The sequence below is a fragment of the Lathyrus oleraceus genome, chromosome 2 (assembly GCF_024323335.1).
Source record: "Lathyrus oleraceus cultivar Zhongwan6 chromosome 2, CAAS_Psat_ZW6_1.0, whole genome shotgun sequence".
In the NCBI taxonomy this organism is placed as follows: domain Eukaryota; kingdom Viridiplantae; phylum Streptophyta; class Magnoliopsida; order Fabales; family Fabaceae; genus Lathyrus; species Lathyrus oleraceus.
Genome location: NC_066580.1, coordinates 479,053,909 through 479,125,997, shown reverse-complemented (window position 1 = coordinate 479,125,997; position 72,089 = coordinate 479,053,909). Strand labels below are relative to the sequence as shown.

General features: G+C 35.2%; 4 protein-coding genes across 6 annotated transcripts; 1 reads left to right on the top strand and 3 right to left on the bottom strand.

The window, feature by feature from the left end:
• Positions 1 to 9,245: 9,245 nt before the first annotated feature.
• LOC127120612 (zinc finger protein ZAT9) lies at positions 9,246 to 10,446 on the bottom strand. Its single transcript, XM_051051118.1, has one exon. It carries the CDS (start codon positions 10,320 to 10,322, stop codon positions 9,519 to 9,521), a length of 804 nt encoding a protein of 267 aa, XP_050907075.1. The 5' UTR covers positions 10,323 to 10,446; the 3' UTR covers positions 9,246 to 9,518.
• Positions 10,447 to 30,489: 20,043 nt separating this feature from the next.
• On the bottom strand, positions 30,490 to 33,072 carry LOC127120611 (WAT1-related protein At5g47470). Of its 2 annotated transcripts, XM_051051117.1 has the most exons (8): positions 32,563 to 33,072; positions 32,413 to 32,478; positions 32,065 to 32,178; positions 31,620 to 31,869; positions 31,373 to 31,534; positions 31,133 to 31,284; positions 30,955 to 31,052; positions 30,490 to 30,675 (listed from the first exon to the last, which is right to left on the bottom strand). In XM_051051117.1, the coding sequence occupies exons 1-8, from the start codon at positions 32,742 to 32,744 to the stop codon at positions 30,668 to 30,670; spliced, it is 1,032 nt and encodes a 343-aa protein (XP_050907074.1). In that variant the 5' UTR covers positions 32,745 to 33,072; the 3' UTR covers positions 30,490 to 30,667. The 2 variants fall into 2 exon arrangements, with proteins under 2 accessions (XP_050907074.1, XP_050907073.1); XM_051051116.1 differs by lacking the exon at positions 30,490 to 30,675 and having other exon boundaries at positions 30,730 to 31,052.
• LOC127120609 (putative pentatricopeptide repeat-containing protein At5g47460) lies at positions 32,434 to 34,736 on the top strand. Of its 2 annotated transcripts, XM_051051114.1 has the most exons (3): positions 32,434 to 32,628; positions 32,846 to 32,888; positions 33,019 to 34,736. In XM_051051114.1, exon 3 carries the CDS (start codon positions 33,117 to 33,119, stop codon positions 34,695 to 34,697), a length of 1,581 nt encoding a protein of 526 aa, XP_050907071.1. In that variant the 5' UTR covers positions 32,434 to 32,628; positions 32,846 to 32,888; positions 33,019 to 33,116; the 3' UTR covers positions 34,698 to 34,736. The 2 variants fall into 2 exon arrangements, with proteins under 2 accessions (XP_050907071.1, XP_050907070.1); XM_051051113.1 differs by lacking the exon at positions 32,846 to 32,888.
• A 494-nt stretch (positions 34,737 to 35,230) lies between these two features.
• Positions 35,231 to 36,878, bottom strand: LOC127120610 (metalloendoproteinase 1-MMP). Its single transcript, XM_051051115.1, has one exon. It carries the CDS (start codon positions 36,494 to 36,496, stop codon positions 35,420 to 35,422), a length of 1,077 nt encoding a protein of 358 aa, XP_050907072.1. The 5' UTR covers positions 36,497 to 36,878; the 3' UTR covers positions 35,231 to 35,419.
• Positions 36,879 to 72,089: the final 35,211 nt, after the last annotated feature.

Genomic DNA, 72,089 nt, shown 5'->3' with positions numbered 1-72,089 from the left:
TTCAAAAAATAATAATTTTAAATACGATTTTTATGAAAAGATTTAAATTTTATATCAAAAGTAAATTAAAATAAAATAATAAAATACTTAAAATAACATTTTAAAAATAATATTAAAACCAATTTTTCATTTTTCATTTATCATTTGAAGTTTCTTTAATTCTTTGTATTTTTTAAAACAAAAATACGTAACACTTGGAAAATCATTTTTAAAAATAGATGAAAAAACGGGCATATAATTTATGTGGTTTTATTGACATGTGATATGTTTTGAATTTTGTTTTAATTAAAAATAACATACTTAATTACATTTTCTATCTCCCCATTTTATCACATTTATAAATGTTAAGAAATGTGGTTGGGCATAACTTAACCCTACAAAATCGACTTGTAGGGTGATGATTGTCTCCATTTATAGGCACATGTTCAGATCATATATCATCTAATGTGAGACTCTTAACACACTCATTCACACATAGAACTGGACATATAGAGCATATATATAAATGGTTGGTGGCCCGATAACAGAAACTTGATAGTAGGTTGCTCATAAGATCTTAAATGAGACTCTTGATACCATGTTAAGAAATGTGGTTGAATCTAACTCATCCCTACAAAAGAGAATTGTAAGGTGAGGATTGTCGATGTTTGGGTTTTATAGGTTTCTTGATTTGTGGGTTTTCTTGTAGGACTTCAACTACATTGTCAATGAAAGCGTGAACTTGATTGATGTTTGGTTTTTTGAGATAGGGAGGCAACCCATGTCTCTTGAAACACTTTAATTGTATGAACCAATTTATGACAATAACTACAAACTTTAGCTCCTCTTCGGTGACCATAAGAAACCCCCTTGTTTTTATAATCTAGAGGGTGCGATTTATGAGAGGAATTTTGAAAGTTAGAAAACATTTTCTATTTTTTAACTAGAGTTGTAAATTGTCGTTCTTGTTGATTGAGGAGTGAAAAAACTTTGTTGGAGTGGGGTGACGGTTGCATGAGAATTATTTGAGATTTGACTGGGGCATATTGTTCATTGAGCACTTTGAGAAAAAAAATGACATAATCAAAATCACAATAAGATTTGATCGTGGAAATAAGATCACACGAGCATATGGTGGTACAAATTCATGTAAGGAGAGGTTTGATGTTGTCAAGTTCTTGCCATAGTTTCTTCAATATGGTGAAAAATTAGGTGGTGGTTTGATCCTCTTATTTGAGACTAAAGATTTCTTCTAGCAAATCAGCAATCTGAAAAAACATCTCCTTGATGATACCAATCTTTGAGCTCGACCCAAATCTCATGAGTTGTATCCATCCAAATAATGCTCCAAGCAATGTCATTATCGATCGAATTGGTTACCCATGCAATAACCATGGTACTACATTTATCCCAAGCTATAGTCGGACGACCAGTGTCAACATGACAAGTTAGGGTTTGATCAAGGAACCCTAATTTGTTTTTTGAGCGTAGAGCCACAAGGACTAATCGACACATACTTTTGATTGTTGAAAGGTGGAGAAACCATTGCATGTTTAATATTATCACTAGGATGCATGAAGTATGAGCCAATCATGTCCGTTTGGTAATTTCTGGTTGAGACTTGTGGTTGTATGGTATTTTAAGTTATGGTGGCGATGTTATAGTGAGATAAATGAGAAGAGGAATTGTCAGTTAGGGGGTCAATGATCTCCATGATGAGATTATGATGAATATAATGAAGTTGATGAAGTATTATAGGTTTATTGGTTAGATGAAGGTGAATATGTGGTTTCTAGATTTTTTGGGAAAGTTGTTGTTATGATGAAAATTGACAATAAAATTTCACTATCTTATCCAATACCCCATGAATAGGGACTGTTACAACAAACATAATTGAATGGAAATAAATCATAATTTAATACCCCTCAAGCCGAAGTGCATACTTTACATGCCAAGATTGCTATAAAGAGTATTAAAAGGCCCAAGATGAAGAGCCTTAGTGAAAATGTTAACCACCTAGTTAGATGATTTAATCGACATCAGGTGGGTGAGTTTAGCCTGAACTTTATCGTAGACAACATGATAATCTATTTCAATATATTTGGTATGCTCATGGAAAATTGGGTTGTCGACAATGTGAATAGCTGAGTTATTGTCACAAAATATAGTAATGCGATGTGTATGTGTAATACCTAGATCTTAGAGAAGATAAAAATCCATTATGCCTCACAAGTTGTGTTGGCTAGGGTGCGGTATTCTACTTCTAAGGATGAGAGAGATACTTGTTTGTTTCTTTCTTTTCCAGCTTGTGATGGAACTACCTAGGTAAAAATAAGAACCCAGATAGAACATATTTTATCGTGACAAGAACCCCAATCTGAGTCATTGGAACTTATAAGAGTTATGTTAGAGGTTGTCTTAAAAAATATTCCACGTGTTAGATATTTCTTGATGTCTGGGTTTTCTGGGTTTCTTGATTTGGTTGGATGAATATGTTCTACCATAGGTAAAAACAGAAACCTGTTGTAGAACATCTTTTGTCGTGACAAGAACCCCAATCCGAGTCACTAGAGCCGGTAAGAGTTGTGTTTGAGGTTGTCTTAAATAATAGTCCATGGGTTGGATATTTCTTGATGTCTGGGTTGTTTGGGTTTCTTAATTTGGTTGGATAAATATGGAATTTTATAGGTTTCTTGGGTTCTCGGGAAATGAGGATTGCGATGGGTTGATGTTGAAGGATATGGTAGCTGGGTTGGATGAATGAGAATGAAGATTAAAAATAGAGAGAATGAAATGGAAAAATGAGTGAATGTCTTTTGTTGGAAGACCGATAACATTAAGAGGATAAGGGAAATCCGAGAATGCCAATGAAAAATCCACATGTGATATGATGATTGCAGGACACAATCCAATAAGGAACAAGCTTAGTCAAATATGTTATATAAAAAAGGTAGAAAATCAAAGTCTTTTGGCTCTGATGCCATGTTAAGCAATGTGATAGAGCCTAACTCAACCCTATCAAATCTACTTGTATGGTGGGGATTACTCCCACTTAAAAGAATATGGTCGTGCCATATATTGTCGAGTGTAGGACTCTTAAAGCAAAAATATTATATATTTTAAAATCCTCAAATATCACATTCATTACCAATTTAATTCTAACTCGTATTTTATCTTTAAAAATGGTGATTTTTGGCGGTATAAATGACATTTTCTCTTTCATTTTACAATTAGCGCAACAAATAAACATTTTAGAGGTAAAAAAAATTAAGTTAGTTCCTAAACTATAATAAATGTGACAATTAATAGATAACAAATTTAAAATTTGATTTTAAAATGAAAAGTTATTTTCATATATAAGATAAAATATAAAGACTAAAAATATAATTAAGAAAGCACATCTTGATGCCTTGAGTGTTGGCGAGTTTGTAAAGCAACTACAATTTATCCATGTCATCTGCAATAAGCAATCACACATGTAAAAAGAACACATGACTTCATCCTCACCAAAGATTTCCCTCCATTCCACAAAACCTTCTGCACTCACGATAGAGTAAGTAACAATTCGCTTCTTCCTATGCTTAAAAGAAGGAACTTCATTAGGGCCAAACCCCTTTTCATAGCCAACCCCTTGAAACAAGGAACATAAATTGTCCTTCATCGTAACATTTTCAGCAGAGAGGAGACCTAGTCAAAGGTGGTAAAAATTAATAGTAAAATGGAAGTGACGCCAGAACCAATACTTTTCAGGAATATACTTTTGTAGAAGCAAGAAGACTCATCTGGAGCATAACAAAAGGCAAGATGGGCCTCCGGAGTGAGAGGTTTCACCAACACGAAACACCTCAGAAAATTGCCCTAGTTGTTACTGAAATGGTTGAACCAAGGATCACCCGAGTGAAAGATAATAAGCCCATGGTCATGGGTGTCGTCTTTGGAGGTGCACACAATGTATAATATATTAAAGAACAATCAGAGAGAAGGATTTCGAGAATTGTGCTCAGTCCAAAATTGGAACACCTTCATGTAAGCCTAGTCCCTTGCATGAAGTTGGGAGGGGACAACCTTCAAGTGTTTCAGGACGGCCACCTAAAAGTCAGAAAAGGGTAGTCGTAGTCCCATCATGGTGAACAATCACTCATAAAATGGGACCAAGCACTCATTAAAAGCGATACATATCCTTTTTTTGGGACCACATGAAAGACCAACCAATCTAGGGAAGCTTTGAGTTAAGAATTTCAACTACTCTAATAAATGCCCTCAGGGAGGAAGAGAATTTGTCAATAAAAATGCTTATGAATAAAACTGAATGTCAAGGATTGTGAAAGGTTTCTTCGGTGCTCAATAGCTCTTATATATAGGCAAAGATAATTGAACAAACCAAATTAGGTGTGAGAGAAGTTACAAAATCAACAGTTAGATCTTTCCATGGGAAACGTAAACAACTTGAGTGCAGTATAAGTAACGCATTACCCTAACTAGTCACTTCAATCCAGGTGTCAGAAGGAAGCAATACAATATTTCAATGATGGAAATACATTTAATGTGCTTATTTCCTACTGCTTTCTTAACTACTTCAAAGAATTTCACTCCTAGGTCGACACAGATGACATCCTTGAAGGTCAACCACAAATTGAGGAAGTAAAGGAAAAAAGAAAGGCAGAAGATTTGAGTTAAGAACTGGAACTACTTTAATAAGTGTACTCTAGGAGGAAGAGAATAAGGCATTTGCCAATAAAAAACATTTATGAAGGAATATGAATCTCAAGGAATGAGAAAGGTTTTTTCGGTGCTCAAACACTCATATATATATATATATATATATATATATATATATATATATATATATATATATATATATATATATATATATATATATATATATATAGGGGGGGAAATAACTGAATGAATCAAATTAGCCATGAGAGAAATTACAAAATCAACGGTTGGATTTTCCCATGGGAAACTGATATGTTATCACACACGAGTAAAAAAAACGAGTTTAATAAATGTAGTAAACATAAGCAACACTCAAGTCGTATTGCAAGGACTCTTGAGTATATTTAACCAATTGACTTAAACGGGGGGGGCTTTGGTTCTCGATTAAGAGATGATAAACGATTAAACGAAATTGATTGCAATTACTTTTAATAAACTATTATACTAATTCGGTTCCTACTTATCATCGATTATTACAATTCCAAATCCCTAAGCGAGTCATATTTCCTTTTTGACTATAATATCGATCAAACAAGCGCAATGTGTATTATCTTACTTATGTTCCTATTTGCTTAATTAAGCATCCAGTTAAAGACATCACAGAAAAGATGCAATAGCTATGCTAACCACGGTTACGGTAAGAAACCTAAATCAATCGAAACCTAAATAAATCGAAATAAATCAATTATACTCTATAAGAAATCAAATTAAGCAAACGAGGTTCAACATAGACAGAACTGAAAGGAAAAAGAAATTTAATTGTAAAATTATAATAATCTCAAAGTTTTGGAACATGAATACAACATATCAGCTAAGATGATTAGTTCTCCATGTAAATCATACAGAGCTTCTTACTTTTTGGGAAAACTCAGAATGAATGAAAATAAAGCTGCAAATTTACTTAATAATAAAAGGAAAATCGGTCCCTAATAGCATCCGACCCGAAAAACATAAAAACCAGCCTAAAACTAATTATTTTATTAAGTCTGGAGATAAAACAAATTATTTGACCCTTCTGCACTCTAAATCAACTTTTGACTTTAACGCAAAACTTGTAGCTTATCCTCTCATATTTTCAACGCATATTAGAATGTGTCAAACCACATCATGTAGCTTAAGTTATGTCCTGCACCACGAGAAGATATCAAATTACTGTTTATTCAAAAGATAATAAATCAAATTAAAATAAAAGCATAAATAAGTTAAAATTATGAAACATACTAACAACAATAAAATAAAAGCAACAAGTCATAAAAATTCCTTAACACAAAGTAAAATATGGTGTATTAAAATACACTGATCCAACATAAGCAACTTGAGTGCACTATAAGCAACACCTTACCCTAACTAGTCACTTAAACCCACGTGTCGGAAGGAAATAGTGAAATGTTTCAGTGATGAAAACACATATAATGCACTTTTTTCCACTACTTTCTCAACTGCTTCAAAGCATTTCACTTCTAGGTCGAAACATACCACAACCATTAAAGACTTCCCCGATTCCCTAAACATCCGACAAGTCGTGGGGGAAACTATTCTGAGCAAAAAGCCCAAATGGTTGGGGGACCAAATCAATGAAAATCCACTCCACTTGACCCAAAATATAAAAATCATCTCACACAAAATATGCAAGGTATATTTTTCTGATCTCAACTTTTTACTACAATTATCGTGAATCTTGAACTGACATGAACGTTGAAGTTCTAATCTTGCAGGTCTACCCATGTGCCATCGTAATAGAGATAAGAACCATTGTCTCATGATTCTTCACTACCTACTTCAACTATTTATAGTTTCAGTACAAAACAAATTATATATTTATTTATTTTTATCGTATTGATGTTTTTGGTTCACTCAAATTCAATAACACATCTTTAATGTTATATAAACTTAACATTACTTACTCTCAAGGTACTCATTATTTTATCCGTAAAGCTCCACAGATACGGTGATCACTAACTTAAATATCAAAATATGTATCATCCCCTTATTTTATTTTGCTGCCGGGTTGAAACAAGAATTCTCTATAAGAATTCATCATCAAATCATAATAAACCAAAATATCTATTTTCATATCATATTATAAATATTTTAAAGTATATTAAAATCAAATGATTCTAATAAATAAGATAAAAAGTAAACTTCGTTTTAGTGGATGATGTTGTTGTTATTGTAATGAAATTTAACTTTTTTTTAATTGTAAAATTACATCAGAAGTCCTTTAAATTATATTTTTGTAACAAGTTGATTCTTTAAGTTTTTTTTAATAACTTGGTTATTTATGATGATTTATACATCATTTTCTCACATTTTGAATATTTAGAAATTTGTGACAGTTGTATTTTTGGTTGCACTTTATCATTTTCATATCACTCAAAATAATTGCATCCATAATTAACACATTTACTATGTTAAAAATGTTGAATATGCCTCATATTGTTGAGATAATTATGGATTGTTGAGATAACTTTGGATTGTTGAGAGTATAACTCATATTGTTGAGATAATTATGGGTTGTTGAGATAACTATATGTTGTTGAGAGAATAACTCATATTGTTGAGATAATTAAGGGTAAAGATAATTGTTTGATGAGGGAAACTAGGGATTAGGGTTTTAGATAAACTAAAATCTCGTATTATATATATGGCTTGTAACACTGTAATCTATATTCAATTCACAAGACATAAATAAAAGAAATTATAGTTACTCTGTAGTCGCATACGTAGGCAATTTGGTTGAACCGCGTGAATAAAGCTTTTGTTTGTTTTTATTTACTCTGATATGTATTCATGTTTTTGTTCTGACAATTGGTATCAGATGACGCTTAATCCGGGAGGTGTGAAATTTGAAGTGACTCGGTTCGACGGAACGAGCAATTTTGATTTATGACAAAGAAGGGTTAAGGATTTGTTGGCTCAACAAGGTTTACAGAAGACGTTTTGTGAGAAATCGATAGACGTCACAACCATTGATTGAAACGAGATGAAGGAGAATACCACATGTTTGATAAGACTTTGTGGTTCTGATGACGTGATGAATCATATCTTGGACCTCATAACTTCGAAGGATGTCAGAGAAAAATTGGAATTCCTCAATCACAGAAAAAAATTCCATGTTTTTTTTAGAACCATACAAACTTCTAATTTGTCACTCGATTATAGTTTTTCTTTCAACCACACTCCATCATCATCACGCCATCTCTTTTAAACATAGTCATGATATTCAGCTCAATATTAATTGTCGTTCAAGTCAATATTTTTTGTTGTCGTCAAGTAGAACTTGTTTGTAGTAGTTCAACTCAAATTCTTTTTTTTGTTTAATAAAGTATTTTGTATTATTTATTTGTAGTATTCTATCTTAATTATTTGAACTTTATTTTAGTTATTATATTCTATTATTTTAATTTTCGTTTGAATTAGTTTAATTTATTTTATTGTAATTCTTTAATTCGGTCAAATTATTCTTAAATAAAGGTTGAAATGAAGTGTAGAACTATGTTATGTTATTATCTGTATTATCGATATTGTTGTATTAATTTTTAAGTAAAATTTTGAAATATTTATTTTATTAAGTTGTGAATGTGTGATATATTTATAAAATTTAATTTTATATTATTAGTTTATTTAATAAACGATTCAACCGTAAATTTAAACTGCATGTTTCACAGGTTCGATTTTCGATCCGATTTTTAAAAATAACATAGTCAATAGCATTTTTATCTCCCCATTTTATCACATTCGCAAAATTATAGTTTATATATTTTAATCATAAGATATCACATTTGATGCCGGTTTAATTTTAATTCATATTTCATCTTAAAATTTTGATTATTAACCTTTAAAATGGTGATTTTTGGCTGTAGAAATGATATTTTCTCTTTCATTTTACAATTAACCGCAACAAATCAACATTTTAGAAGTAAAAAAAAGTTAAGTTTGACCCAAACTATAATAAACGTGACAATTAAAAATATAATAAATTAAAATTTTGATTTTAAAATGAAAAGTTAATTTCATATATAAGAAAATATAAAGACTAAAAATATCTCCAACCTCCAACCTCCAACAGCTGTTGCTATGCTCCAACAAAAACACCCAAATGCAACTAGACACTTATTTTAACTTTGCAACTTGAGACTTATATTACCAATAACTTACTAAAGCATATATTTTAATCATATCACAAATACGAATTCATTTAAATTTTAAATTAATTTTATCTAGTAACATGTTGTAATTTTTATCGCAAATTCTAGTTTAACTCAAACTAATATTGTTAGGTTGGATGTAAAAATTCATCAAGATTGAAATATAACTTTCAAGATTATGTGTTTTTTTTAGGACCACTTCATTTTTGGGTTAAAAAAAACATGTAGTAAATTTTAATTCGGTATAAAATAAGACACAATCTATAACAGAATCATCACATAAATGGAATTGGAGCATATTTTAGTACATACACAAACGTGAAAAAGCTGTTTGTTCGTCAGTCAGTTAGGTCCACAACCAAATCCAAAAAAAAACAAGACACATTTTTGCATTGCAAGTTTGAAAGCATCTAGTTAGTTACTATGAGAAGAGAAGCCAAATTGAGTACAATGAAGGAAACTATCAAATCAATAACTATCCACCCTATTTCAAACAGTTGGTGAAAACATAAATCATAACCTATATCTTGATAATGATTGTTCCAACAAAAACACTTAATCTAAACAATAAAAGACACTTAAAATAAAATGCTCTTTCTTACCTAACTATTTTAAAGATCACAAAATGTAACCATGCGCTTGGTGAATGTAAATATTTGAAACTTACAATTTTTACTCATAAAAAACACATTGGTCGCTATCATCGATTTCTTGTAGCGATGGTGGCAAGTTGAGATCGATGAAACAGAGTTTTTTCTTTGAAGATGGATGAAGGTGAGATTTTTTGTGACCACCTAAGGCTTGACCAGAACCAAAAACCTTAGAACAAACCAAACATTTGAACATTTTATGATCACCAGTTGTTGTTGCAACTTCATTTTGAAGACAAATGTTTCTGTGACTTTTCATTGCTGTTGAACTTCGAAAGCTCTGTCCACATTCGTCACATTTATGCTTCCTACTATTCTTTATGAACTCGATCTCTTCCTTTGATCTTTCAACTTCTTGTGACTGTGATTGTGATTGTGATTGTGATTCTTCTTTGACAAAAACATCCATCTTCCATTTATCTCTTGATAGCATGATGAGAGTTTTAGCAAGTTCTTCTTCCGGAGAAGTTTCGGAAATCGAACTAACCGGTGAATGTGAATGTGAATCCATTAAGCTCTGTTTAAGCTTCTTTTGTTCTGAGTTTCTGATTCGGTTACGGTTGGATCGTTTCTGAGTGGTGTTCTTTGACTCGGTTTCACTCTCTCTGTCATGAACAATGTACTCTGAAAACTTGGGATCTGAAAGATTGATTACACTTTTTTCATCTGAATTTTCACGAGAAGATGAAAATGAGAGTAAGGTAGAAGAAGAGGGAGGAGTGCGGTGGTGGTGAGAGAGGGTGGCTAAATGAGCTTTCATGTGGCCACCCAGTGCTCTGCCACTGGTGAATGATCTTGTGCAAAGTTTGCATTTGTAACTCTCCATTTGGGAGTACAGAAAAGTAGAGGTGTGTTTAAGTGATTTTTGAGAAATTGTAGGGTTTTTTCTTTTTATAATTGAATAGTTTTTAAATGAGGGTAAAGTGGGAAGATAAAATTTGGTATAAAACATGAAATATTTACTAACATGTGAATTGATTTTGGAGTGGCAAAAAATTAAGAAAGTGTGATAGTGCTGCTAACTGCACGGTCAAGACTGCTGCAAATACTAGTTTTGTTTTGAATAAAGTACTGAGAATAAAAAGTTTTCAAAAAAATGAAAATAGTACTGAGAATAAAAAGATTAGTTGAAAAAAGCGTGATCGCCAACATGCAAAATTTGCATGGTACAACTTTTTAGTATAGTTATTGATTTCTGTTACTGAGTGTATGTGTTTCTTAGTTTTTCAATTTTAAATGGACACAAGTGTAATTTTTCAATTTAAGATAATTACTTTTTTTCACTGTTTAATTGAAGTTAATGTGTTTGCTAAGGTGAACACTCCTGTCACCTTCGATTTAGTTGGATATAAATACCCTTAAACAACTAAAAACTATAATTCAATGCCAAGTTATTTTATTATTTTATTTTATTGTAAAATAAATTAAAATTTTATTACAATTTACTCATGTCAATACCAAATTTAGTTTCATGGTATCAAAGAATTTACCAAATATCAATTGCAGTTTCATTCGTATGTATTATAGTTGGTGCAATTTTGATTTGTCAATTTGTGGTTGTATAATTTATTTTATTTTTTAAATAAACATACGGAAACAAATTTTGAATACAAGTACTGAGAATATAAAGTTCTCAAAAAAGAAAAATAGTACTGAGAATAATAAGAGAAGTTAAAAAAAATAAGTTAAAAAAAATGTGATCGTGAACAGGGAAAAACGACGTTTAAAATACAAATTTTGTCTTGAATGATATAAATTTTTATAATTATTGATTTTGTTAATATTGTATAGGAATGTCAATTTGCATTTGTTATGAGAATTTATGTGGGATTATTTATGCGAAACCCTCACGTCAAAGATTTTTTTCCTGCATAGATGGATGAAAATGTTCCCTTCCCTCTATGACACTTCCGTGCAGGGATGTGGAAGTACCCTCCATCCCAATCATATTATTCAACTTTTATATATAATATATTATAAATATATAATTATATAATTTTGCATATTTCTTTTATAAAAATAATAATTAATATATTAAAAAATGAAGAGTTATCGGCTGATCTTTTTTTTGTTTCATTGTATAATGTATTGTTTCATTATCCAAGTATCAAACCCTAAAAAACTGCATTCATTACATGCAGTGTACCCACCGATTATTTTTCTTCTTTTTTCAATTCTTTTGTCTTTTCCGCTCCTCATCTCCTTTGCCCTCATCATCGCAACAATCACTCTCATTTCTAACTTCGATATACTTCGATTAGTAACCTATTTTTTATTCAATTAATAAATTAGTGGTTATGTTTTCGTAATTGTAAATGTTTTTGCATTTTTTTTGTTATTGATACAAGATGTGTTTTTATTTTTTAAAAAAGAAAGATGCAAAATATATATTTTTAAAAAAAGGAAAAAATAACAAAATACTAGTGTCATAGTTTTGATAGAAAAATATAGAGTTTTTTTTATGACTCGATCTCCATGGATCTTCGATTCTTCTTGTCCCGTTGACATCCTTAAATACGTATTTTTCTTGTTTTTTCAATTTCAAATGGCACATGGTGTAATTTTTTAATTTAACATGATTACTATTTTTCACTATTTAATTGAAGTTTACGTGTTTGTTAAAAAAATTAATTGCTTTTTGTTCTATGTATCATTCTGGTGCAATTTGAAAGTATGAAATGTAATTTAAGAGGGGGGTCAATTAGATTTTCTAATATTTTTTAAATTTTCTTGATTATGAGTTGTGGCATTTGGATCGAACTTTAGAATAGATAAGGTTAACTTCATGGTTCGACAATTAGTCAAAGATGTGCATATCGTAGTCGAAGTCCATTCTTGCATGGAGAAATATGTTAGCTTGTTGTTTAAGTTAGCATGTTGAATTGAACCAATTTGTTAAGCCAATTGTTTAGTATGTTAGTTGAAAGTTAGAGTTTAATTTTCTTATAAATAACATACTAGTTCTCATTTCTCCATCAATCTCTGATAACCCTAATTAGAGGGTGAAAGTGGTGTGGTTGAGATTCAATTGTAAACATTATTCCCTAATGTGTAATTGAATCAAGAATCTAGTTTTTAACTACTTTGAATTGTCTTTCTCTTCTCTTCTCTCTTCTCTTTCTCTTTGTGATTTTTCTTGATAATCAAGAAATCAATCGTACTCTGTTTTTTGAGCATCGATTTTACAACAAATTGGTGCGGTGAGCGTAGAGAAGAATATGTCGTCAACAAAGTATGAGATTGAGAAATTGGTTTGTGGCGCTTGAAGACGCAAGCCTCATTGGTTCGACAGGGTTTGTTAGAAGCATTGAAAGGATCAAAGAAGATGAATGTTTCCCTAACGGAGAAGGAGAAAACGACAATTATCGAGAAATCCCACATCACCATCATATTGAGCCTTGGTGATAAGGTTCTCTGGCAGATTTCAAAGGAGAAAACTGCAACAGGTGTATGGAGCAAACTCAAGGATCTGTGTATGACCAAATCTTTGGTTAATCCTCTCTACCTGAAGCAAGTGTTGTATTCATTCAAGATTAGTGAAGACAAAATCTTGGTTAAGCAATTGGATATATTCAACAAGTTAATTCTTGATCTTGAAAATATCGAGGCCAAGATGATAAAGATAAATTGTTGTTGTTGTTGTTGTTGTGTACTTTACCAAGATCTCATGCCCATTTCAAAGAAACTCTCTTGCATGGAAGAGATTCGTTGACCTTTGAAGAAGTTCAATCAACCTTGTACTCTTAGGTTTTGAACAAACAAAAGGAGCACAAGCCATCTTCTGTTGGTGAAGGTTTGTCCATTAAGGGGAAATTCTTGAAGAAAGATGGTAGGTTTGAGAAGAAGAAGGGTAAATCCCTACATAATTCTTATGGTGGTAATGCTCATGCAATTAGGTGTTATCATTGTAAAAAGAAGGGTCATACAAGAAAGGTGTGCCCTGATCGACTGGATAATCAAGGTGGAAATGTTAATGGTGATGCAACCATCGTGCAAGATGATTATGAATCATCTGATGTCCTGGTGGTTTCAAACAGTGACTTTAGCAAGGAGTAGATTATGAATTAAGGTTGTACTTGGCACACGACTCCAAATAAAGATGCGTTTGAGGAATTGTGTGATAAAGATGGTGGACTAGTAATACTGGGAAACAATAGAGCCTGCAATATTATAAGAATTTGATTTGTAAGATTCAAGCTCCATGATGAGTCAATAAGGCTATTGATTGATGTTAGGTGTGTACCTGGTCTGAAGAGGAGTTTGATTTCTCTTGGTGAATTTGACAAGAAATAATATGTTTTCAAAGGAGAGTAAAGTATCATAAGGGTAATGAATGGGTCGAAGGAAGTCTTAAGAGGCATCAAAAGGCAATGCCAGTATACCCTTGAGGTTGAGGTTGTAAGTGGTTCAGCAGACGTGGCATGCACAAAATTTATATCGAAGATTGAGCTATGGCACAATAGACTTGGCCATGTCAGTGAAAGAGGTTTGGTCGAATTGTCAAAATAAAATCTGCTATGTGGTGGCAAGTTCGAAAAATTGGAGTTTTGTGAACCTTGTGTATTTGGTAAATCCTGTAGGGTGAAGTTTAACAAAGGTAAACAAAGAACACATGGATTCCTTAATTACATAAATGCTAATCTTTGGGGGCTTGTAAGGAATCCTTCACACTCAGGTCCAAAGTATTTCCTATCCATAATTGATGATTATTCCAGAAAGTTATGGGTATTCATCCAGAAGACTAAGGATGGAACTTTTGAAAATTTCAAAAGTTGGAAGACTTTGGTCGAAAACCAAACTAGCAGGAAGGTTAAAAGGTTGAGGACCGACAATGGTCTTGAATTTTGAAATGAGGCTTTCGGCATCTACTATGATGTGTCTGGTATTGCAAGGCACATAACTACTGTAGGGACTCCCTAACAAAATGGTTTGGCAGAAAGGTTTAAACAAACCATTCTAGAAAGGGTTAGATGGATGTTAGTTAGTGTTGGATTGAAGAAGGTGTTATGAGCCGAGGCTATTGCAACTGCAACATTCCTGATAAATAGGTGTCCTTCGACTTCTTTAGGGATGAAAACATCTGAAGAAGTTTTGTCAGGTCATCTACTAGACCTCGATAAATTTAGTGTATTTGGCTGTGTAGCCTATGCTCACATTAGGCAAGACAAGTTCGAACATAGAGCTCTGAGACGTATGTTCCTTGGATACCTTGAAGGAGTCAAAGCTTATAGGCTGTGGTGCCTAGATCCAAGTCACAAGAGGTGTATCATAAGTCGAGATGTAGTTTTCAATGAAACAAATATGAATTTTAAGAAAATTGACGATACTGGTCAAAATGCAGAGATCTCTGAAGAGGAGTCGGAACATGAAGAGATTCATGTTGAGGTGTAACATAATGATGCTGAATTGAATGACCTAGATGAAGTCAAAGAACAACCACAAGTTGCTGATGAAGATGAGGATATTGATAATGACTACTTGCTGGCAAGAGACAGGTCAAGACGAGTCATCAAGCCACCTCAGAGACTTGGTTATGCAGAACTCATAGCTTGTGCCTTAATCTCTGCAAGTGAGATTCTATATGAAGAACCTAGAGACTATAAGGAAGTTATGAGGAGTCGAGACAAGACTGAATGGATGAAATCCATGGATGATGAGATGGAATCTCTTCATGATAATAATACTTGGTAGTTGATCGAGAAACCTGCATGGGCCATGTTAGTCAACTATAAATGGATTTTCAAGGTTAAGGAAGGAATATAAGGAGTGATTTCGAAGCGATTTAAGGAAAAGTTGGTTGTTAGGGGTTTCACTCAGAAATAAGGTGTCGACTTCAATGACGTGTTCTCACCTCCTATAAAGGATAAATCTATTCGAATGTAGCTAGCCATGGTGGAAAAGTTTGACCAAGAACTTGAACAAATGGATGTAAAGACAACAATCTTGTATGGTGATCTAGATGAAACAATCCTGATGAGGCAACCTAAAGGTTTTGCAAAAAATGGAAAGTAAAATTATGTGTGCAAGCTGAATAGGCCGTTATATGGCCTGAAATAATCTCCTCAACAATGGAATAGAAGATTCGACACGTTCATGACACACATTGGTTTCACTAGGAGCCATTTCAACCGTTGTGTTTACATCAGATTTCAACCTAGATATTCACTTGTTATTTTGTTGCTTTATTTGGATGATATTCCCATAACAAGTAACAATGTCGATGATGCTATGAAGGTGAAGACTGAACTCGACAAGGAGTTCGACATGAAGGATCTGGGAGCTGACTTTGTAACATCCTAAATTCGATTAAATTATTTAATTGAATTATTTAAAAATTTTATTTAATTATTTGGTATTTGGTGTGCCTTTAAATAAAATTATATGATTATATGTTATTGGGGTGTAGTGGCAATGACTGGGTGTGGAGAAAATGTAGTAACTTGATAGAATAAACTAGAAAATAATTATAATAATTAGAATTTTAATTACTATTGGAAATACAATAAGAAAAATGGGTGAAATATGAGTTTTGAGCCAGTTATGTGAATTGAGGAAAATATATGGCAAGAAGAGAGAAGCTAGTAATAAGTTGGGCAAAAGCCATAATTTTAGGAAATATGGAGAACCATATAAATTCTAAAAGTTGGGCGAAAGCTAGGTTTTAGAAAATCTGACAATACATAAAAACAAGAGGCAAGAAGAACAAGGCTTTTGGGAAGGAGAGTTAGGTTTGAGAAGGGGAATCCATAAAAATTGTTCAATTTATCATTGTTGTAGGAAACCTAAGGTAAGACGGGAGAAAATACTTTCAATATGGGTGTTTAGCATGAAAGGGTGGAGAAGAGAGACTCTTACTCTCATTAGGAGTTGTGTAAATTTTGTTCTGTTGTGGTGTTGTTGTTGTCTGATTTTTGTGTGTGCTCTATTGAGAGATTTGTGTGCATTCTTGTATTTTAATTCAATACATATGTTAATGCCTTTGATAAGGTAAGGTTAATGTGATAAACTTGTTGATGTCATGTTATTTCATACTTTGTATAAGGTTAGGATAGCTATTTATTTTTGGATTTTTGTCTTGCCTTGCAATTGTGTGATGATTCGTGTTTGTACCCTTTGGAGAAAATTTTCCTAATAATAATTGAATCATGATATGTACCTATTGGAGTCTGATAAGTGTGTTTTTGGGGGAGGTTAGAACTCAAATATGCGAAATATGCAAGTTTTGAAATATGTTCAATAAGGAGGAAAACGCAAAAAATTGCAAGTAGACATCAGAGGGGATTGACCGCCTTATTTCATATATGACTTAAGTTTCAAGACTCAGATTAGGCATGGTTTGAAGCATTGAAAAGATAACACAATAATTTTTTTTTGAAGTAGAGAAATTAGGTCTAGGGGCAATACAACAGTAGCAGTTCACTAGTTTTTATACTAGAGGCGTAAACAATTTCAGTCTTGCGTTAGTCATAATGTTTCAGGCATAACTTGAGTTTCGTAAGTCCTTTTGAGATGTCGTCACTCATGTCAGAAACAGGATTTAATGATATTTTAAACTGGAGAGTTTCATAATTTTATCATGAGTATATAATTTTTCGTGCTATTTTGAAGTCAAACATCTTGTTTTAGAGTTTATGCAGAAATTATTGCAATACAGCTGAACTAAAAAGAATAGAATTTGAGTTCCGTAACTCTGCTGGAGGTACGGTTAAGCGTGTTTGAAATAAAGTTTAAATATATTTTAGACTGAAAATTTTCATAATTTATCATAAGTCTTCAATTTTGTGCTATTTTGAAGTTAGAAAAGTTTAGAGTTAAATCCAGAGTTTGAGTAATTTTGAGTGTTGTGACCTTTCGTTATCTTTTTAAAGAGTTTAAGAGTCTTATTTTGTTTGGTTAGAGTTTTTATAAAATTGTCAAAGTTGTTTTTGTGTTGTTTAGAGTTGGAGATCATAATATATGATACACTTGAGTTGAATTTGGAGCATTGTTGTTATTATAAGGTTACCTTTTGAGTAATATTTCTATGTATTTAAGGTTGTTAAGGTATAAGAGTTAAAATAGAGTTGTTGAGTAATTAATAATAATAATTTAATATTATAAATAATAATAATTTAGAGTTGAGTTGTACATATTTATTATTTACAGTTGTCAATAAAGTTGTTACAACAACCAATTGAGTTCACAAAAGTTATCTTTATGTGCAAGAGTTGACAGTAGAACATTTTTTAGCAGCTTAGAGTTATTTTAAAGTTGCAGGAATTATCATAGAGTTGTTTAGAGTTCTTTGGGAACTAGGTTGAGTAATAATACAACTTTATTCAGTTATTGATAACTTTTTTTAGTTATAATGTAATTATTGAATTTAATTATATGATGATGTTGTGTTAATTTCTATGAATTGTGATGATGATATGTTGATGTGTGAGCATGAATTATGTTGTTGAAATATGAGTATGTTGTAGTGGGATGAGAGTTCGGGAGGGGAACTATTATCATTGGGTAAATGCATGTTTTGTTTATTGTCGCAAGGGGACTTTAAACATTATGTTGTTGTTGCATTGAAGTGTTGTAACATGCATTCATTATGCCGTTGTTGTTAATGAAAGAGGCAAGTTGCAATCCGAGAAGGATGAATTGGTGATTTCTCACGAATCTGGGCAGTGTGGATTCGGGGTTCGAGCAAGGCAAACTCGGGTCCTTATTGAACCAATTGATGATGGTATGGTACCACATGCATATGAGTCTAGTTGAGGTTATGAGTCTTATCGCATAATATAAATGACGAATATGTGAAATTGTGTATGTTGATGAATTGGGTGTGAGAATGTTGTTGATTGGTTGTAAATATGTACATGTGTCTTGAGAATGTTTCTTGTGGATTCACTACTATCAAATTTTAATTGTGTATGTTGATGAATTGGGTGTGAGAATGTTTCTTGTGGATTCACTACTATCAAATTTTAATATTCAGAATACTTTTATAATAAAGGTTTTTAGGTTTCACGAGGATCACTAATGACAGTGTCTTGAGCATTGATACTCGTTAAATGGACGACAAATATTTGTTTAAGGATGATGAAGAAACTGAATAAACACACTTATATATTACCTCGGTTATTACTCAAAATCGAAGTAAAATGTGTTTCTTTTTAAATAAAAAACAATAAAATATGTTTCAACCCAAACACCACATACCTCTCGGTTTTTGTTAAAAACCGAGGGGGGAAAAGTTTTTTTAATACACAAATATTAAAATGAATTATTTAAACAAATCAAGAGTTTAACAATGGATTCTTGGAGAACATCCTATCTTTTCAAATTTCTTGCAATTAATTCTAGAGAAATTTCATTATCTTGAGCAAATATTATCATGGTAAATGATTTCACATGAAAGAGACAAAATATTTTCTTTGATTGACAACATTGGAAGATTATTACAAAAGTACAACAACAACATCAACATCATTATGTGAGATAGATTGAAAGGGGTTCCATAAAAGTTTCCCATGCAAAACAATGTCGTTGGTTGATGAAAAACTGCAGGTTTTTGCGTGGTAATTGACTACTGAAAAGTGGTAATCAATTACCACTGGCCAACAACTACATTTTTGAATTTTGACAACTAGTAATCGATTACCACAAAGCAATGGTAAAAAAATTGAAAAACCCGTAATCTGTTACCAATATCTGGTAATCTATTACTAGTAATTTGTTACCAATATCTTGTAATCTATTACCACATAGTTTTAACCAAAGAAAAGATTGTTTCAATGCATATAAAGTGTATTTTCCAAATCTTTTCAAAATATATGCATATGATAGAAATAAGATGAAGTAGAGGGTGTTTTTTGAGCATTTTAAAGTGATATAACAGGAATTATAATCAAACTTTAATCATGACCAATGATCTTAATTCTTTCCTTTGATTTCAAAGCATATGATCACTTGATCTTGATTGAGCTAGTCTTCTTACTTTTTCTTCTTTGATAAACTTGTGTCTTCATCAAAATCCAACTAAGATAGATGATTGAAATCTTCTTCACACAATTTTGATTTGTGAATTTCTAATTGTATAATTTATATTTAATTTTATAAAAAAAACAAATAGAAATAAATTATATATCAAAGTAAAAGTCATTTAAAGCCTATAAAAGGCTATATAGAAGCTTATAAACTAACAATCTACCATATAAAAGATTGGGGAGAACTTCAATGAAAAACCTTTGTTGCAGGTGCTCTTAGGACTTATTTGTCACTCTTTTAAATGGTATGAAAAATATAAATATATATTTTATTATTCACAAACTATGAAAATTAAAGAAATTCACCAATAGTTGGCATGTCAGGATGGTCAATGTTATGTTCAAGAACAAAGTCATAATTGGAGAAGTTGAGTTGATTGTTGCGTTGCGGTGGAGTGAGACCGACCCGCAAGGTTAATTTTCAACACTCAAGTCAATGAGGGAAATGAATAGTGTAATCTCAATTGGAAGTGAAAATCTTACCTGAAGATGGCACATTAATCCTCTTTAAATACGAGAGTCTATTAGAAACTGAAATATGAAAGAAAAAAAAATATGAAATGCGGGTGACCACTGAATGGATCTAGCGGCGAAAATATATTTTCAGATGGGTAACCCGAGAATGCTTGGCATTACATATGTCTATTTGCAACATACTTTGGTTCCTCTGTAGATTGGACTTTTATGCTCTATTGGACCCTTTTGACCAGCCCAAAACAATTTCCCCCGACCCTATGTCTTTCATTATGGAGGGCAGGGGTTTTGTAGTAAACAACACCACCCTCCTATGAAGTCTTAACGAAGAGTTGTTTGATGGACCATTTGATGGGCGCCATAAGAACATTCACACATGACATTTTAAGGTGCAACAAATGATTGATATGTTCCCCATATTCCAAGTCGTCGTCGTTCTGATTGCATCGAGGATACTAGGGTATCATTGTTAGCCTTGGAATTTTGGTGTAGTATTTAAACAAAAAAGGTGTGATATAAATCTATGAGATTACTAAGTATAAGATAATATAGTTGTAGTTTCGGAATTTAGATAGCTTCGATTGAAGGGGTGAGTTTGACTCGCTTATAAGCTGTTTTGGGACTTAGTCTATTTTGAGTTCAAGGTTTTGTTAACTAGAAACCTATCAAACCTGGTTTGGAATAATCTCAGGAACATATCCAAAAGTTTATGATCACTCTCTCTTTAAAACATGTTAAGAATCTCTAAAAGGTTTATGGTGATTTGACATATTTGATAAAAGTAGAAATGAGATAAATTCATAGGCTAAGTACAACGTTATGCTTCAAGGCGCGACATAAGAAACCTTTAACATGAGAAGTAATGAGATTTAAAAGATGGCCTGAAACAACAAGAGCAGTTCAAAACAGTTCAAATGTAGAAGATAAGTGAAAGCAGACTAGAATGTTGAAGCCCACGTAAGGGAATACGTATCGATTTCTGCAAAGATAATTTTATCAACAATTAACATTGTAATAGTATATAAAACAAGTTAAGTCATGTAAGCAAGGGTCACAAAATTCATTAAGTATTCTATATAGAACTTAAGTACCCAAGTCACATAGAGAAAATAGTTTGTGAGAAAATGTATGAATATGCGTCCTTTCTTTTAATCCTTCAAATCCTAAGTATTTATTTGAATGTTTTTTAATATGTTCTTTGTTTGTTCCTTACTTTCAAAGAAATTATGCATTTATTCCAGTTAGAGTTTATGTCCAAATTTTCGATATTCAATATCAATATTCAAAGTACAAACATATTTTCTTAAATCTCTTGCACAATATATCCTAGGATTTTTTTGAGTTTAATATTGTAAGTGAATGAGAACTTGTGATTTGATTTACCAAAAACAACGGTAAACAAATTGACACGTTGATCACACTGAACCACACCGAGTTTTTGACTCGGATTTCACATGTTTATTAGGTATTTATTATCATTTTGCTTGTGTTATGCTCTCTTTTATGTTGTTTTCAGGTATTTAGCTCTTTCGGGACCTTTTTAGAAGAAACAAAGCAAAAAGATAAAAAATTAGGGTTTTTCGGCAAATATTGTACACATGGCGTTATGCATGGCGGCCGCTATAGGAGAAGCCATGACACATCAGCCCTCAACCAGGAGGAAACCGCCACGACCCCATGAACTTTCCCATTCACACACATGGTGGGCGCCATGAAGGGGTGGCGGGCGCCACCTTTGCATTTCACTTCCCACTAAGGAGAAGTTGAAAGGCATCATGGTCTTTGCATGCTGCTGAGTTCCTCTGAATAGGTCGTTCCAGTTCATTTCCAAGGCATCCAACTTAGTTTACAACACTAAGACTATATTATCATCTGTAAAAGCGGTAATCCGTCACATCAAGGGGTTATCGCACCGTAGTGTAATTGAGTTGGAGCACTTTGATTTTGCTGTCGTCTTTATCTTTGAAGTCAAAGGTTTATTTTCCTTGTACCAGATTTAAAGCCTTCGTTTGTAGCAGGTTCTAATTTAATCGCTTTTATTTATTTTACTTGTCAAGCTTTACTTTATTTAATTTCTTGCCACGCTTTAATTTATTTAATTTCTTGTCATGCTTTACTTTATTTAATTCCTTGTCATTGTCTTTACATTATTTAATTTTCTCGCCGTTATCTTTATTGCTCGTTTTAATCGTTTTACACGCTTTACTTGTTCTTCACGCCTTACATTCTAAACTTCTTTTCATCATGTTCAACAACGTTGTATTTGTTTGTATTACCATGTCTGGCTAAATCTTTCAAAGGTTAGAATGTAAGGATCGCGGTTAAAGAGATGTTTCACACATTGAATCTGTAGAAATGTTGTAAAGGCTGTTTTGATTTTTAATTCGAGTTTTCTGAAACAAACTTGGTTAGTTTTAACTACTCAAGGAGTGAGAAAGCACCATGGCTTAGTTAACTAGGAATATTTATCACTTTAAGGAAAAACGATTTTTGAAACTATTTTCGGACGCGTTGATAGATTTAAAATCAGGAAACTCCTTGGGTAAAATTTTCAAATCAAAATAACTTTTCAACTAAGTTTACGAGTCTTATTTCTTAAAAATAAGTTTACTACTTTAGCGTTCTGTGCACCTTTTATAAGTGACAATAAAATGCCTTAATTTAAGGGTAAACTCGGTTCTGAATACGCGAAAGCGACAGTTCCTGTTAAATGGATTCTTTTCAAGAGTAGAAAATATTGCCCCATAAGTAGTTCTATTTAGACAATTGAAACATCGTTTAACTGACGTGAATTACATTCAAGCCTATCTTTATCTGCACTGTATTTATCATTTCCTGTTATTTTGCGACATCAATATCTCTTTTGTACCGCCTTAAATAAACATCGTAACAATAGTAATCAATAGATTGACGATTTGGTCTCTGTGGGATCAATATTCTTTTATATTACTCTGATGCGATTCGTGCACTTGTGAATAGAGTGATCACACATCCAGTGGGACCCTTTTGTGCAAGAAATTCAAAACTTTGCAGAAACTTTTTATGCATTTTTTGTTAATTTTGTTCTTCAAATATGAAATACTTTCAATGTCTGAGTGTTTATGCATCTGAGAAGTGGTAAAACTTTAGTTGAGATGACACGTCCAAAAAATGCTTCCCTTCCCCAGAATAATGCTCCAGATAATGAATATCAACCAACCAAATCAACGATTGATGCTGCAGGTACTTTAGCAACGGTTGGAGTAACTGCTCCTTTTGTAAGTCAGATGTCGGTTTCGACGACATTACCAAAAGTGGTGGTTCCCCTACCACACATAAGTAATAAATATTCCAACTAGCCCTAAGGTCTCACAAGCGATTATAGGAGACCATGTGCCTTCTTTTCTCCCAAGTTTCACACTACCCATGGTAGTAGGGAATATCCATATGGTATTCCAACTTCAATGATGGCAGGCCTACAAACCAATGAATCTACAGATGCAGATAATGCAATGACTGTTGCATCCCCTCTCAATCCATACTTAGAATTGTGATCTACTATAAGCAATCCTAGTCGAATGGCACAACCACAATGAGGGTTAGGATATATCCCTCAAGGTATGCCACCCCTAACCTCTAGTCCCCTCATGCCTGTAAGGTAAAAAATGGATCAAAGAAACCATGATATGATGAATATGCTCACACATCAAATTGGTATTATGTTTAATCCTTTGATCTAATACACAGACCATATTTACCAACAATTAGCACATCAAATGGGTTGAATTACTAATTTATTTGGCACTCCTCATGCGCCTATCCAGCCAATCTCTAAAGTATAAGAAGGCGTGAGAACTTAAAACCCAGATCTTCCTAATAACCAATGGAAACAATGGATTATGCCCCAACAAGTCGAACAACTTGTACAAGGGGTAGTCAAAATAAGCATAAGTCAAAATGTCCCAGAGTTAGTATTGGTCAATAGAAATCAGGATGCAGACCAAGTAATTAGGAATGTCCAGCAAAATAATTTTTTTTTTTGAGGGGGGGGGGGGGAACATAGCCAATGTTGGTCTCCATATACCAGACTTTGTTTATGAATTGTCTAAGTATGTATTGAAAATTGAACTCCTTAGGGTTGGAAAATCCCCAAATTTACTAAGTCTGTAGGTGACACCTATGAGTCTACTATCGAACACATTGCTCGATACCAGATATAGGCTGGTGACTTGGCCAATAATGAGAATTTGAAGATGAAATATTTTCCTAATTCTCTGACCAAAAATGCTTTCACCTGGTTTAATACCCTTCCTCCAAATTCCGTATGTAACTTGAATCAATTAGAAAGGGTGTTCCATGAGAAGTTCTATATGGGCATGCCAAAGATCAGTTTGAACAAGTTAGCCAGCGTATAGAGGAATTTCTCTGAGGCGATAAATGATTATCTCAATAGGTTTAGGCTAATGAAGTTGAGATGTTTTACTCAAGTGTATGAACACGAGTAAGAGGCAATGGTTGCAGGAGTCTTAGTCTATTCCATTAGGAAAAAGTTAGATACCCAATATCTAAGGGATATGAATCAGTTATAAGATATGGTTAAGCAGGTCGAACAGTTAAAAGCTGAAAAGGCCAGGTCGAATAAATACCATAAGAAAGAAAAAGTTGCTTATGTAGAAATAGATGAAAACAAGAATCTGATATATCATTTGAATATGTCGAAGAAAATGAGGTTAATTAGGCAAAACTAAAGTCGAGTCCTCCATATATTTGTAAGGTCTTAAGACCTTCTAATGGTAAAAAACCTGTCGACCCTAGTAAAAACAAAAAATTCATTATAAAAACTTATACGTTTGATGTGACTAAATGTGATTAATTTTTTTATCTTTTAGTTACCAATGGTCAGATCATAGTTCCTGAAGGCCTAAAGATACCACCATTGGAACCATAAAAGAAAAAGATGTTTATGCAAGTATCATAATTTTCTTTGTCATAAACCTCCTAATGTGTCCTTTTCAGGGATCACAATAAAAGAAAATTGTTGCCAATCGTTGAAGTTTGGAGACAAAAGCAAACCTTCGATGAAGATTGATTATGACCCTCTACAAGTCAAAGAAGCAAATTTCTCCAAACCTGTTGATGTCATAATGGTCAGGATCACTACAGATTCTAGTTTGAATGCATGAGATGACAGTATGTTGGATATGCTGAGAAGGTCAAAGTTGTTTATCCAAAGGCTGAAGAGGAATTGATTGATTTCCTCAACAAATGCAAGATGAAAGACCCTGAAGTTATGTTGTGCCCTCATTGCAGCGCTGTCTTCGACAAAGTGGCCACTAAGAGCCTAAAGGATTTCAAACATTAGCCACCTAAGAGGAGTCATACGAATTAAAAAAGGCCCCAATATACCTTCGATAAAAGAGGCGTTCCTTACTAAAAACCACAAGAACCCTCATGCCAATGGAGGAGTCGAGACTTAGATGTCACCAGGTACTGCTCCTGTTGGTGAGTGGGTTCGACTTGTGGGAAAACCCAATACTGGCCAATATAAGTGGAAGGTAATTGAGGTAAGTGTGAGTTCCTTGTATATTGACAATTCCCAAATCTCCAATAAGTACTCGTATGATTCAAAGAACTATTTAGGTAAAAATTTGATGACTCTTACTCAATGGAGAAAATATTAAAGAAAAAAGAAAGTGGCAGTTTAGGTCGAGGAATCAAGTAAGAATGGTAAAATGCCAAGGATGGAAGAAGTCCAATTTATAAAGAAACCCCTAAAGGTAATATGCTTCCCTCCGTTTCCACCAGTGGTAAAATAAAATGGCAAAGAACTTGTGCCAAATGAAGATGACGAGATGCTGACCGATTATTTTGATTCAGGTTCAAAAGGGGAACTAACATCATATGTGATATTGTGTCTGTCCTTTGTATAGAATATGACACTGTAACTAAGATAACAGAGAAAGAAGATGATGGTATTGCAGAAGAAATAGTGAGCCACAAATCTATTTGTTATTATGTAATGAGTAACATTTGTGTCAGGGAAGAAAAAGCCTCTTTTGAAAGGCCCAACGTAGGGATAAAACAACATCTCAAACCACTGTTTATTTGGGTAAAGGAAGATGCAATGGGCGTTAATAAAGGGCTAGTTAATGAGGGAGAAACTGTAAATTTGATTTCGCATTTCTTGTTAAATAAAATTAGAAAGTTTGATACAAATTTGCGACCCCGTAATATGGTTATGTCTAATTATGAGGGAAAAACAAGTTACTCCTCAGAAGTTATTGAGGTTAACATTGGTGTAGGAACAATAAAAAGACCAACCTTATTCGTGGTTATTGTGTCCAAAGTGAATCATAATTTACTATTAGGACAAGGGTAGATCCATGGCGTAGGAGCAATATTGTCGACACTACACCAAAGGATTTCTATATGGCAACCTGATGGAGTTGTCGGAAATATTGAGGTCGACCAAAGTTACTTTATGACAGATATCAATAAAGTAAATAAAAGGACATTCGATAAGAGGTTGCATCCAACCCATGACTTTATGTGGGAACATGAAAATATGGGGTGAAGGTTCGACTACAATTATTGGGTGGTTGATAGAGAACAACGATGACCGAGTCCAATGCTTTGGCTCAGATTTCGACCTACATGGCTGAAAATAGAATTAAAGCAGTCTTGGAGGCCAATTTCCAACAAAGAATGGTTGTCGAAGCAACTAAAATTGAAGATGATATAAAAATGGAGGTTGGTCAAAATCCAACGCCAAACAGCCAGAGGCTTGATTGTATCTACAAAATAAGCCTTTGGGATTTGAAGAAGGTCTCTTAGCTTTAGCTAAAAAGATACAAACCCAAGATCCTCTAGAATAAGTCGATATAGGAGATGGAGGAATAAAAAAGCCAACATATATAAGTATCAAGATCGATCCGATCATGAAAGTCCAAATGATTGAACTGTTAAAAGAATTCAAAGATAGCTTTGCATTGGACTATGATGAAATTCCAGGGCTCAACCGAGAGTTAGTAGAGTTGAAGCTACCAATTCGACCTGATAAAAGACCAGTGAAGAAGATGCCCAGAAGGTTTACACCAAAAGTGATGTCGAATATCAAAGTGGAAATCGAAAGGCTTCATAGAAATAAATTCATAAGAACTACCAGGTATATCGAATGGTTAACAAATATAGTTCATGTCATTAGAAAGAATGGAATTCTTAGAGTTTGTATAGATTTTAGGGACTTAAATGTTGCTACTCTAAAAGATGAAAATCCAATGTCTTAGAGACCTAGGTACCTATGAATGCTTTTAGTATCTAATTCCTCTAGATGGTTATGGGCATCATCGAAAGAATGACAGAAATGCTAATCGATTCAGCGACATGCTTTTAATATCTAATTCCTCTATATGGTTATTTTGGATATAACCAAATTTATATTATAGAAGAAGATGTGTTGAAAATGGCGTATCGATGTCCTAGAGACCTAGGTACCTATGAATGGATAGTAATTCCTTTTGGCCTGAAGAATGCTGGTGTAACTTATCAAAGGAAAATGAATTATATATTCCATGGTTTCATTGAGACCTTCATTCAAGTATACATTTCTTTCATTGAGAACTTGGTCAATACATCAATCACATTACTTTTCTTCTTAATTAAGTAGGTACACAACTTTCTGCTATAATCACGAATAAATGTAACAAAGTACTTGTTACCTCCAAGTGAATCTACCTGGAGAGGACCATATACATCTAAGTAGATTATCTTGAGAGTGACTTTCGACTTGCTTCTTGCATCATTGCTGAAGCTATTCTTGTGTTTCTTTGCTTGAACACGTTCTTCACATACTTCTAGAATATAGATTTTTGGCAGGCCTGAAACCATGTTCTTCCTCTTTAGATTACTAATGTCATTAAAATTCAAGTGACCAAGTATCTAATGCCATATCCATTCATCTCTGCTAACTGCACTCGCCAGACATTTGTGTCCTAACACATCAAGTTCAATCCTGAAGGTTCTATTCTGAGACACTTGAGTGTTCAAGATTAACTTGTTACTTGAGTCGATCACTCTCATCATTCTATCTTCAGTCAATACTTTGTAATTCCTCTTTATCAGCTAACATATACTTAGTAGATTAGTCTTCATTCCAGGTATGTACAATACATTTGAAACTAATGATTTCTTACCATCCTTTCTCCTAATCAGAACATCACTAATACCTTCAGCAATTAAGATATTATCGTTTGCAAATTTTACCTTGTTCTTCAACGAGGGACTGATGTTGATAAACCAATCTTTTCTTCCATTCATTTGTGACGAACATCCTGAGTCAAGATACCATTGATCTTTGAATCTTTCTTCTTCTTCTTTTGTTGTGACCATTAGCATCATTTTGTCTTTTGTAAACTTTACATCACTTTCTTGATCTTTCTTGCCTCCTCGACATTAACTTGCATAATTATCATACTTTTGACAATTGTAGCACTGAATATGACTTTTATCAGGTTTTCTTCCATCACCTCTTCCTCCACCTGTACCACCACCTTTGTGATTGCCTTGGTTAGAAGATTGTCTTTGCATTTGCCTTTATTCCATTTCCCTGTGCCTTTCTTTTCTTTAGCCGTCTAAGCCTACAAAGCTACGCCAGTCTTCGACTTGCTTGCAGTTCTTTCAACCATTCTTTGTTTGTGAGATTCAAGACTCCCTTGAAAGTTTTCTTTTGTCATATTTCACAAATCCTTTGATTCTTCTATGGCTAGTATCACATGATCGAACTCTGGATGTAATGACATCAAAATCTTTGACACTAAAGATTTTGATGTCAACACTTTTCCACACATTTTGATTTGATTCACTAGTCTTATTACCCTAGTGAAGAAATCAGTCACATTTTCATTGTCTTACATCTAAAGCAATTCATACATTCTTTTGTGAGTTTGTAACATCACCTCCTTCACCATCTCAGCGCCTCCAAGTGATTTCTCTAGAATATCCCATGCTTCCTTTGCTGAATCTACATTCCCGACTTTCTCAAAGTTGTATGGATAAACATATTGATGGATTAAAAAGTGAGTCTTGTAATATTTCTTCTTCAAATCTTTGTGTGCAGCCTTTTGTTCATCGTAGCATTCTCTCCAATTTGTGTTACTCCATTCTTCACAAGATCCCAAAGATCTTGATAACAGAAAAAAATCTTTATATGCTTACATTAATTTTCATCATTGTTACCATTCAAGATTAGAAGATTCGCTGGAAAATGTTCGTTCAGATGATTCATCGTGATTCAATGCGTCCCAAAGATCGCACAATTAGTGCTCTAAATACCAGATGTTGAAAAAACTCCAATCATGAAGTCAACATAATCAATCTTTTTTATTGATCATGTTTTTTTATTGATTACGCCTCTTGTTCTTCACCCTTACCCAGGTGAAACAACCTGCAAGAAGATTCTACGCTCCACGGAGAATTGAAAGAAGAAAAATGAGGTAATTGAAAAGGGAGAAAAAAATTCTAGAGGAAGAAGAAAAGAATTGTATTTTTGTATAAACTGTACTTTAAGTGTTTGTTATAACGTGTGTTAATCACAACTGTGATTTCAGAAACTACGCAATGCTACTACAAAAGTTTTTTATAAATGAAATAGACTTTCTCTTTATTTATAGATGAGATTATTTACACTTAAAGTAATCACAAAATAACTAACTCGACTAAAACTAAGCTAAGTCAGTCTTCTTCGACTATGTCAAATTTGACTCATTCGACTGCTACATGCTTCGGCTACATGCTTCGACTACATGCTTCGACAAGTTGTATTTGTCTTTCTGTCAAATACAACTAGTACAGACTCTTCGACGTTCGTCGAATACAGACACGCTATTTCGACTTCGACACAAAGAATTACATATTTAACAGTGACGAGTGACTCATCCCCCACAATATAAAGAGACATGGCGAGCTCGCCGCGTGTCTGACATGTGTTTTACCTCGCCAAACCTCTTTATTGTCTTCTTTGTGCCTCCCTCAAGTAGGAGGCAAATGGACCGGGTTTGTTGGTACTACGTGGGTTTGAGTCATAATATAACCGTCTAATTATTCTAATCATTTATGTTATATTTGGATATTTTAAAAAAAAATAGAACGAAATGGAATATGAACAAAGTGAAATATTATTATCTGAATATTTGAATAAAAAATAAAAATAAAAAAATAATATTTTGCTCTTATTTATACATACAAAAATGAAGTTAAATGATAGAATATAATGTATTTTATCATCTTCCGACTCATTTTATTCATTTTCCGACTCATTTTATTCATTTTTTATCAATCCAATAAATAAAATACAGCTTATTGCATTTCATTCCATTCCTTCTATCCATACCTAACAAAAAAAAATAACAAAATAGAAAACTGGAAAAACAAAGGAAAAAGAAAATTTGAACGATCCTCAAAGTAACAATAAAGATTAGCCGTATGAATAACATTACAAGATATTCTGCTCCTACCTATAATGGTAATTTTGCTTATCTCTAATTAAACTATTGTATCTATCTCACCGAAAAAATTTATAAAGAAAAAAGTATCTACATTTCCATAATGTTTCATTCCTTCAAACGCAAGAAAGAGACTTCAAATCTACTCCTTATCAGGTACTCTTCCTACTGCTCTTTGTCACAATACACCAACTGTTTCAAGCTTCTGCAAGAAAAAAATAAAAAACGTAGGACTTTTATATATATGTGACAATTGCACACACCGTTACATTCTAAATTATATTGTCGAGATCTCTATAGCATAGACACTTCAGATTGAAAGTGTGTTCAGTTTTTAAGATGTATCAGTATTTGTAACCGTGTTAGTGCTACTAGAATGCACACCATTCATTCTTTTTAAACTTGTTACTTTTTTATTCATGACATGATGATTACATTTGAAAAACACATTAACTTAAGAGAGGCTTGTTTGCATCAAACTCACTCTCTAAGAAATCTTCACCACGATCTGCATATCCTTCTTTCCCTTTGGCCCAAAGAACCATGTAAAGTCCACTGAACATAAGGAACATGCCACCAATGCTGCAATATTCAATGCAGTATTAGTATATGAATTTCTATAATGTAGTAGAATATTGTATGCATAGTAGCAAGAAACCTACCTTCCAATATTAACAGTGTCTCCAACAGTAAAGACTGAGAAAATAACTGAGCATACTGTTCCAATTGGGCTAAACATGGAGACGAAAACTGGTCCTCTCTTCTTAAGTGCCCATCCATTGAAGCTTAGGCTTATTCCACTCACTCCACCAGCCTGTGCATTTACAATGGTAGGGTTTGTTAATTCGTTATCCATGTCTCAAAATGCATTCGTGCGAAATAAGGAAATAGTAGAAAATTACCAGAATGGAAAAGCCTATAATATCTCCAAAACTCACAAGTTGCAAACCAGATTTAAGGTCGTCACCTTGGAGTTTTTGAACAACTGCAGTCATGAATCCTCCAAACAACGATGTTATCGCGCTCAATGACATTGGTGCTGGAAAATCTCCAAGAGCAAAAGCCTATAAAATCAATGATTTTTATTGAGCTTCAGAAACTAGTACATTTTTTGTGTCCTCTATATTATTTGGTTATTACAATAGTTACCTGTAGGACAACACTGCTTGACAATATTAAAACTGAAATCATTAGATAGAAGCAACCAGTTATCTTTTTCATGTCAAAGAGAAGATTTGGTGGTGTAGATGATGATTGAAGAATTGTAGTCTCTTTTGCGGTTGCAGGAGGAGCATAAATGCTTTGCATTATGCTCATTGTAAGAGCTCCCAACACACATAGCAATGTTCCTAAGATTTTTAATTTACTATACTTTTTGCTTAAGTTAACTTTCTCTAACCTGTCAAATAGAAGAATTTCCCATGCATTAGCAAAAATATTATCATTAAAAGGCTTCTGCTAACTTTGTTGATAACATTAAGCATGTTACTTAATTTTGCCTTAAATGTGAATTAAATTGAAACATTTTATTCCTTTTTGTTTGTTTAAGCATAAGTGAAAATGATCAAAATCTATTGAATTGAAATGAAATTACCCAAAAGTCCATGCGATGATGAAAATAAGAGCCGGTGCAAGGTTTGGCATAGCAGTTCCCATTGCTGGCGAAGTTAGATTGATTCCCTTCAAGAATAAAGTTTGGAAAGCTAATCTGCACAACAATAAACAACAAAATTTTGAATCAATAATTTTGTTGTGTGGTATAAACTGTGTATCTTTCTGTGCAGCTGTAGAGATTAATCCCTCGAGATAGAAAAAACTACAAAGAACATCAAAACACCATTAGACGAATTTTGAACCTAAAACTTCTTATTAAACTACTCTAAGAGGTCTTTGTCATAAAATTAAAATATAAATAACTAAGAATAAGTTATAAGTTCCTTACCCTCCAAAGGAAAGAAACCATATCTGCATCATAAACCTTAAACTGAAATGCTTGGGCCACTTACTCCTACATGATGACACATACACATCTTAAAAAATTTCAATCCCAATAAAATAAGATAAATCAAATTTTCATAATCAAAATCAAAACCTTTCAAAACAAAATGCAGCAGGAAAAAGAATGAGAAATGTAGCAATGGAAGTGAAAACAACAATGGTGAGAGGGCTAATTCCTAATGACATTGAATAACTCATCAACTCAGCATTTCCTGCATAGATAAATTGAACTCCTATCAACCCTCCAATCAATGTTACATCTTCCACCACCCCCATTTTTTTCTTCTTCCAATCAAATTCAACTAATTATATCAATTTTTTAATTTCCTTTCTCTTTTTTTGCCACATTTTTATTTCAATTGTGAATTTAATTTCAGATTATATCAACTTTCTTGTTCAAGCCCAGATAATCATCATGATGTTGGTGTCTTTACCAAACCCTCTCTTTCTCTCTCTATCTTTTTTGTTATTCAATTTTTCTATTTTTAAGTTGTGGTAATAATTGGAAGCACTTTCCTATCTAATTCTAGATTTTGTTTCTTAAAAATAGATAATACAAGGATTTAATTAGGGAGATTCTGACGGGCCCATATCCAAGCCTGGGCCCAAGCTCAAGCCCAAGCCCAAGCCCGAGGTGAAACCTTTGGGATGAAACCGGATGCTTTTGCTCTTGTTGACCTCGTTCGAACTGCCACCGGTATTTTCTGCCACAAATTCGGACAACGGCTTCACAGTTATGCTATACGTTCTGGGTATCATTATTCTAATATTTATGTTTCTACCTCTCTCATCAAATTTTATGTAACAGTGCATTCTTTCAATGATGCCCATAAGCTGTTTGATGAAATTCCTGAACCAAACGTTGTTTCTTGGAATACTTTGATTTCTGGCTATGTCCATGGTGGTCTGTTTAAAAAAGCATTGTCTGTGTTTGGAAATCTAGAAAAGTCGCAGATTTGTGCTGATGTGTTCTCTTTCACGTCTGCTATGGCTGCTTGTGCCCAGCTCAGTTTGTTGAATTTGGGAAGTTCAATTCATTCTAAGACAGTGAAATTGGGAATGAGTAATGACACTGTTGTGGCAAATTGCTTGATTGATTTGTATGGGAAATGCGGCTCTGTTGAACATGCTGTCAGGGTATTTTATGATGTTATTGACAAGGATGTAATTTCTTGGAATTCCGTCATAGCAGCATGTGCAAGCAATGGTAACGTTGAACTTGGTTTCAAGTTTTTGCAGCTCATGCCTAACCCTGATTCAATTTCTTATAATGGGCTGATAAATGGAATTGCTCTAGGTGGAAGGATAGAAGATGCTCTTTGGATTTTGACTACTATGCCATGTCCGAATTCATCTTCTTGGAACTCCATAATTACTGGATTTGTGAATAGGAATCGTGTTTCTGAAGCTTTGGATATGTTTAGTAAAATGCAGTTGAGAAACTTGCAGATGGATGAGTTCACATTTTCAATAATTTTAAATGGAATTGCTGGTCTGTCAGCTTTAACATGGGGGATGCTAATTCATTGTTGTACAATAAAGTACGGTTTAGATTCATCGGTAGTTGTAGGGACTGCCCTGATCGACATGTACTCAAAATGTGGGCGAGTGAACGATGCAGAATCAATATTCAATGTGCTTTCTGATAGGAATCTGGTAAGCTGGAATGCAATGATATCTGGGTATGCTCGCAACGGGGATTTTGCACAAGTTATCGGTCTCTTCGAGTCGCTAAAATTGGAAAGAGATACAAAACCTGACGGTATCACATTTCTTAACCTTATATCAGCATGCTCCCATAGCCAAATACCATTTGAGTCTGCTTTTGGTTACTTCGATGCTATGATGAATGAATATGGAATTGCACCATCCATTGAGCATTGTTGTTCAATGATACGGCTCATGGGGCAAAAAGGTGAGTTGTGGAGAGCACAGAGAATGATACACAAACTTGGTTTTGAGTCCTGTGGAGTAGTTTGGAGGTCTTTGCTAGGTGCTTGTGGAACTCAGGAAGATTTACAAGTAGCAGAAGTTGCTGCTGCTAAGGTGATTGAATTGGAGAGGGATGAAGATTATGTGTATGTGATGTTGTCTAATATGTATGCATCTTTTGAAAGATGGGAAGATGTTAATGTAATTAGAAGCCTCATGAGTAAGAAAAGGGTTGGGAAAGAAGCAGGTTCTAGTTGGATAGAAATAGATAGCTTTGTCCCATATGAAACCACATGAAAGAGTGTGACTAATATTAAATATTGACTCATTTGTTCACTTATTTGCTTCTTAAACAAATTTGAGTGAGGAAATGTCTCTCTAACTACCTCATATCCCATTCTATTGATAAACTATCACAAAGACTGATACCGAACTATCCATCATGCGTGTATAAAGCAGCTTTGAGCTTTGGACCACATTTCGGACAGAGAAAAAATCAGTTTAATTTGTCCTCATCCAACATGGGGGAAAATGTCATATGCATGAAATTGATATACTATGTCCGTACATGATTTTCTTCGGTACAAAGAAATGCCTTATTTGCTTCCTCCCACTATATGTTAGGCATATACTTTAGGAATGCTATTCTATCCTTTATACACTAACTAACAACAACAGTTCGAATCTTTTCATTGATATGCCTTTTCAAAAAACAATTTTTTTGTTACTCGTAGTTTTTTTTCTTCTTTGAGTGTAGTCACTTGTCACAACTCTCAAATTCACCTTTTCCTACTCAAAAGTAACATCTTCTTTCTATTTGAAAAATTGACTGACTAGAAAAATATCTATTATGAAGTTGTATAACAAAAAAATAAAAAGAGAAACATCTTAAAATATCATAAACTATGAATCATTAGGGTTTAGCCCATGTGATTCAACTCTGCTTTCTATCCTTCGTATTCTTTCTTTTTACATACACACATAGATCAAAGAATGAAAATATACGTATGAGTAAATCCTCAAGAACCCAAAAATAATATCAACAAGGCAAGTTCTAAAGAGAATATCCATTTAGAGAAACCGTTTCCTAACCGAACCGCAAGATTATACGAATTTTCAGATTGTAACAGAGCACTTAAACTAAAGTTTGGGTTAGAACCATAAAGAGATTGAACTCCCTCCACGTCATCAATTTTCAAGTCAACTTTTTTCTTCCTTGGGCTTATGTTTGGGTACATAACTGCTTCTTTTATAGATGAATGCCCAAGACCAAGCACGTGACCTATCTCGTGCGTCACAACTGATTCCAAATCAACGGCTATCCTTGAATCATCATGATCAAAATCAACGGCCCAATTCTCTGCTGCATCCAAATGAAATCTTCCATTCTGAGGAGAGAAAGCATGCGCTAAAACCCCCAAAACACCGTCAAACGGTTCTCCGTCACCGTGATCACCGAAATAAAATCCGATTCTAATATCCGCCGATTGATACTTCTCCGTTTCACGAAAACTCACCGGAATAACCGACGCCCACCGCTTAAAAGAACGTTCAAAAACCATTCGGATGTCCGATAAGCTCAGCGTGTCGATCATATCATACGGTGAGAAAGCATAACTTAGAGTCATCGGAGAGCCACGAAGCCACCGCGGTTTCCCGTTAAAGTACGCAAAGTGACGCGTGGCGTGTATTCTACGCGTCGCGGTATCCGAAACACCGCATCTCGGAGACTCAATCGTTGATATAGTTTCAGAGTCGAGTTTTCCGGTTAACGGCAAACCGAGCTGTTTCTGATAGAGTAACACCGCTGACTCGAATTTCGAATCGAACTTGTCCGTGAAATTCGACGTCGTGTTCGGCTGAGTAAGATAACCGAAACGGTGGAAATACTTCTTCAGCTCCGCCATGCCGCTGACGTGGCTGCCTCGTTCCGCGTGAAGAAAACTTGAGAAATTGTGCCACGTGGCGTTGTGTTTTTCAGAAGTTGTTATTACGGTTACGGTTTCTGGTATAATCCTCGCGGTAAAGCATGGGCGGCAAATAAAGAGAGCGACAAAGAAGAAGAAAAAGTTAAAGTAACTGAAAAACGGAAACATAACGATTAGTTAGTTACGTTTTTTTTCAGGTGAAGATCAATTATGAAGCTTATGATAAATGAATGATAGGATATAGTATAATGAATTTATGATAATTACGAGTTTAGAATCATATTATATACACATGGTAATGGAGATAGTCTTTGGTATGATACAAAGATAAGAAGATTCTGACCCTTTTGATGGGAGATCCTGACTTTTGAAGTGTGAAGGTGGGTAAACTAATTATGTTTCTGGTTTTTAGATAAAACTATATAATATATTTGGGGGTTTAATTTTGTTTGATGTTTTGGTCGTTGGTGGTGTGGTAACTGATTTGTCAAATGGAAATTGCATAGAAAATGAGTTTTAATATTTTAAGTAAGAATTATGAGATACGATTTGTTCAAGTTTAGTTGAGTTTGAAGAACTAGACTAATGTTGGTTGACCAAATTTGGTGGTGATAAAGTGGTTTAACTCGTCAGAAGCGAAAAAGATTGGATATTATTTGGGAAATTACTACGCAATGTGTGACAAATATTGCTTTCTCCGCTTAATTATTTCCCCTCAATTAATTCAAACACTATCTTTTTTCTATGGTGCTCATATCATTTCAAAGGCTATAAATTTAAGTTGGTGCTCATATCTCATAAAACTTCTTACTCACTTATATTATTTTTTTAATCCATCACTTCTTAAGGAAAATAAATTCTAATATTTTAGAACTCGGTTCAGAAGAGTAAAGTTTTGTTAAATACTATTTCAATCAATATTCGAACTCAAATTCTTTTAACAATTAAATTTTACTAGCCACATGAGTCCACCCGTTTTATTTTTTCATACTTACAATTTGAAATTCGTTTGATGATCATAATCATAATGATCATTTTTTGTTGCTGTAGAGGTGATGGACATTATTAGCAATTCTATAAACAAGACTGTCAGAATATATAATAGTGAGAAGTTAGTGTAGTTAAAACAATTAAGAGTTGTTATTAAACACTTATTGATTATTATACGTGGGAAAGTAATTCAATAATTATTAGTAAATTGTTATGAAAACTGATCGAATCGATTGGTCAAACTGGTTAAATTGAGAATCGGAAGGGTCATCGATTTGATATGATTGTTGGATTGGATAACTTATTGAACTAGTGAGAATCCGCAAGAACGGACACTTTTGGAAAATCAACGGATTAAATGCTTGTGTTTTCTAGTCATGCGGTTCAATCAATGAACTAGTGATCCAGTATCCTCATCGGTTTGATGACCGGTCCAGTTTTAAACTCAGACAATATTAAAATAGCTTAATATATTATTTAATTGCACGTTGTATTTTCAATGGGAATGATCAAATATTGTATTGGTATATTTATAAAGGGTCCCTAAGAGGTGACATATGGATTCTCTAAGGACAAGGGATGCGAATAAATAGCTCCTACCTACTTTATAGTCGCTCATTTATTGGAGCATCCACACATTGTTCATAATGATCACTCGTTGATTGAATTTCTTGCATGTTTATGAAAATAAGATGAGTGATGTGTCCTTGTCCATAACGACATGAGAGGGGTAGTCAAAGAGTGGGGAGAAGTCACCTCCTTCAGTATAACATGGGATATAACTACCTATTTCCCATGCTCCTAAGAGAGGAGAGTGTTGTTACTACTTTATTTGAGCCCAAGACCTAGGCCCAAGAGATTCATATAATTACCTAAACCCTAAGGTTGAGAAGGATATTAAATTCACTCTGAAAACACCACATACAAAGCTTCTCATACAAAGTGTTGTTACTACTCTCTTTGATGATATATGAGGGGCTCCGGTCCCATAAAACTTTAATTCACCCTCATTGGTCAAGTTTGATGGGTGTGGCGACCCGTATGAGCATGTCGCATTCATCAACACACATATGGTAATGATCAGAGCCTCTGATTATGTTCCGTGCCGACCAAAGGTCCAGGATCCACTGCTCCGCGCCAGCTAAAGGCCCAATAACACAAGTCTCATTACCTTGTTCATCCCGCTAGGCCCAAGGTATAAATACCTTCTTAAAAGAGCTCTAAGGTACACAATATCTAATATTTGTTTTCACTACGAACTATCTTGAACCCTACACTGACTTGGGTGTTGGATTGCTAACCATGTTGGTATTTCTTAGGTCCACCAGGTGGTTTTCCCCAACGCTTGAGGTTAATATCCTCGGTGGATGCCCTCAACTTCTAATTTGTAAATTTGGGATCGGCTGAGTCCCATTTTCCCCCGACCGAGTAGCGTTATGGGTCTGGCCATGCCAAACACCTCTACCTCTGCCTCATCAAATTTCGAAGGAAAATTTAACCTGGACACGAGCAAGGTTAAAAGGATTCACCCCATGAAGTTTGTCGGATATGACACCACCTCAGACAACCAATGTCAGGTGCTTCATCACCGTAAAGGCCTCACGTCGGGTATCTCATCATCATATCAACAAGAGCCCGGTCCCAGACATTCAACAAGGCTTAGGGACTACGAAATGATAAGGGAGTAGCGAGATGACGAGCACCCCGAGAGTGAGGTAACCCGAGAATGTACAACAGAAGCCAGAAACATCCCAAGTCAAGGACTTGGCCCTCCAGAGTTAGGAGAGCCTCAAGTTGCACGGATACCACATCCGAAGAAGGCACCTGGTATACTCTTGCACCCGACCGTAAAATTTAATTAATGTATTTGTAAACTAATTATATTATAATGAAATTATATATATATATATATATATATATATATATATATATATATATATATATATATATATATATATATATATATATATATATATATATATATATATATATATATATATATATATATATATATAACTCTTATTATTCTGCTTTCATGTTTGTCCCCTTTTTTAGGGTATCAAATGCAAATACACGTTGTAGCGAACCAGAGAACAACAAACATTGTTGAAGCCCATCTCAAGAATTCGGGGATGCTATCAGAGACGCTTTGTCCGTCAAAATACAACACTCAAAACCCCCTGACACTTTGCACGCACGAAGATTCATGGGTGCTGTCGAATATGCTTCGAGCGTGCGACTACAACAATCAATTTTCCACAGTGCCTCATGTGCCTTCAGAAGTCAAAGGTGTTATCGAGTACGCTTTGAGCGCTCGAATACAATAATTAATTTCCCACAGTGTCTCGTGCACCTTCAGAATCTATGAAGCTATTAGAGACGCTTTGCGCGTCCGATTATATCAATCAATTCCCTCAGAGGTGTTATTGGAGATGTTTTGCACGTCCGAATACAACATTCAAATACCCTTGGTCAAATAAATGCATGCTTTCAGGTGTAGTTGATGCACCTCCTCTCGATCTAGCCAGTCCAAGGGCGAGCACGGTGAAGCTTAGAGACGTCTACCTCGACCCGAGCCATAGTCTCGAGGGCAGGGACGAGGAATCTCATCCTCTGGCCGGGTAAGATCCTTTGTGACACAGAGCGTAGTTCAAAACATGGCCGCATATAGCCACTTTCATGTCCCTCGTCTGTAAGTACAATTTGAAATACCACTACGATTAACCAGACTCATATCTTATCCATGTTAATATGATTAAGCTATAGACGTGTCTAGCTGGTATGGCATGAAATAATTACAGGTGTGATGAAGAGCATAAATGATCGGAGCCGATTTCATGTTCCACTAGTCTCAATCCGACATACGAAAACTTCAAAATGCAAATAACGCTTCCTTCAAGCAAGCACATTCCGAGAATAACTATGAGCTACTACCTCGACATTTTATCAAGACATTGCATACATCTTAACGCAACTCACTTCCATGTGAAACATCCATACACGACTCTGCAAAAGACTTAAGGTCAATTATACTTTAAGCAACTACTATTTATAACTTTCTACAACAAATAATGATGTAAATTGCAGGATTCTAAAGCAATCCTAAGCTACCCTCGAATACAAATTCTCCTCGGATCCAAGCTGGACTATTACGACAGTTGAAAAGGGAACAATATTTTACCAAAAAACACAAGCATGCAAAGGTAAAAAACTTCAATTCATATATATATATATATATATATATATATATATATATATATATATATATATATATATATATATATATATATATATATATATATATATATATATATATATATATATATATATATATATATATATATATATATATATATATACACACACACACACACACACACAAAAGCCTATGCACAAAGGCCCAATCAATTATTATAGGAGAAAATAAAAGGAAAAAAATCAAAATAGCATTCAGACGTCGGTGTCACATCAAAATTTCAATCCTGAATCATTGAATCGATACATTCATCATGACTTTCAAATCATCTGTATAGGATAACATGTATTTCTATGCATAATGCTTAAAATGTCGACCATGATAAATTTTCAAATTTACAGACAGACCGGTTGAATCAATTTTAAATGGGTATAATGAATTATGAATATAATCTTACCTTTTTCCCGCTTGTATAGTGGTTTATATACAATGGGTGAGTTTAACTAATACAAGGGGTATGCTAACAAAATGGTGGGAAAAGAGCGACAGTGGGACACGTGATCAGTAGCCCCGCTGAATAATATCTAGGAATCAATGTTATTGGGGAAAAGTGAGGGAAGAATATCTGCAGAGTTTTTAATAGTAGATTGGAAGTGTTGAACATTGGCTGAGCTAGAGGTATGAGATTTTTATAGGAGAGCAATGATAACTTTGTGCTAGTCTGTTATGAAAGGAGAGATGCATGAACTGGAATGTCGAGTATCTGGTTGTTCTAGAGCAATGTTGTCTATGTTATCTGGTAAAGTGGAGGTATTATTAGTATTTGATTTCTTGAGATAATGGCGGCAACCCGTGTTTTTTGAAGAAAACTTTGACTATGTGTCATGGTTTGTTGCAAAAACTACAGACTTTCATATTTTTTCCACGGGCGTGAAGGAGGTTTGTTCGTTGAGTATATTGGGAGAGGATGCTTGTTGAACTTGGAAAAATTGGCAATGAGTTTTTCCTCCTCCCCAAAAGGAATTATGTATTCGCGTTCCTATTAAATAAGCATAGAAAAAACTTTATTAATAGGAGGGAAAAGGCTTAGCAACATGATTTGAGACCTAACTAGATCATATTTCTCATTTGGGCCTTGGAGAAACCTAATAACGTAATCAATTTCTTTGTAATTATTTATTATTGGAATAAGAGTCCTTGTGCGTTTCATAGTGCATGAACAAGATTGAGGAGTGTGAAAATTCACAAGCTCCTACCAAAGTTTCTTCAGCACTATGTAGTAGTGTGCAATAGTTTTGTCTCCTTGCTTGAGGCCAAAGATTTATTCTCGAAGATATGAAACCCTAAAAATGTCACCTTGGTTGTAACGGTCACAGAGCTTCACCCAAATGTCATGAATGGTGTTAATATTAAGGATGCTCTGAGCAATATCACCTTCAATTGAATTAGTCATCCATGTCATCACCATAGTGCTACACATGTCCAAAGCTAGAGCAAGCCGATCGGACTCAGGAGGATAATGTATGGTTTCGAAAAAGAAACCAAGTTTGTTTTTAGATTGCATTGCCACAAGAATAGCCCGAGTCCATGAATTATAGTTGGAATTGGTTAAATAAGGAGGGGGCGATTGCAATCCCACATTTGGAAATGAGCGGCATGAAGTATGGTTTTACCATATAATTTTGATAGTTACTAGTGGTTGTTGGAGTGGTGGTGACTGTGGAAGGTTGAGGAGAGGAATATGGTTGAGGATTTTGTTTTGCATGTTCATTGATGATTTCTAATGAAACCGTGGAAGGAAAAGAATATTAGAGTTTTTTTGGGAATGAAGAAGAAAATGTGTGAAATGAGAGAAAGGACGAGAGACTCAGGCAAAGAGAGAAAAATAATTTTGTAAAATAAAAATTGAAATGACTTATGTGATTTTTTTTTTAATGGGGATAAAGACGAAATCTTGAAGATCAAATTAAAAGGGGACGCACACATTCAAAGAGGCAAAAGGCGAGGATAAGATAAATAATAAAATTCTGAAAGAAATCATGATAAAGGAGTGAAAGATGGATGCATGGAGAAATTGTAGAGAAAAGGAGAAAACACATGGTAGATGTATTGATGATGGGAATCTTGAGGGAACAGGTGTTGACACATGTTAGATTTGTAAATGTGATTGTGGATTGTAAAAAGAATAAAAAATATATTTGAGAAGATAATATCAAAGTTTATTTTTATCTCTTGATACCATGTTATCAAATTTGGGATACACACCAAATTGAATATCACATTTCTTACAAACATAAGAAATGAAACATAATTTTTTTTACTAATAAACTTAATTTACAAAAGTTATAAGGCTTTCTTATTTATACATGAAGTCTTTAAATAATATAATTAATTTGTTACTATTAGAAGTTAATCCTAATAGAATAACTTGAATAACCCTAATAAAATAATGAAATAAAATTAAATATATTAGATTAAATATGTTTAACATTCTGTTAGTGGATGATATAATTAATCTTCCTTATTAGTCTGTATAAATTTTGAAGAAAAAAAAAAACTTATATGCATAATTTAGACATTATTCAATATTGTTGGAATAATTAGGATTTTAAAGAAGAATGAAGAAGAAGGAGAAGAGATAAGAGACTATATTATGAAAAAGAGATTTTTCTATTATGGAGTTGTTATTATTATTCACAATGTTACCTGTATATATAGGCAACAGAACATACAATTTATAAACTACAATATTCAACTCTGTCAAATACATGTTTATACTTCGACGCACATGTTGTATTCGCCTAACACACCTATGTTGAATACAACTTTCCTAAAACATTGAATTATACCATCTAACACACTTCCTAATTCATGTTTTTAAGGCTTCTTATCCCAATGTCTTTCTTCAATTCATCAAACCTGACTTTCTTCAAGGGCTTGATGCCTATATCAGCAGTTGCAATCATGACCTGCAATACACAAGTTCAAGCTTTCCTTTACTTACTTGATCCCTAAGAAAATGACACCTCCTCTATATGTGCTTACTTCAACCATGACACACATGATGATTTTCCATATCGATAACTGACTTGTTATCTAAAAACAACTTAACCTTCTTAGGTTCCATAATCTTGAGCTCTTTGAGCAACATCTCCATCCATGTTGTTTGACTCGCTGCATATGATGTAGCTATGTATTCAAATTCACAAGATGACAAAACCATAATGCTTTGTTTTCTTGAGATCGAAGAGATTGGATCACCTCAAATCATGAATATGTAACATGCAATACTCTTTTTTCTCATTTTGATCTCTACCAAAATCTGAATCAGTGTAGCCATGTACCTCTACATCTGTGTTGGTATCCTTCAGTACCATTTATCATCACTTCTTCTATGAAGTCACCATCTACATCGATTGCTTGATTTGGAAATCTCTCATATCCAGCTAGCCTTGTCTACTCAATTATCGTTTTAGTCGATCTTCTAACATTCTGCTTAGGTGGTTCTTCATTTCAATTGGTTGTGACTTCAGTTTGTTGATCTTCTTCAAGCATAGTTGTGATTGTATATTGATCATGTCGAAATGACCCCTGAGTCAAATTCCCCATTTTTCTTTCGTCCACTAGAATATCCCTACTGATTACTAGTTTATCATTATTTGGTGAATACAACTTGTATGCACCAGTCGAATGATAACCTATAATCACCATGGCTTGACTTCGATCATCTAGATTCTTCCTCAATTGTTCAGGTACATGCCTGAAACACATTGATCCAAATACTCTAAGATGACTAATGTAACACCCCAAATAAAGAAAAAAGAATTATTTAATTAAGTTGATAATATAATTATTAATTTAATTAAATAAATTGGATTATTGGATTATTATTATTATTATTATTATTATTATTTTGGAATAATAATAATTGGAATATATATATATATATAAGTGGGAATAAAGAAAAGGGTTTCATTCTTAACAAAGAAATTTCACGTGAAACTCAGAGAAGCTGCAGAGAAGAGGAAAAAGGGCAAAGAGCCGAAAAGCACGGTTGAGGAACGGAAAAGCTAAAGCTTAGAGAATTGCCGGATTATCTCAGGTAAGGGGGGTTTATCGTCGGTTAATGGGTATTATAGATTAACATGTCATGGGTAGTGATAAGCTGTTGATTTAACCCTAATTGGGACTGCATATGCTGAAATTGACGTTGGATAAACCGTGTTAAAAACTGCAAATTGAATTGATAGTTGTGTGAGTCGTAAATGTTAGACTATAGCACGGATCACAATTAAAAACTTGATTCGGCACTACTAAATTACAGACAATTTAGGTTTTCTTAGAAAGGGTTTAGATGCGGAAGCGGCCGGAAAACCTGATCTGCGTGAAGCTAACAGAACTTTGGAATAATTCAGAAAAACTGAGTCTGCGCGCGAGCGGTCGACCATAGGGTCGGCGTGCGCTGACCCGTGGGGTATGCGCCGACTGCATGCGTCGACGCAAGGCATTTTGGCGCCGACCCGTGAGTGAAGCGTCGACCCCATGCGTCGACGCAAGGGGCCTTTGCGCCGACTCCCTCCAGTTGAGCAGAGTCTTTGCAGAGTGGAAAATAGTTAATCTTTTTATGTTGTAAATGTGATTGGTGATTGAACCATTGTAGTTAATCGTGAGGAATAATTTTGTTGGGTTTTATGTTGTGAAATGTTGATGCAAATATGTGATAAGTTGTTTTATTGAAAACTCTGAGTTGTAGGCTGATGAGCCAAAGTTGAATATAAGTTGTTTCGTTGAAAATACTGAGTAGTAGGCTGATGAGCCAACGTTGATTTTAAGTTGTTGTTGTTGAAAAAGCTGTTGTGTTGCTGTTGCTATTATGTTGTTAAGGTTGCAAGTCGTACATGCCATATACATTCATATGCATTAAGTCGGAGCTTTGTCTCACACCACGTTGGCCTGGATTGGCAAAAATATGGGGCTTTTGCTCACACCACGTTGGCCTGGATTGGCAAAATTTTAAGTTGAAAGTTGAAGGCTTATGCCTTGATGCCCACTAAACTGGCAATGATTTTAAGTTGGGAGTTTTACTCCAAATGGTACCACATGCATGAAGAGTCGAGTCTCATCGAGTTGCATTTTATGTTGTTATTGAGTTGCCTTTACGTTGTGGTTGAATATGATAATTGAGTTGACTGTGCCGTTGCCTAATGCATGATATAATTAGGGTGATTAACGTGTAGAATTACTTAACATAACATGATAAATTATAATATTTGTTATATCGATTGAGGAACTCACCCTTACAGCTATATTTTTCAGGTAACGAGCAGTGAGTCGAATAGAAGCTAGTGCTTGAAGTCTAGTGTGGTTAGAGGGTCATGCTCTGATAGATGTAACATCGGGACGGGATGTTTGAATTGTTGAATAAATGTTAATTTTGATGAATTACAGATGTTGAAATATTTTATCCGCTGCGTATTGTTAAAGAAGTTTTATGCTGAATAAAATTGAGCATGACTGATTTTATGTTGACTTTTGTGAAGAAGTTGTTATGTGACACCCTTGAGATGCATGATTACTCTGATATGTATGATTAAATTGTTGTTGTTTTATTATTAAACATTTGGGGTATTTTAGAAGGGTGTTACATTAGTGGTATCAGAGCAGGTCGGTCCGTCCGGCCAGTTGTCGTGTCGTTTTGTCTAACAATCGTGTATTGTTACCAATCTAACTTTAAGTTGTGTTATATTGATAAGTTGAAATGGCTGGAAGGAATGACGCTGCAATGGCTGCCGCAATGCAAGCAATGGCACAAGCTGTGCAGAACTTGCCAAATGCTGGTGGAGATGCTGGATCACGTAGCTTGGCGACTTTTCAGAGAGAGAATCCGCCGGTGTTTAAAGGAAAGCATGATCCAGATGCAGCCTTGGGATGGTTGAAAGAGATTGAGAGGATCTTCCGTGTTATGGACTGTACTCCAGCTCAGAAGGTTCGGTATGGAACTCACATGCTAGCAGTCGAAGCTGATGACTGGTGGCTAGAGACTCACGAGAGGTTGACTGTGGCAGGTGAAGACGTTACTTGGGATGTATTCCGTAGGGAATTTCTGAGGAAGTATTATCCAGAGGATGTCCGTGGTAAGAAGGAGATTGAATTCCTTGAGCTGAAGCAAGGAAACATGTCTGTCACGGATTATGCTGCGAAATTCGTGGAGTTGTCCAAATTTTATCCTCATTACACTGGTGCTGGTGCTGAATTTTCAAAGTGCATCAAGTTTGAAAATGGATTGCGCTCTGAAATTAAGAAGGCTGTTGGGTATCAGAAGATACGCATTTTTACTGAATTGGTTGATAGCTGCAGGATATTTGAAGAGGACAATAATGCTCATTATAAGATTGTCAGTGACCGCAGGGGAAAGCAACATCAAAACCGTGGCAAGCCGTATGATGTTCCAGCTGGAAAGGGGAAGCAAAGAGCTGCTCCGGCTCAGAGAGCTAGTGGGGGAGGTGCTCCTACTGGTATAGTTTGCTTCAAATGTGGTCAGGCTGGTCATAAGAGTAATGTATGCACTGCTGAAGTGAAGAGGTGTTTTCGCTGTGGTAAGACTGGGCATGCAATAGCTGATTGCAAGCACAAGGAAGTGATTTGTTTCAATTGTGGCGAAGAAGGGCATATTGGAAGTCAGTGTCGGAAGCCGAAGAAAGGGAATCAGTCAGGAGGCAAGGTCTTTGCTTTATCGGGTTCTGAGACTTCTGCAGATGATCGTTTGATCCGAGGTACGTGTTATATTAATGGCTTTCCTCTTGTAGCTATTATTGACACAGGTGCGACTCATTCCTTTATATCCTTGGATTGTGCTGTGAAACTTAAGTTAGAGATATCTGAGATGTTTGGAAGTATGGTAATTGATACTCCTGCGAAGGGTTCAGTGACTACTACTTCGGTTTGTTTAAATTGTCCTTTGAGTATTTTTGGTAGAGACTTTGGGATGGACCTAGTGTGTCTTCCACTAGTGCAGATTGATGTTATTCTGGGTATGAACTGGTTGGTGTTTAACCGAGTTTCTATCAATTGTTTTGATAAGACTGTGGTCTTTCCGGAGATTGAGGAAGGAAAGAGTTTGTTTCTATCAGCAAGACAAGTGAATGAAGAAGTAGTGGATGGAGCAGAGTTGTTTATGCTGTTAGCGACTTTGGAGGCTAAAGATAAACTGGTGATTGGCGATCTAGCCGTGGTGTGTGATTTTCCTGATGTGTTTCCTGAAGAGGTGAATGAATTGCCGCCAGAGCGTGAAGTGGAGTTCTCTATTGACTTGGTACCTGGTACTAGGCCGATATCGATGGCTCCGTACCGTATGTCTGCTGTTGAGTTAACTGAACTGAAGAGTCAGTTGGAAGATCTGTTGGATAAGAAATTTATTCGTCCGAGTGTGTCACCGTGGGGTGCACCGGTGTTGTTGGTTAAGAAGAAAGAAGGTACTATGAGGTTGTGTGTGGACTACAGGCAACTGAATAAAGTGACGATCAAGAATCGGTATCCGTTGCCGAGGATTGATGATTTGATGGATCAATTGGTCGGTGCAAGTGTGTTCAGCAAGATAGATTTGAGATCTGGGTATCATCAGATTCGTGTGAAAACCGAGGATATTCCGAAGACTGCTTTCAGAACCAGGTATGGACATTATGAGTATTCTGTAATGCCTTTTGGTGTGACTAATGCGCCTGGAGTATTTATGGAGTATATGAATAGGATTTTCCATCCGTACCTAGACAAGTTTGTTGTGGTGTTTATTGATGATATTTTGGTGTATTCGAAATCTGAAGAAGAGCATGCTGAGCATTTGCGAGTGGTTTTAGAAGTTCTACGAGAAAAGAAGTTATTTGCTAAATTGTCCAAGTGTGAATTTTGGTTAGGAGAGGTTAGTTTTCTTGGTCATGTGATTTCGAGAGGTGGTGTTGCTGTTGATCCTTCCAAGATAGAAGCGGTATCTAAGTGGGAAGCTCCGAAGTCTGTTGCTGAGATTCGAAGTTTCCTTGGTTTGGCTGGTTATTACAGGAAGTTCATTGAGGGATTTTCCAAGTTGGCGTTACCGTTGACAATGTTGACTAGAAAGGGGCAAGCGTTTATTTGGGACTCAAAATGTGAAGAAGGTTTCCAAGAGTTAAAGAGAAGGCTGACTACTGCTCCTATTCTGATATTACCGAGTTCGTCGGAACCATTCGAGGTTTACTGTGATGCTTCATTGTTGGGTTTGGGTGGCGTGTTGATGCAGAATAAGCAGGTTATAGCTTATGCTTCAAGACAGTTGAGGGTTCATGAGAGGAACTACCCGACGCACGATTTAGAGTTGGCGGCTGTGGTGTTTGTTCTGAAGTTATGGAGGCATTACTTGTATGGGTCAAGATTTGAGGTTTTCAGTGACCATAAAAGTTTAAAGTATTTGTTTGATCAGAAAGAGCTGAATATGAGGCAGAGAAGATGGTTAGAGTTTCTGAAGGATTATGACTTTGGGTTGAATTACCATCCGGGTAAAGCAAACGTAGTGGCTGATGCATTGAGTCGGAAATCATTACATATGTCTATGCTAATGGTTAAGGAATTGGATTTAATTGAGCAGTTTAGAGACTTGAGTTTGGTGTGTGAGAGTACTCACAATAGTGTTAAATTGGGAATGTTGAAGTTAACAAGTGGTATTCTGGATGAGATCAGAGAGGGTCAGAAATCTGATATGCTTTTGGTTGATAAGTTGACCCTAGTGAATCAAGGTCAAGGTGGCGAATTCAGAGTTGATGAGAATGGTGTTTTGAGATTTAGTAATCGGGTGTGTATTCCGGATGTTGCCGAACTTAAGAAGAGTATTCTTGAAGAAGGACATCGTAGTGGGTTGAGTATTCATCCTGGAGCTACGAAGATGTATCATGATTTGAAGAAGTTATTTTGGTGGCCAGGAATGAAGAAAGAAATTGCGAGTTTTGTTTATTCCTGTTTGACTTGTCAGAAGTCAAAGATTGAGCATCAGAAGCCGTCTGGGCTAATGCAACCGTTGGCGATTCCAGAGTGGAAATGGGATAGTATCAGTATGGATTTTGTTTCTGGTTTACCGAGGACAAGTAAGAATTTTGAAGCCATTTGGGTGATTGTTGACAGATTGACAAAGTCGGCTCATTTCATTCCGATCAGAATGGATTATCCGTTAGAGAAATTGGCTGAGTTGTATATTGAGAAGATTGTAAGTCTACATGGTATTCCGTCGAGTATTGTTTCGGACAGAGATCCTAGATTTACATCGAAATTCTGGGAAGGTTTGCAGAAGGCTTTGGGAACTAAGTTGAGACTGAGTTCTGCATATCATCCGCAGACTGATGGTCAGACTGAGAGGACGATTCAGTCACTAGAGGATCTTTTGAGAGCTTGTGTTTTGGAGAAGGGAGGAGCTTGGGATTGTTATTTACCTTTGATTGAGTTTACCTACAACAATAGTTTTCATTCGAGCATTGGTATGGCGCCGTTTGAAGCTTTGTATGGTAGGAGATGTCGGACACCGTTATGTTGGTATGAGTCCGGTGAGAGTGCTGTGGTTGGACCGGAGATTGTTCAACAGACTACAGAAAAGATTAAGATGATTCAGGAGAAGATGAGAATTGCTCAGAGTCGTCAGAAGAGTTATCATGATAAGAGGAGGAAGTCACTTGAGTTCCAAGAGGGAGATCATGTGTTTCTTCGTGTCACTCCGATAACTGGTGTTGGTCGAGCTTTGAAGTCGAAGAAGTTGACACCGCGATTTATTGGTCCTTATCAGATTTTGGAGAGGATAGGAGAAGTAGCCTATCGTATCGCTTTACCGCCGTCACTTGCGAATTTGCATGAGGTTTTTCATGTGTCTCAGTTGAGGAGGTATATTCATGATCCGTCGCATGTGATCCAAGTAGATGATGTACAGGTGAGAGATAACCTGACTGTTGAAACATCGCCTATGAGGATTGAGGATCGAGAGTTGAAGCAGTTGCGGGGTAAAGAGATTGCCTTAGTGAAGGTAGCTTGGGGAGGACCAGCAGGTGGCAATGTGACTTGGGAGCTGGAGAGTCAGATGAAAGAGTCCTATCCAGAGTTATTTGTTTGAGGTATGTTTTCGAGGACGAAAACTCTTTTAGTGGGGGAGAGTTGTAACACCCCAAATAAAGAAAAAAGAATTATTTAATTAAGTTGATAATATAATTATTAATTTAATTAAATAAATTGGATTATTGGATTATTATTATTATTATTATTATTATTATTTTGGAATAATAATAATTGGAATATATATATATATATAAGTGGGAATAAAGAAAAGGGTTTCATTCTTAACAAAGAAATTTCACGTGAAACTCAGAGAAGCTGCAGAGAAGAGGAAAAAGGGCAAAGAGCCGAAAAGCACGGTTGAGGAACGGAAAAGCTAAAGCTTAGAGAATTGCCGGATTATCTCAGGTAAGGGGGGTTTATCGTCGGTTAATGGGTATTATAGATTAACATGTCATGGGTAGTGATAAGCTGTTGATTTAACCCTAATTGGGACTGCATATGCTGAAATTGACGTTGGATAAACCGTGTTAAAAACTGCAAATTGAATTGATAGTTGTGTGAGTCGTAAATGTTAGACTATAGCACGGATCACAATTAAAAACTTGATTCGGCACTACTAAATTACAGACAATTTAGGTTTTCTTAGAAAGGGTTTAGATGCGGAAGCGGCCGGAAAACCTGATCTGCGTGAAGCTAACAGAACTTTGGAATAATTCAGAAAAACTGAGTCTGCGCGCGAGCGGTCGACCATAGGGTCGGCGTGCGCTGACCCGTGGGGTATGCGCCGACTGCATGCGTCGACGCAAGGCATTTTGGCGCCGACCCGTGAGTGAAGCGTCGACCCCATGCGTCGACGCAAGGGGCCTTTGCGCCGACTCCCTCCAGTTGAGCAGAGTCTTTGCAGAGTGGAAAATAGTTAATCTTTTTATGTTGTAAATGTGATTGGTGATTGAACCATTGTAGTTAATCGTGAGGAATAATTTTGTTGGGTTTTATGTTGTGAAATGTTGATGCAAATATGTGATAAGTTGTTTTATTGAAAACTCTGAGTTGTAGGCTGATGAGCCAAAGTTGAATATAAGTTGTTTCGTTGAAAATACTGAGTAGTAGGCTGATGAGCCAACGTTGATTTTAAGTTGTTGTTGTTGAAAAAGCTGTTGTGTTGCTGTTGCTATTATGTTGTTAAGGTTGCAAGTCGTACATGCCATATACATTCATATGCATTAAGTCGGAGCTTTGTCTCACACCACGTTGGCCTGGATTGGCAAAAATATGGGGCTTTTGCTCACACCACGTTGGCCTGGATTGGCAAAATTTTAAGTTGAAAGTTGAAGGCTTATGCCTTGATGCCCACTAAACTGGCAATGATTTTAAGTTGGGAGTTTTACTCCAAATGGTACCACATGCATGAAGAGTCGAGTCTCATCGAGTTGCATTTTATGTTGTTATTGAGTTGCCTTTACGTTGTGGTTGAATATGATAATTGAGTTGACTGTGCCGTTGCCTAATGCATGATATAATTAGGGTGATTAACGTGTAGAATTACTTAACATAACATGATAAATTATAATATTTGTTATATCGATTGAGGAACTCACCCTTACAGCTATATTTTTCAGGTAACGAGCAGTGAGTCGAATAGAAGCTAGTGCTTGAAGTCTAGTGTGGTTAGAGGGTCATGCTCTGATAGATGTAACATCGGGACGGGATGTTTGAATTGTTGAATAAATGTTAATTTTGATGAATTACAGATGTTGAAATATTTTATCCGCTGCGTATTGTTAAAGAAGTTTTATGCTGAATAAAATTGAGCATGACTGATTTTATGTTGACTTTTGTGAAGAAGTTGTTATGTGACACCCTTGAGATGCATGATTACTCTGATATGTATGATTAAATTGTTGTTGTTTTATTATTAAACATTTGGGGTATTTTAGAAGGGTGTTACAACTAACATTTGGCTTAAGTCTTGTCCAAACCTCATAAGGGTTATTCTTGACTATCTTCTTAGTTGGGCATTTATTTAGAATGTATACTACCATCGAAGTTGCTTCACCCCAAAATCTCTTTGGCGTTTCTTTAGCTTTCAACATACTCTTGGTCATATTCAATATACTTCTATTTCTCCTCTCAGTTATACCATTGTATTGAGGTGTATAGGGTGCACTAATCTTATGATCTATACCTTCCTCATTGCAAAATCATACAAATTCTCTAGAGGTATATTCACCTCCACCATCAGTTCTCAATTTCTTAAACTTCTTGAACTATATGAATACCTCATTCTTCCTTTCAATAAGGTAAATCCACATATATATGGTGAATTCATCTACGAAGGTTAGAAAATAGCAATTACCTCTATTTGATATTACTTCAAATGGTCCACACACGTCAGAGTGAACAAACTTCAGCTTTTCTCTCAACTTCATGGACAAGTTATATTTGAATGATTTCCTAGCCTACTTTGATTTGTAACATTCCTCACACACTTGCATTGGTTCCTTCAATTAAGGTAAGCCATACACCATCTTCTTCTGGTTGAACATACCTAGACCTCTGAAGTTTAGGTGTCCAAACATGTGATGCCATATCCAGTTCTTGTCTTTAAAAACAGTTGAAGCAAGACATTGATGATCAGCTGTGTTGATCTCTACTTTGAAGGTTTTGTTGTCTTCCAATGATGCTTTCAGAACCATCCTTCCTTCACTATTATACACATTCATCATATTTTCTTCCAACTTCAGCTAGGTTCTTGGATCTTCAATAGACACTACATTGTAATTAAAAGTTGCAGTCATAAATCTCAACATTTTCTCAATCTTCTGCAAATCATTGATCGATTAACTACACGCCTTCATCTGGTTCGTGAGTAACACTAATCTTGAGAAGAAATTAGAAACTAATTCATCTTCTTTTATATGTGTTATCTCAAGCTGCTTTCTCAGCATTTGCAACTTCACCTCTTCAGTTTTTCATCTCCGTCGTACAAGTTCTTTAACTTGTCTCACGCTTATTTGGACGTTTCTTCTTCAATGATCTTCTCGAACATGTTAAGATCCACACACTGATGATTCAAGAAAAGAGTTTTTCCATCTTTCTTCCTTTGTTCCTTGTGTGCAACCTTCTGAACGTCATTTGCATTCGCTTCCAATGCATTTACTCCATCCCTCACGATTTCAGCCTCATCTTGAAACATGAAGATGACCTTCATTTACACAATCCACCTCTCGTAGTTCTTGCATTTGAAAATTAGTAGATTCGTTGGAAATTGCGTTGATGTTGTGTATCATTTGCAGGGTTGGTCTCGATTTTTAAAGACTCGGGGCAAAAAATAAAAATGGATCCTTAATAAATAAAATAAAATTTAAAAAAAAATCTTATATTTGTCAAATAAGAAGATTTTACTACACTCACTTCTCTGCCAAATCCTTGTATTCGTCAGCATCGACATTAGTTATAACTACTTCTTCCTCCGACCTGAATACCACGAAAACTTTTTCATAAGTCTAATAAATAATAAAAACAGTATTATGATCAACCTTGATATAGTTAGTCAAACGTGAAAATTACCATACTTTGTAACATTTCTTGATAAAATATCAAATACGGGTGCCAATGGAATAAAGCTTAAAAACATTTAAAATGTTATGAAGAACATAATAGATGATTAAATATCAAGGAAATATTTAATGTATTAGTGATAATCTATAAGACATGAATAAAGTTGAAAACAACATGGGATGATTAGATTATACTGCTAAGTATTCATAATATTGACTCAAAATGTGTAAACGCGAGTAATTGCTAAAAATATGTATGAAATGATGAAATTAACAAAGAAAGAACGATCATATGCTAAATATTATGGAAAAAGAATACAAGAATCATTTATACATTCACATAAATACATTCTTCCATGTTACAAAACCAACAAGAGCTAAAAGAATGAATGCAACAATAATTAGAAAAAACGAAATTGATCGAACCTAGAAAAATTGGATGCAACAGTCACTACGCCAAAAATGACTTTTAACAGCGCATCTTAGACAGCGCTTTTAAAAGAAAGCGCTGTCTAAGGTTAAAATAAAAAACAAACACGGAAAATGTTCCAAGAAAATAATAAAAGCGTTGTCTAATGGGGGGTCTTAGACAGCGCTTTCTAAAAGCGCTGTCTAAGACCCCCCTTAGACAGCGCTTTTAGAAAGCGCTTATAAATATAGACTTTAGACAGCGCTTTTGGTAAAGCGCTGTCTAAAGTCTTTAAATTAAAAAAAAAAATTAAAACCAAAAGCGCTGTCTAAGGGGGGGTTTAGAAAGCGCTTTTGGAAAGCGCTGTCTTAGGCATACCTTAGAAAGCGCTTTACACAAAAGCGCTGTCTAAGGTCTTATTAAAATAAAATTTCAGACCACAAAAGCGCTTTCGTTCTCTGTTATTTTGTTTTCCCTCTTCTTCACTCACCTTAAAAACTTACGCCATTTCCACAAAAGCGCTTTTGTTTTCCTTCTTCTCAACTCACACAATAACCCTACCTTCTCACTCTCGGCGGCCGTGCTCACGTATTTCTCTCTGGAAACAAACCCTAAATTTCTCACTGTACGGCGGTGCTCACGTATTTCTTCTCACTATACCGGCAGCGAAACAAACCCTACCTTCTCACTGTACCGGCGGTGCTCACGTACTTCTCACCATAACCACACCTTGGTAAGTCTCTTTCTCAAACCCTAAATAACTTTGGTACCAAATGCATGTTGAAGTAGAGGTAATGACTACATTGTATTCATTTTTGCATATGTGAATGTTTATGGTTTGTGAGTGATATTTGATTTTATATAATGTGTTATAGATGAACATTATGTGTGAAAACTCTTGCCCCATTTTATATTTTTCTGTATTTTTCTGTATCACCAATGTTGCTTCTGTTGAAAACTCAGTCATATTTTTCTGTATCACCAATGTTGGTTCTGTATTATGTGTGAAAACTCAGTTATATAAAATGACCCAAATTTTGAGATTTTGAAGTTTATTCTGTTGCCTTAGGGTTGAATGTTGGTTTTGAAGTTGAATCAGTTAGTGTTTAGGGAATTAAAGTGTTAGTTTGAAATGTTAGTTAAGTTAGTAAGTTAGTGAAAAGTAGTTAGTTGGTTATTGATAATATGATTGTTAGTTGAGTTGATTCGATAGTTAGCTAATGTGTCAGAGACTGTTAGAGATTAATTAGAACAGTTTTGTTAGTAGGACTGTTATGAAATTTGAAATGTGATTCAGTTAGTTATTTAGGAAAGTTGGTTAGTCATGTTTGAATTGGCAAATAAAATTAGTAAGTTAGTTAATATTGAATGGACAAGGTTTATTAGTGTATTTTGAAATCAGTTATTGAAATGCTAATAGGAGTTAAAGTAGTAGTTAGTGTATCAATTTACTAACTCATGCTAGTCTGAAAAGAACAAGCTACAAAGTTTGGTGACAGGTGAATACTAGTTAGGATGTTAAATGGATTTTGGTGAATGTATTTTGAAATCAATTTGAATGTTCATTGAAACTACTATGGAATAATAGTTTTGACCAGTTGAATGTTCAAAGATACTACCTTAGTTATGTATTTTCGTCTAGATTAATTGTTTACTTTAATAAGTAGGAAAACCATGGATAAAACATGGATCTGTGCCGATCGAATGACCAAAGAGTACGAGAGTGGGGTTTTGGAATTCGTTAAGTATGCTGTTCAACACGCTGAAAACCCCATACGAATGCATTGTCCTTGCTTGCGTTGTTGTTATATTGGTAAGGTTGACGCACATGGATTGAAATCGCATTTGCTGAGGCATGGAATTGATCAAAGTTATCAGTGTTGGATATTTCATGGTGAGAAAATTAACGAGAATGTTGAATTGAGTGGAAAAAGTAGTACGACCTATGCTTCATACGACAAAGACACGGAAACATACGATTGTGATCGAGTTGAAGAGATTGTAGAAGCACTGGAAGAAGATCTTCATGATTGTCCTGAAATGTTTGAGAGGATGGTAAGCGATGCAGAGAAACCGTTGTACAAAGGTTGCACTAAATTCTCAAGACTTTCTGCGGTATTAAAGTTGTACAACTTAAAGGCGGGCAATGGATGGTCGGATAAAAGTTTCACAGAGTTGTTGGGCCTTATGAGAGAAATGCTACCGGATGATAATGTTCTTCCTAATCGAACCTATGAGGCAAAAAAAATGTTGTGCTCTATTGGCATGAGCTATGATAAGATACATGCTTGTCCTAACGATTGCATTTTGTTTCGTAACGAATATGCAATGTTAACTGAGTGCCCTAAATGCGGTTTGTCTCGATATAAGAAAAGATTATCTCCCGCAAAAGTCTTATGGTATTTTCCGATAATTCCGAGATTTAGGCGCATGTTTCGTAGTGAAACCGATGCAAGACATCTTACTTGGCATGCAGATGAAAGAATTATTGATGGAATGTATCGGCATCCGGCTGATTCACCACAGTGGTCGAAGATTGATAATGATTATCCTGAGTTTGGATCAGAAGCAAGAAACCTTCGATTGGCATTATCTACTGATGGAATGAACCCACATGGTCTTCAAAGTATCTCACATACCACATGGCCTGTGATTCTTATGATTTATAACCTACCTCCGTGGCTATGTATGAAGCGTAAGTACATGATGTTATCTATGTTAATCTCTGGGCCTAAACAACCAGGGAATGACATAGACGTATACTTGACACCTCTGATCGAAGATTTAAAGATTTTGTGGGAGAACGGTGTGGAGGTTTATGATGGATATAGGAAAGAAAGTTTCAATTTGAGGGCGATGTTGTTTGGCACAATTAATGATTTTCCAGCATACGGGAATCTATCTGGGTATAGCATTAAAGGTCAACGTGCGTGTCTTGTTTGTGAAGACGGAACCGATACGATTCGATTGGAACTTTGCCAGAAGAATGTGTTTCTCGGTCATCGTAGATTCTTACATTCTAAACATCACTACCGTGGGTGGAGAAAAGCATTCAATGGAGACACCGAACATCGTAGAGCTCCACCCGCATTGTCAGGTGAACAAGTTTTTGAAAAGGTGAAAGATGTGCGTACTGAGTTTGGCAAGCCTTTTGCACATAAGATTGTGAAAGGTGGGTGGAAGAAAAGGTCGATATTTTTTGAATTGCCATATTGGAAGTCTTTGTACGTGAGACATTTTCTCGATGTTATGCATATTGAAAAAAACGTATTTGAAAGTGTTATCGGTACATTACTCAATATAAAAGGCAAGTCTAAGGATGGCCTTAAAGCAAGGGAGGACATGTTAAAAATGGGAATGAGAACTGAATTAGCACCCGTGAAGAAAGGAAGACGAACATATCTACCACCTGCTGCTTTTACTTTATCTAGAAAGGAGAAAAAAAATTTGTGTAAGTCTCTGAGTGAAGTTAAGGTTCCAGAAGGATACTCATCTGATATCAGAAGACTTGTTTCTATGAAAGACCTCAAGTTGAAGAATTTGAAGACACATGATTGCCATGTTATAATGGAACATTTTCTACCGATAGGTATACGTTCTATTTTGCCAAAAAAAGTAAGAAGTGCCATAACTAAATTGTGTTTTTTCTTTAGGTCAATTTGTAGTAAGGTGATCGATCCCGAGATCTTACCAACACTACAAAAAGAGATTGTAATTACCTTGTGTGAGCTTGAAATGTATTTTCCTCCGTCTTTTTTTGACATAATGGTTCATTTAGTTGTTCATCTTGTGAAAGAGACACAGTTGTGTGGACCAGCTTATATGAGATGGATGTACCCTGCTGAACGGTATATGAAAATATTAAAAGGGTACGTGAAATCCCGAAGTCGACCAGAGGGTTGTATTGTTGAACGATACATTGTTGAAGAAGCTGTTGAGTTTTGTACTGAATATTTGTCTAACGTTCAATCGATTGGACTCCCCAGAGCTCAGATTTTCGACAAAATGGAAGGTAAAAAATTAATTGGGAATAAAATTGTGACAATATCAAGGGATGAACGGGATCAAGTTCATTTGTATGTTCTGCACAATAATAATGAGGTTGAGCCATATGTTGAAATGCACAAGGATGTACTCCGAAGGTTAAATCCGAACAGAAATGAAAATTGGATAGTTATAGAGCACAATCAAAGTTTCATACAATGGTTGAAGGATCATATTTATTTGAAGCGCTCTTCAGATCCTTCTTCGGTAACAGAAAGGTTGAGATGTTTGGCATATGGTCCAAGTTTGCATGTGTTTTCTCATAGCGCATATTCAATTAATGGATACACATTTTATACCAAAGAACAAGATGATAAGAGTACTATGCAAAATAGTGGTGTCACCGTGCTAGCTGAAGCAATGCATATATCAAGTATGAAGGACTTAAACCCCAAATATGCAAATTTGTCATATTTTGGAGTTATTGAGCACATTTGGGTGTTTGATTACGAGAAGTTTCAGATTCCCATCTTTGGTTGCAAGTGGGTGAATAGTAGTGGCATACGAATGGATAAGTCTGGATTTTTGCAAGTTGATCTTACTAGGGTGGGGTACAAAGATGAACCTTTTATTCTAGCATCTCAAACTAAACAAGTGTTCTATGTGAATGACCCGAAGAGTACAAAATGGTCTATAGTGCTTTTCTCTAACAAAGTGACTGATGATAGCGGTGTCGATCAATGTGATATTGATGTTGAGAATGAGTCATGCATTAGACGGAATGAGTTGAATAGAAATGATGAAGTTGAGGATCTTATACCGGATGAGTCATATATAAGAAACGATCATAATGAGGGAATTTGGATCAATTCATCCGTACGCATTGCTAAGAAACAAGTGATTAATATTCCAACAAAGAAAAGAAAGAGATGTTAGTGACTTAGGTAAATTATCCATGGTTTCTTTATTTTATTTTTTTCATTTGTTTTGATTATAAGTTATATGTGATAATGCATGATTTCATTATATTTTTGTTTTCAATTGCTTTGATTATAAGTTATATCTGATAATGCATGATTTCTTTATTTTTTTGTTTTCAATTGCTTTGATTATAAGTTATATTTGATATTTGATGGTTTCCTTGGTTTATTACAGGTTAGACATGGCTGATAACCAACATGAGGAAGTTAGTAAAGTATCCGCGGAAGAAGAAATTCGAAGAGGCATCACAGTAATGCGAAGGGTGGTCCAAGGAAGATCTCGAGGCATCATACTAGATGTCTCTTGGAACAACCAGGGACAACTTATAGAACCTAATGGGCATACCTTAACTAGTTTCATCGGTGCACTAGTAAGGAATGAAATTCCCATTACATGTGATGATTGGAGAAATAAAGAGTTGAAAGAGTCCAAAGAAAAAATTTGGAGTGAGATAAAGGTACAATCATTTGGCCCTTAATTATACGGTATCAATTATGTTTTTTCAATTACCGATACTAACTATCAATCTGTATGTTTTTCTTAGCGATGTTTTAACATCGAAGAAGAAAGAAGAGGGTTTTGTATGAAATTGGCCGGAAAGCTTCTTAGAGGGTTTCGGACATTTTTATCATCCAAGTTCCTTAAGGATGCGGATGGTAATTTTGTGGATGCGGAGCTTCCTAGAAAATATGAAAGTTTGATATCGGCTGAAGAATGGGAAGCTTTCAAATCCAAAAGACAAGACCCGACTTTTCAAAGAATAAGTGCTACAAATCGGGAAAGAGCATCAAGTCCCGCATATCCGTACCGAAAAGGACGTGTCGGATATGGACGCTTAGAACAATCCATGGTAAGTATTTATAAATTGCGAAAACAAATTTGTTCATCATATATTAGTTTTATCTGATCAAATTGTATGACTTAATGTGTAGCTGCAGAAGGAGGAAAGTTCAGAAACATCTCTTCCTGCACATGTTTTGTGGAAGGAAGCCCGTGTGGGCAAATCTGGAGTTCCACAAGAAGAAGTTTTAAACGTATACCAGAAATGTGTAAGTATAACATTTTTTCATTAATTGAATAACATTTTTATACACAAATATTTGACAAGTATACGGTATTCATATGATTTTTCAGGAGGAGCTATCTCAGTCTCTATCTCCCGATGATACTAAGAGCATACTTAGTCGGGCATTAGATGTCCCTGAGTATTCTGGTCGGGTGAGGGGTAAGGGATTTGGAGTCACTCCGACCTCCCTCAGTGTTAAAAAAGGAAAGGCTCCTAGTAATCGGGAGCTTCATGCAAGATTGGAAGCCATGCAAGCTGAGCTTGATGCATTGAGGAGAGAAAGAGAGGCTAGCGCCTCAACGGTATACAGAGATGCTTCGGACAAAAACAGTATCAACTGTACCTTTCAGCCGAACATTCCAGAGGTAATTACATATAATTGTCTTAAATTGAACTATTTGCTTAAATTATGTATTTGACATATATACACATTAACGATTTCTTGTTATTATTGGTTTTAGGGCATTTCCCATTGTCAGCTGTATTTGTCGTCACCATACTATCGGATGGTTGGCAAGGGAAAAGTGCATAACGTTAGCGGAGTATTACTCCACACTAGAGAGCTCCCTGCTGGATGTTTGAAGGTATCAGTTGATATTGCAGTTGAGCCGAATGCAGCATTACCATATCCTAGCGATGATTCGGATGCAACAACGGTGCACGAAGCAGTAGGTTCGTTTGTTGCATGGCCGACAAACCTCATATGCGTAGGATATGAGGTATGCTTAAAACTTATGTTAACTTTAATGTGTATATTCAAAATTTAAAATTTATGCTTAAAATTTTACTTACATATTTTCCTTGGTTATGTTAAATAGACTCCCACAAAATCCAAATCAAAAGAAAATGAGGTTAGCAATGCCTCCGCACAACAAAAAAAGGAGGTTAGCAACGCCTCCGCACGGGTAAAAAGTTCTGGTGCTAAGAAGACCGTAGCTAGGAAAAAACCTACCGCCAAGTATAGGTCGTGCCTCAGGACATTTATAGAGATGACCGATATACCGACCAGAGGTGTTCGGAATGTACATATGGAGGTAGGGATTTTCGGCTTTGATTACGACCAAATGATTGGTAATGAAGACTTCATGCAAGTTTTTGGTCATGAAGAAATCGGCGTCAACGTTGTCAATACATATATTAGGTAAATCCGGTCTACTTTGTTTTATTAATTAAACAACTTATGTTAATGATGTTTACTTTATGTTAATCCGGTTTACTTTATGTTTCAAAAGAGGTGTTAATGATGTTTTTATATTAGGTTTTTGTATGACAAATTGATGCGCCCCAATGATTTGGACGAGTCATTCGGATTCTTAGCACCCGCGACCGTCAACTTAGGTTTAATCTTAAGTAGACCGCATACCGTGACGGAGTATGTTCTTCAGATCCTCATGGAGAATAAAGATGCGGAGAAGTTGTTTTTTATACCGTTTAATACCGGGTTAGCATTTCATTCTAAATTCATCTATTATAATTATTTTTCAAGTTACCATCTAACATTTGCCTAATCATTACAGTGGACATTGGTTGTTGCTCGCAATCAATCCTATCCGAGAAATTGTGTATTATCTTGACTCGTTAGGAAATGATTGGACAACATACCCGGATATGAAGAACCTAATTGACACGTAAGTGAGAATGTTCAAAATTTTTCTTAGTTTATGTGAATTGTTCTAATTGCTTCATTTTTATTTTATTAGCGTCCTACAAGCTTTTCGGGCCCAACGAGATATCCAAACCTCAAGGAGGAGCGCCAACCGCATTACATGGATTAAAGTGGCGGTATATTTTTAATTACCATATTTTTTATTATATTAGTGATGACACTTGATAAAACTTAGGATTTATAATCCATATTGTTTTTTCATGTAGTGTCCTCAACAACGTAATCAAATAGATTGCGGGTATTTCGTGTTGAGGTTTATGCGAGATACTCTTGCTTTGGGCCGATTAGTGATTCCCACCGATGTATGTATTTCTAACTTATGAGTTATTTTTATATTTACACATATCTCATATAATTAAATAGTTGGAATTAATTCAAAATATGTTATATTATTACGTAGTACTTTGAGGAATTCAAGTGTGCATTTTATACAAAGGATCAAGTGGACGAAATCAAAGAGGAGTGGTGTCAATTCATGATAGAGCTCAAAGTTTTTTCATAAATTTGTGTAATTAATGTGTACATTTGTAGTATATGTAATGACTTGTAAATGTGTACATAAATTTGTATATATTTTGATACATTTAAGGCAAAATTGGTTTGAATTGGTATATATATATATTTGTTAGCCAAAAATTGGTAGAAAAAAGGCCAAAATGGCATGTATAAAATGTGATAACTGTCTGTCAAAATCTGGTTGAAAACAAGTAGAAATTCTGGTTTATAAACCTGGAAAAAATGTGGTTTAAAACAAAAGCTTCAAAAAATTTCGTATACATTAGACAGCGCTTCTGTAAAAAGCGCTGTCTAAAGGGGGGGTTAGAAAGCGCTTTAGGCAAAAGCGTTGTCTAAGGGGGGGGGGGGGGGGGCTTAGACAGCGCTTTTTGAAAAGCGCTGTCTAAGCCCCCCCCCTTAGACAGCGCTTTTGCCTTAAGCGCTGTCTAAGGTATACCTAAAAAAATTAAAATAGGGGGGGCTTAGACAGCGCTTTTTGAAAAGCGCTGTCTAAGCCCCCCCCCCCCCCCTTAGACAACGCTTTGGCCAAAAGCGCTGTCTAAGGTATACCTAAAAAATTAAAATAGGAGGGTCTTAGAAAGCGCTTTTGGCCAAAGCGCTGTCTAAGGGGGGGGGGGGGGCTTAGACAACGCTTTTAAGATTTAAAAAAGCGCTGTCTAAACCTTTAGCAGCGGAGGTTTAGACAGCGCTTTAAAGCGCTGTCTAAGGCCAAAAAAAGCGCTGTCTAAGGTCTTGTTTGGCGTAGTGAGTAATTTAAAAAAAATTAATTCAATGATCGAACCTAAAACCGTTACTTCAAGGTTTCAAATTTGCTCTACTTCCACTAGGTCATTGACAAATTCATTTTAATTTTTCATTTTATAATTATTTAATATAATATTAACTATATATTTTGCTTATTTTAAAACAAAATGATGCTCCTTAATTTGGAGGTCCTAGGCTAAGGGTCGTCTTACCCCTTGCTCAGGGTCAGTCCTGATCATTTGCCATTACATATTCTCACAATCGGACTCGTTGATACTAATTTGTTGAAACAATTAGATTTTTCAAGAAGAATGAGAGAAGAAGGAGAGAAGATTGTATTATGAAAAAGAGATTTTTGTTCCGAAAGAATGAAGAAGAAGGAGGAGAAGAGATTGTATTATGAAAAATAGATACGTGTACATAACTCATATGGTACATACCGACACCATATATATATATATATATATATATATATATATATATATATATATATATATATATATATATATATATATATATATATATATATATATATATATATATATATATATATATATATATATATATATATATATATAAATCGATACTCCAACGTGTATATATTGGGTATATATTGGATACGTGAACTCAATTTTCTTTTTTTAATGGTATAATTTTAAACTTTTTTTAATGGACTTTTCAAGTGCCGATGGAGAGTTTGACAAATTTGATTCGTCGCAAGATCGGTGGATCTTGAAACCAGATGAATGGTGGATAACTTATGGATCTTTAATCCCTAAACTTCAATCAATTAAATTGAAACTTCAAGGGAGAGAAATTGGAGTACATACTATTTATATTCATGTATTCGTACTTTAATTTTTCTTAAAATATCGTATTCCGTATCAATATCTATATCAAGTACCGGGTACGCGTACCTTTACAATATAGCATAGTTGTATTTGACTAACACACAAATGTCATACAACTTTCCTAATTTTAATAAATATTATATGATGAATCACAACTTGTTGAATGAAATTGGGTCTATGGTGTTTTCCATTTCAAAAGGCGTGTTATGAAATTCAAATTAGTTTTTATAATAGTAAAATTCAAACATGAATGCTAACAAGAAAGTGATTGAAGGATGATTGGTAAAAAACAATATATGATTTCAATGTTTATGCAGACGCAAATGCATTCTAGTATCTACGAATAAAACTATACATAGATATAATATTTATCATCTAAAACGGGGGGCTTGTGTTAGTTTCCTGTCCTCATCACTCATTCACTTATTTGCTATCGTTTTATTCCTACATTCCTAACCCACATAATACCCGTATACTAATTAAGAGGGAGTCTTTTAATTTTTAAAAGGAAATAATTGTAAACACGCAATAAATAATAATTATTGTATATACTAAAAATTATAATCAGAACTAATGAAAAATAAGAAAAATAGCAAGATAAGGATTATGGATCAGGGTCAACTCAACATAGCTTAATATATCTAAATTGGTTAACTGATGTATATTTTTATCTAAATATTCTTAATTATATTTTTAATGGTTATACAAATTAGTTCTCACATTTAAATGAAAAAAAAAATACTATTAATGATTTGAAATGGAGGAGATATATTGTAGCTAGCACGCAAGCACACTCTAACCTTGCAAGGATTTGTTGGAATATTATTTTCAAATTTGTGTTAGTTAGTTACATGAAAAATGAAGATGTTGAGAAGATTACCAAATTGAGAAGACTAGAGGTGATTCAGTATTTTGGTTGTTCTTCCTACGTTGAACTCTTGTTTTCATTATTAAAATTATACCAATATTGTTTGCAATCGCTTTCAATACGCCATTAGGTTATCTACATGACGAGTGTGACACTAATCTTTTATATTTTAATTTCTCTCATAATCAATTGGTAATTTATTTATTAATTATTTAAGTGATAATGGTGTTGCTATTTGTGACGGCTGAATATAAGCTTTGAACACAAACCAGGAGACAAGAATATGCAGTCAAAGAAACAAAAGTGAATATTGGTTTCACTTTCTAAGAAACGAATTGACTAAACTAATCTAAGGTAGACCACATTCTATTCCCATTGAGCCTTTAACTTCTTCAACCAAACATCAACTTGCAAACTACGACATAACTATGTAACATTTACACGGTAGAAACAGAAAAGATATTGACATTAACTTGTATTTTCTCCGTTCTCTTCCAAGAGGTCCATTGACCACATCTCACATATATTTTTAAAAAAAATGGAGAAATGATATAGTGCGAAAAATTAACACCCCATATTTATGAAAGAATCTAAAAGACTAGAAACTTTGTATCTGCTATTGGGAGTATATGTTGGTGATTTTAGTATCACCCATGATTTTAGTAGTAATGAGATTTACTATAGGCCGATGCAATTATGCGTTAAAGCTTGGAAACGAGTTAGGAGTAGTGCGGAGTGCACGCTCGTAGAGCCAACGTGTAATTGACTGCAAGTAATTGAAAACGGGGTTCCAAGGGGCGTAGCCCCTGACGGGGTGCGGGACAGCGTCCCGCTGGGGTTCCAAGGGGCGAAGCCCCTGGCGGGGTGCGGGGCAGCGCCCTGCCGGGGTCCAAGGGGCAGAGCCCCTGGCTGGGGTCCCGAAGAAAATTTTCTTTTGAACGTTTGAACCTTCCCAGCCGTTATTACCGTTTTTCTTGAAAAGGTATGACTTTTCGTTTTCAGTTTTCGTTCTCCTATAAAAGGGGGAAATCTGGCCTCGGTTTAGGGTTACACACAAAAAACCATTCTACGTTCCAGAATCTTTCTTTTGCCAGAAACATTCTTTCTTCAAGAATTATCCCCACAAAGATTTCGTGAACCCAGGCATAAATAGGGTCGAAATACTTTGTTCGGAAAGTGAACGAACACGATTCTTCGAAGATTATCCAGGATTATCAATTAATTATCTAACAAACGAACAAAGTATTTCTCTGATAATCATGGCTGGAGGAAACACCGTCAAGAAGATGACCAGAAATTTCGGAAAATTGGACAAGTTTCAAGGACAAGATTTCAGGCGTTGGCAGAAGAAGATGCATTTCATGTTGACAACGTTGAAGGTGGTGCATGTCCTATCTACACCGATTCCAGAAATTCGGGAAGATGACACAGTTGAAAATCTGAGACGCAGATCAAAGTGGGAGAACGACGACTACATATGCAGAGGGCACATTCTTAATGGTATGTCTGATCCCTTATTTGATATTTACCAAAACATAGAATCTGCAAAGGAATTGTGGGATTGTCTCGAATCCAAGTACATGGCAGAGGACTCATCCAGTAAAAAGTTTCTGGTGACTGATTTCAACAACTACAAAATGGTTGAATCAAGGTCTGTCATGGAACAATTCAATGAACTCCTCCGAATCCTTGGACAGTTCACACTACACGGATTAAATATGGATGAAACAATATCTGTCTCAAGCATCATAGACAAGTTGCCTCCTTCGTGGAAAGATTTCAAACACAATCTGAAACATGGAAAAGACGAACTGTCTTTGATCCAACTTGGAAGTCACTTGCGCATAGAAGAATCTCTAAGAGCGCAGGAGGATAACAAAGGAAAAGGCAAAGAAATTGATGGACCCTCGGTTAATATGATCGAAGAGGGTGGTAGGAACGGTAACAACAAAAACAAAGGAAAGAAGCGTGCTTTCAAGGACAATAAGGGCAGTTTCGGTGCTAACAAGAAACCGAAATTAGAATGCTGGAAGTGTGGTAAAACAGGCCACTTCAAGAGGGATTGTCGCTTCGTTAAAAAGCACGATAACGCGAATGCAAGTGGTTCAGGAAAGGGGTCTAAGGACCAATCCGAAAACCAAGGTCAGAAATCAATTCGTGATTTGAATAGTTTAATTAAACATTCTGTTTCACTAAATTCTGAAGCATTTTATGTGCAGGATGATGCTACCGCATGGTGGATTGATTCTGGCGCCACTACACATGTTTGCAAGGATCGTTTCTGGTTCAAGACTTTTGTTCCAGTGGAAGATGGTTCTGTCCTCTACATGGGAGATGATCACTTCGCTCCCGTTGAAGGCAAAGGAAACGTGGTGTTAGAATTCAGTTCCGGAAAAACTATTACTTTGTTTAATGTTTTGTATGTTCCTAAATTACGAAAGAATTTAATTTCTGGCCCTGTATTAAATAAGCTTGGATACAAGCAAGTGTGTGAATCAGATAAATATGTATTATCAAATTCTGGTGTGTTTGTAGGATTTGGATATTATAATAATGGTATGTTTATGATGAATTTGAATGGAGTTCCTAATGATTCTGGTTCTGTATTTATGTCCTCTTCGAATATTATCAATTCTTCGTTATGGCATGCTCGTCTAGGACATGTACATTATAAAAGAATGCATGAAATGTCTAAAGATAAATTAATTCCTAATCTTGATAAAAATGTAGAAAAGTGTAAAACTTGCATGTTAACTAAGATAACTAGGCAACCATTTAAAAGTATAACAAGGAAATCTGTCATTCTTGAGTTGATACATAGTGATTTATGTGATTTACATGCTACTCCATCATTAGGGCATAAAAAATATTTTGTCACTTTCATAGATGACACATCTAGATTTTGCTATGTCTATTTGTTGCACGCTAAGGACGAAGCCTTAGATAAATTCAAAATTTATAAAACTGAAGTTGAAGTGCAACAGAATGTGTTGATTAAAACATTACGCACAGATAGAGGTGGTGAATATTATGATCCTGTGTTTTTCCAATCCGTAGGAATCATTCATGAGACTACGGCTCCTTACACACCTCAACAAAATGGTGTGGCTGAAAGGAAAAATAGAGTGCTAAAAGAAATGGTGAATGCCATGTTATCTTACTCTGGTCTGAGTGAAGGATTTTGGGGAGAAGCCATGTTAACGGCATGCTATTTGTTAAATAGAGTTCCCAATAAAAGGAACAAAACTACCCCATATGAACTTTGGTATAAGAAACGACCCAACCTGACATTTCTACGTGTTTGGGGTTGTAGGGCCGTGGTTAGACTCCCGGACCCAAAAAGGAAAACTTTGGGTGAAAAGGGTGTAGCTTGCATCTTTGTTGGATATGCCGAGCACTCCAAGGCCTATAGGTTCTATGTTATAGAGCCTAATGACTCGATCTCTATTAACACAATTATAGAATCGAGAGATGCCATATTTGATGAGAACTGTTTCTCCTCTGTACCTAGACCAAAGGACTCTATACCTATTTCAGATGAATCTCTAAGAGATGATCATTCAAATGATGTGCCAAGTCAAGCACTTGAACCCCGTAGGAGCAAAAGAGCTAGAAAAACTAAATCTTATGGATCTGATTTCCAACTATATTTAGTTGAGGGATCAAAGGATCAGATTGACACTCAATATTATTATTGCTATAGTATTGAAGAGGATCCAAGAACGTATGATGAAGCTATCAAGTCTCGAGATTCTGCTTTTTGGAAAGAAGCAATTGATGAAGAGATTGGCTCTATCATGGAAAATAATACTTGGATACTATCTGATTTACCACCAGGTTGCAAACCATTGGGTTGCAAATGGATCTTCAAAAAGAAGATGAAAGTCGATGGTACAATTGACAAGTTTAAAGCTAGACTAGTTATCCAAGGCTTCAGACAAAAGGAAGGGATTGATTATTTCGATACCTATGCTCTTGTTGCCCGTATCACTACTATTAGATTGTTGATTGCCTTGGCGGCTATTCATAATCTAGTGATTCACCAAATGGATGTCAAAACAGCCTTTCTGAATGGTCATTTGGAAGAAGAAGTGTATATGAAGCAACCTGAAGGTTTTGTAATGCCTGGTAATGAACATAAAGTGTGTAAACTAATTAAGTCATTATATGGGCTAAAACAAGCTCCGAAGCAGTGGCATCAAAAGTTTGATGAGGTTGTTTTGTCCAATGGTTTCATTCTAAACCAAGCTGACAAATGTGTATATAGCAAATTTGATACATCCGGTAAAGGAGTTTTCATTTGCTTATATGTTGATGACATGTTGATCTTTGGCACCGACCAAAATCAAATTGATATAACAAAGAATTTCTTGTCATCAAAGTTCTCCATGAAAGATATGGGAGAAGCGGACGTTATTCTAGGAATTAAGATTAAACGGGAAAATAAAGGGATTGTAATTACGCAATCTCATTACATTGAGAAAATGCTCAAGAAGTTCAATTGTGAAAGTTGTTCTCCAGTAAGTACTCCAATGGATCCGGGAGAAAAACTTATGCCAAATACAGGTAAACCTGTAGATCAACTCGAATATTCAAGAGCTATAGGCTCTTTGATGTATGCTATGATTAGCACTCGACCGGATATTGCTTATGCGGTTGGAAAGTTGAGCAGATTTACGAGTAATCCTAGCCGGCATCATTGGCATGCGATAACTAGGGTATTCAAGTACTTGAAGGGTACAATGAATTATGGATTGTCATATATGGGATTTCCTTCGGTGTTAGAGGGTTATTCGGATGCTAGTTGGATAAATAATGCTGAAGATTCATCCTCTACAAGTGGATGGGTGTTCTTGCTTGGGGGAGGTGCTATCTCATGGGCTTCCAAGAAGCAAACATGTATAACTAGTTCCACAATGGAATCTGAGTTTGTAGCATTAGCTGCTGCTGGTAAAGAAGCAGAATGGCTAAGGAACTTGGTATACGAGATTCCGATATGGCCTAAACCGATATCACCAATTTCTATCCGTTGTGATAGTACTGCCACATTGGCTAAAGCTTATAGTCAAATATACAATGGAAAGTCTAGACATTTGGGTGTCAGACATAATATGATTAGAGAATTAATCATGAATGGGGTGATATCTATAGAGTTTGTTCGGTCGCAACAAAACTTAGCTGACCACTTGACGAAGGGGTTAGCTAGAGACTTAGTAAAGAAGTCGGTAATTGGGATGGGATTAAAGTCCATTTAAATCTATTAGCTTTGATATACCCAATTCCCTTCTAATATGACGTTAGAAGCAGAATTCAATGTGGAAAGATCATAGTTAAAGATTGGAGCAATTATATTTATCTTCCCAGGGTATGTGCTCAGACCTGCAAGTGATGGTTAGGTTGAAGTATATCTTCTTAATGGTTCTTTTGAAAAATTGTAAATGCAGGTACAAGATTAAAAGAATCACCTATGTAAGCATGAAGTTTTGCCGCTTCAAGAAGTTTGGACTTGGCTTCCTATATGCTTATTAATGGATAAGGACACATGGCTTGTAAAGTGTCAAGTATGAATAGTAGAGTATTGTAAGAAACATATGTGTACTATATCTTCTGACATTCAAATGGATTGACGGGTTCAATCGCTATGACACCCAGATTTTCGAGTGTTTGAAATGTGTATTTGTACTAAAATGAAAATTCAATCGCAAGACATTTTCGTTTATGCATCTGTTTGATTGTAATATACCCTTATATATTTTATTGTATATATTAAGTAAATCAAGGATTACACTAAAATGGGGGGGATTTGTTGGTGATTTTAGTATCACCCATGATTTTAGTAGTAATGAGATTTACTATAGGCCGATGCAATTATGCGTTAAAGCTTGGAAACGAGTTAGGAGTAGTGCGGAGTGCACGCTCGTAGAGCCAACGTGTAATTGACTGCAAGTAATTGAAAACGGGGTTCCAAGGGGCGTAGCCCCTGGCGGGGTGCGGGGCAGCGCCCCGCTGGGGTTCCAAGGGGCGAAGCCCCTGGCGGGGTGCGGGGCAGCGCCCTGCCGGGGTCCAAGGGGCAGAGCCCCTGGCTGGGGTCCCGAAGAAAATTTTCTTTTGAACGTTTGAACCTTCCCAACCGTTATTACCGTTTTTCTTGAAAAGGTATGACTTTTCGTTTTCAGTTTTCATTCTCCTATAAAAGGGGGAAATCTGGCCTCGGTTTAGGGTTACACACAAAAAACCATTCTACGTTCCAGAATCTTTCTTTTGTCAGAAACATTCTTTCTTCAAGAATTATCCCCACAAAGATTTCGTGAACCCAGGCATAAATAGGGTCGAAATACTTTGTTCGGAAAGTGAACGAACACGATTCTTCGAAGATTATCCAGGATTATCAATTAATTATCTAACAGTATATTGGAGAAAGGTTAGAGATGAGTTAGTTTAAGTATTGGGAGTATATTGGAGAAAGGTTAGAGATGGGTTAGTTTAAGTAGCATCTTAGTAATAAAGTTGGGTTGTTAGACGCTTTTAAAGAAGTCGAAAATGGTTTTGTTATCATATCTGCAATCAATCGGAGTATGAGTTTAAAAATGTTGGATGTATTGTGATATAGTTCAAGTTGTGTAGTACAAATCCAAAGTTAATTAGGATTTGTTACTTAGTATAAAAGTTAGTCGTATATAAATAGATATATTTCGTAATTCAGCTTGTACAATCATAATTCGATAATATCAATTTTTATTTTTCATTCTCTCTCATTCTTTCTCTCACTAAAAGTGTCACACGCACTAATAAATTGGTATCTAGAGCTACGGTTAGATTCTTGATCGTGTTTTCAAGAATCACATGTCAGTGATCGTGTTTTCGAGTTCGG

Coding starts and splice junctions, on each gene's coding strand:
- LOC127120612 (XM_051051118.1), bottom strand. CDS start 10,322: ATGGAGAGTTACAAATGCAAACTTTGCACAAGATCATTCACCAGTGGC.
- LOC127120610 (XM_051051115.1), bottom strand. CDS start 36,496: ATGTTTCCGTTTTTCAGTTACTTTAACTTTTTCTTCTTCTTTGTCGCT.
- LOC127120609 (XM_051051113.1), top strand. CDS start 33,117: ATGAAACCGGATGCTTTTGCTCTTGTTGACCTCGTTCGAACTGCCACC.
- LOC127120611 (XM_051051116.1), bottom strand. CDS start 32,744: ATGGGGGTGGTGGAAGATGTAACATTGATTGGAGGGTTGATAGGAGTT. Junction 32,179..32,412: donor TGGTTTCTTTCCTTTGGAGG/GTAAGGAACTTA, acceptor ATTGTTGTGCAG/ATTAGCTTTCCAAACTTTAT. Junction 31,870..32,064: donor ATCATCGCATGGACTTTTGG/GTAATTTCATTT, acceptor TCTATTTGACAG/GTTAGAGAAAGTTAACTTAA.